The sequence below is a fragment of the Myotis nattereri genome (genome assembly GCF_964212035.1).
Source record: "Myotis nattereri genome assembly, chromosome: 3".
NCBI lineage: Eukaryota > Metazoa > Chordata > Mammalia > Chiroptera > Vespertilionidae > Myotis > Myotis nattereri.
In genome coordinates, this window is record NC_138077.1 from 36,143,233 (window position 1) to 36,215,321 (window position 72,089).

Below are 72,089 nucleotides of genomic sequence, written 5' to 3' on the forward strand. Positions count from 1 at the left end.
GCCCCGTACTTCAAAGTTTATTCTTTGGAATTCTAGGCTCAGAGGATAGATTTGCTAATGGATTTGCTAATTAATAGCAAAAATTTTTTATGATAAAAAATCATAAAATTGTAGTGAATCTCAGATGTTCTATTTTTGTGTATAAAATAATATGTACTTCACACAGTTGTTTTTAGGCAATAACATCAGGTAAACAGTAAATGTTGGTGTGCTTCCCTTTTTCAGCAATCAGAAATATTTGTGCGAATTAAATCTACTAGCTTTCTGTGTGCAGTGGGTAGGGGCAATTAAGTTCAACAATAATGTGTACTATATTCTTACTTTAACCAAATGAGCTGGGGAGATTTAATAGATTGCTTTGAATAAAGTTAAAAATTGGAACTTCAGGTATTCTATTTGAATAATGACTAGTTTTAGAAGACAAACCTGGTGTCTTTCTTCCTTTTTTTTTAATGAGTAAGGAGAGATACACTTTTAATGCTAAGTTGCCTAAAAGCTTTTCAGTTACATTCAAATTATCTTCTCAGCCATTTTTAATTATCATTAACCTAAAATGTCATTTAAGCAATCTTATTCTAAATAGAAATTGGCTGTTCAAATAATTAGATAGTTTATAATAAAAACTAAAATAAAATATACATTTATTAAAATTAACATTACATCAATGTAATATTAAATAAAATTAATAATTAAACAGTATCATTATTAAAATATATTATATATTATTATATTATATATTATTATATTATATATTATATATATTATATATTATATATATTATAATATATATATATATAATCTTATGCACTGGGCCTCTAGCAATGTAATATGTATATTACATTGCTAGAGGCCCAGTGCATAAGATTCGGGCACTGGGAGGCAGTCCCTCAGCCTGGCCTGTGCCCTCTTGCAGTCCGGGAGCCCTCGGGGGATATCCGACTGACGGCTTAGGCCATCAGTCGAACATCCTTAGCACTGCCATGGAGGTGGGAGAGGCTCCTGCCACCACCACTGCACTTCCCAGCCATGAGCCTGGCTTCTGACTGAGCAGTGGTCCACCTGTGGGAGCGCACTGACCACCAGGGGGCAGCTCCTGCTTTGAGCGTCTGCCTTCGGGTGGTCAGTGAGCATCATAGCAACTGGTCATTCCACCTTCAGGCCAAATATGGCTCTCTGACATCCCCTGAGGGGTTCCAGATTGTGATAGGGTGCAGCCCAGGCCAAGGGACCCCACCTGTGCACAATCAGGGCTGGGGAGGGATGTGAAGGTTGGCCAGCTGGGGAGGGACCACAGGAGGGCTCCAAGGCATGTCTAGCTCATCTCACTCAGTCCTGATAGGCCAGACCCCAGAAGCAAGATAACATACTGGTTGGAGCATCTGCCCCTGTTGGTCAGTGCATACCATAGCAACTGTTCGACCAGTCAACTGTCTGCCCCCGTGGTGATCAGTGATTGTCATAGCGAGCAGTTGAGCGGCCTTAGCATATCAATAGCATATTACACTTTGATTGGTTGAATGGCTGACCAGCCAACCAACACTTAGCATATTAGGCTTTTATTATATAGGATACTTGAAAATACGAAATTAACCAGATACTGGGTATCTTAATGATCAATAGTAGATTACATTATTAAGTGAAACTATACAATGGAAGAATATTAAGTTAAAGGGTGCTGAATTTATGAATTCATTTGTGATTACTTAATTAGCTTTGTTTTTGTTTGTTTTATAACTAGTTACCTCCTAGGGTCAACTCATATTAAAGTGCAATTATAAAAAATTTTAATGTAATTATATTTGTAAACGGACCAATTTTAAACACTATTATATATTAGAGATACAAATATGAATAAACTATGCCCAAGAAAATAACTCAACATAGTGATATACCATAAATGAAATTATTTACTCATTTTCTCTTTGGAGATGTAGTAGATGGTTCTGTAGTAAGCACATTCAAAGTAGTAATGATACCAAAGAAAGGAAACACCTACTGGGAAAGTGAGCACCATTCCCACCAATTAAAAAAAAAAAAATGCCTATTTGCTTGTTCGGTGTGACTCAGTGGTTAAGTGTTGATCCATAAATCAGGAGGTCATGGTTCAATTCCCAGTCAGGGTTGTGAGCTCAATACCCAGAAAAGGCCATGCAGAAGGCAGCCAATCATTGACTTTCTCTCATCATTGATATTTCTGTCTCCTCTGCCTTTTTTCCTCCCCTCTCTCTGAAATAAATTATATATATATATATATATATATATATATATATATATATATATATAATTTATTTATTTATTTAAAGGTGCCTTTCATGGGGGGGATATGGGGAGATCAAGTCCTATTATTATAGGTAGTGCATTGGTGATTATGGGTATTAATAGAATATAGAGTTATTCACATGGTTTGGGAGACAACAGGTCACAATATGCCATTGTAAATTATACATGGTTTATCTTTGTTTTTCTCTTTCTAGCTAAATAATAACTATAAAACCTAGTTTTGTTCCTGCAGAAGAACAAAGGAACTATAACATATTTCAAATTTTATTTAGTCTTTCTTGTGTTCTATAAAAGTTCCTTTTTTTATCACATCTCTGAGTTACAAATATATTGTATCTTATACTTTTTATTTTCCTTCTGAGATTCTGTTTTATAATGTATGTTTGTGCATTTGTGGAAATGTGGAGAGATGATTACTATAGGTTATAAATTAGAAGGGGAGGCACTTGCACACTTCCCATTCTACCTCCACCTACTTTTGAGCAGGGCTATAGTAGGAGAAAAAAAAGTTGAATTTCATGTCTATTGTCAGTAGTAGTTGAAGGCAGGGAAAAAGGAACCATGGTCTGAGTGGATGACTCAGCAGGAAGAAAAAAGGACCCCTATTGGCCTTTATTTTTATGCCGAGGCTGTCATTGTTTCATCAGAGATTTCAGTGCATTTGGATAACCCACAACAGCAATGAAGCATTAAATAACAGCAATTCATCTGAACAAGCATTATTTTTCAAGAATCTTGGGATACACATTTTTACAGTTAGTAATATTATTTAGAACTAGAGGCGTGGTGCACAAAATTCATTCACTCAGTGGTGATCCCTCAGCCTGGCCTGCACCCTCTCACAGTCCAGGAGCCCTTGGGGGCTGTCAGACTGAAGGCAAGGAGCCGGCCTAAGCTGGCAGTGGGACATCCTTACTGATGCCACGGAGGCAGGAGAGGCTCCCACCACCACCACTGCTCTCACCAGCCATTAGCCTGGCTCAGGGGTTCTGGCTGAGCAGCGCTCCCCCTGTGGGAGCACACTGACCACCAGGAGGCAGCTCCTGCATTGAGTGTCTGCCCCCGGTAGTCAGTGCACATCACACCGACAGGTTGTTCTGCCGTTCGATTGATTTGCATATTAGCCTTTTATTATATAGGATTACATATGCACATAAGTATTATATGTGTATATAAATATGTGTAATATATTTTAATATTCAAAATAATATAATAGTCTAAATTATATTACTGTATAATATACACCATGTATGTACACATTATTTATATATATACATTTTCTATATGTATTATGCATGTTTGTAAACGAAATATGTGTCACTAAGGAAAATAAAGCAAGTCAATGAAAAATGAGCTCTTTTATTTATATTTTTGAACTTTTGTTATCAAAGTTCATTAGTAAATACAAAAAAATTAGTAGAATGTAGGAGGAAAAGTGAAAGAGTCCTGAATTCCTTCAGTCTTTTAGTTTGTATTCTCCTGGGTAAACTATTGGGTTCTCAGTGGATGGTTCTTAATATTTTGGTGGCTAATTTTATTGACATGTCTTTGGTGAATTAAGCAGAAAATAAAATAAGAATTATTTTATCTATATTTCTAGAAATACATATCCTCTTAGATATGAATTTAGGAGGGGAGGAATCAGAGAGGTTTTTTGTCACTTAAAAAAAAAAAAAAACCACTAGCAGATCTATAAAACTATATGTTGTTATACTGGGTTACTTGACGATTTATCCAGATCTTCAAGAACAACCAATTTTCTTTGTATCAACTCCAAGGAAACAGCTTTTGATAATAAAACTCACTTGGCAAATTACTTACAACAGGTGTGCGCATTCTCTATCTTTCCATTTTAATTAGTTAGCCATTTCTGGCACAGCTGACTGTTCCTTTGGGGAAATTAACAATATTGCTTCCTACTTGCAAAAACATATTCCTCTGTCACTCATTCATTTATTTTTGAATTAGCACAAATTAAAAGTCTATTTTGCAAGAAAAAACTCAATTATGAAAATTCCTGTTAGGTCTGCTATCAAGTAAATATGAAGCAAATATATAATAAAACTGAGAAAAATGGTGATGACATAAATGTATCAAAAATCTGAGAGAGAAAATAATTTTATTAGAACTAAATATTTTGAAATATTTTCATTTTAATTGAATTATTTAGCAAATAAGGCATAGAAGTGCATATTTAATTATTTTAAATAGTACTTATGAAATCTGTTCTATGTAACTCATTTGTTTTCTGAAATAATGTATCTTAGTATATATTATGCTATTACCCAATATTGTTTTTTTTCAATCAATTCTCTTATCTCAGTCTAAGAAGTTGTCTGGATATTGAAAGGAGATCATTTGTATTTTACCCACAGACTCCTTTCCAACTGTTATGAATTTGACAAAACTTAAATAAAATTTTTCTTGATTTAGAGATATTCTGTTTAAGAATATTAGAATATTCTTATTAAATATACAGAGAGAATAGAGAAATCTTGCTGCCATTTTTTTCCTTCCTCAACTCTGCCTCCAGGTCCAACAGCAGGACTCAATCTCAATAGTACCTTCATTATATCCAACCGAATAGCATTAGGAAGAAAGAAAGAGAGAGCAACATATTTACCACCTGCAGCTAATTATCAGGATGTCCTGGGCATAGAAAAATCTCACGTGTTCAGATAAATCCAGACTTAGATTAAACACACACATGAAGTATAACAACATCAACAACAACAAAAACAAAACAAACAAAAAAACCCAGAACCTCAATTCTACCCTGTGAAGTCCATGTAAACCCAATCTTATCTAAAATTTAAGATCCCAGAGTGGTTCTGGAGAGAGCATAAGCACTTCATTTTTTCTTTTTTTAGTGGCAAAACTAGACTGGGATTAGGGAACTAAAGTTTATTACTTATGAGATGAGTTGGGGCCATTATTTAATATTTTTGTTTCTAGTTCCCTCATGTTGAAAATGGAGGTGATAGTGTTATTCTATGCTATTTTAATTTATCAAATATAGTAATACTGGAGGCCCAGTGCAGAAATTCATGCACGGGTAGGGTACCTAGCAGCTGCAGGCTGCCGGCCGGGGCCTCCCTTCCCTGGCTGCCGGCTGCAGGCCTGGCCTTCCTTTATTCTGCGCTGCCCCCTCATGGTCATTGCAAGTCATAGCGAGCGATCGAACTCCTGGTCAGTTGAACTCCTGAAGGGACACTTTGTATATTAGGCTTTTATATATATAGATAGATAGATATCTAAAAGAAGAGACACTTATTATGTCTTGACTTTCATTTGATCTCTAGTTGCATGTTCTAAAATTAGACTCTTCCCTGAAATTATCATAGACTATATTGTCTTCTCAAATAAATGTTAGTTCTCTTTCTATACATGGCAAGGAGAATAAGTCTTTGCCTGCTCACAAATAGAACTTCCCAACCAATAAGCCTTACATCTTCTCCAAATCTCTCCATTTTTATTTTAATTGTCATTGCTAGTAGTGTGTTCTTTAGGAGAATTACTTTTTAAATACCAAGGTCTTCAAGTTTGACTCAAATATTTTATTCACTGTCATCTAGATAACAATCACAATGATAAAATAATTCTAATATGTTTAAATTGCACAGTGCTTTAGCATTTATAAAGCATTTTAACATGTCTTATTGTCCTGTTAAATCCTCAGAAAACTCTTGTAAAAGCAGATATCAATCTCTCTTTAAAGGCTAAAGAAATAAATGGACTTTGAAATATTCTCCAAATGGCAAGGCCGGAATTCAATCCAGTTCTTTCAAATCTCAAAACTCTTTTGCCATCTCATAATGCCTTTGTGCAAAAAAAGAAATAAAAAATAAAAAATAAATGTCCATGTTAATTCTGTTCATTGACTTGATCTCCCATATATTTAAACGTATTGACTTTCTGGTAGTTCCTCAAAACTGTGTATTTGTCTAAATATATCATAGATACCACGTTTGTTTGTTTTTTCCCCATTTCCCCTTTAAAAAATATATAAAATAGTTTTTTGGTTGCAGTGCACACATTTTTAGGGATATTATAGAAGTTTAAGGAACTATGAGGAGCTGGGGAAATGGAGATACTAACATGTTCTGCTAAGAATCAGGACCATTTCTCTGCTAAGAAGCACAAGTTGTTATTTCATAGCATACAAACAGACGACGAATCATTTCTGAGATCATTATCCTAACCTATTTTCTCTCTCCAAGCCTCTCTATCAAGTATCTAACTTTGCTTTTATTAGGAGCTCCAATCACTATTACCTTCCCCATACAATACATATGACACAAACACACTCTAATAAGCTCCTCCTCTTGGCACCCAGATTTTCCTGTTTCCTCAGATTCCTGGGCTAGTTTTTCCATACCTTGATCCATTCTAAGTGTTATCCATCCAGTTTTACTTGGATTTTTGTTTTCTGAGTCTTCAGTCCCCAGGCCTCTTTTGGAATAAAACTGTACTTTTAAAATAAAAATTTTCTAACCAAGTAAAATATTTTTCTAAACAAACATACTTAGTGCTCAATTCCTTGAACAACCTGTCCTGTTACTGACTCCAGTGATCACTTCCTTAAAAAAAAAAAAAGTATTTCCTCAAGACTGCATTTCTTGTTTTGTTTTTACCATTTTCTATATTTTTTCTTGTCTTCAACATATTTCTCTTCTTCTTCCTTCAAAATTGGTGCCAATACCAGCCCGTTCTATTTTATGATAAGGCTTTGTGTGGAGCGAACTACAGATCTTCGTTTACATGACTTACCAGCAACTAACTCTTAATATGTCCAAAAGGGAGTACATCTTGTTCAAAATTGAACTCCCTGATTTTGACCACACAAAATGCTTCTCTGTCATACAACACATATTTTTCAATAGCACCATTATTCTTCTGGAATTCTAAATAAGAAAAGAGCCAATTTTGATGCTTTTCTCTCTGTTATGCTCTTCAGTTACCAAGTCCTACCATTACTTCTAATGCATCCCTGAACTGCAGTTAAAGAGAGTGGCATAGCTTTGGACTGATGGGTTGCAACAGCTGCAGATCACTTACCAGTGTGCAGCTGGGAAAAGTTCTACTTGAAGAAAACCATGAAACTGGAAAGAAGTGATGCAACATGGAAAAGAAAAATATATATATTTCTTTTGATTCAAGCATTTCTTTTGCATGTAGCCTCCACTGTCCAAGCACTTATCAAGTCATACCTAGATTTTCAGTGTTTTTAATAAAAAATAAATAACTAATATAGAGTAAAGATTATTTTAAGAGATATTTAAACATACCATAGTATAAGGTGATATTATTACTCTAACACAGAGTTTACAAAAGAGAAAGTTGAGACTTAATGTGCTTAAGTAAATTTCTCATGGTAACTAAAACTAAAATCCTCAAATTCATTGTTTCCCCTTGTCTACTTTGCTATGCTGGCTTCTGGCTTGTATATCTAAATTTATACAATCCACATTTCCTCTGGCAGATGGGGGAAAATTTGTTTTTTTCACAGTAAAAATATGTTTTGATACTGGAATAGCAAAGACAATGTAATACTTATTTTGTAAAAGTCAGCTTTTGAAGGCCTTCCAAACACTAGTCCTATTTCATCTAACCCATTTAATTTATTGTTTCTCCCCCAAAAACCCTTGTTCATTCTAGGCTAGTCTTCTTACCATCTTCCAGATTTAGCACTAAGTATCCTAATGCTATGTCTTTGTTTACATAGTTCTTCCTTAAAAGCTCTATGTTCTCTCCTTCCTATTTAAATCTTCTTAATTATTTAAAATGCACTTCAAATTCCACTTTCTGTATGAAGTCATTTATATACTAATATGTTTATCTATAGCTCTGACTTTCTACTTATGTGTGTTTGTATTTCTGTAACCATGTTCTAAAATGGAGAAAGAAGCCAGTCACATATTCATGTTTTTATTCTTATTTTTCTAGAAAGTACTGCAAAGCATCAACATTGAAATCTACACGTAATATTTCACTTTAAGAAAAGGATAAAATTCAATAAAGATGGTATTATCTCTGAGAAATCTGTATATTATCTATATATATATAAGCCTAATATGCAAATTGTCTCTACAGGAGTTCTACCGGGAGACCAATTGCTTGCTATAATGTGTGCTGACCACTAGGAGGTGGCATGGAACAAAGGTAAGCCCGGGCCAGCAGCCAGGGAAGGGAGGCCCCGGCCAGCAGCTGGAAGGCCCTGATCAGCCCTGATCACTGGCCATGCCTAGGGACCCTACCCGTGCATGAATTTCATGCACCAGATCTTTAGTTATAAATATAGCATGGTTCATTATCATTTCCTTTTAGAAAGACTAAATTTATATAATTTTTAATACTTAACAACTTATATTTCCAGCTATATTGTCAGTTCTTTGACACAACTAGCACGTGCATCTTTGATTCCCTGTAATGAATGCCAAGATCACTGTTGATCTGATAATCTATTTGCAAACAATGCAAAAGGGTTTTACTGGGAGGCAGAAAAGGATACATGCCACCACATCTTATATCAACCTTCTGTGTCAATAACCTGTTCCAAAAAAAGAGACCAGTTAAACCAGACATGCTAAAAGAGTATCAAAATATTAGCACTTAATAAAATCCTATGCTAAACTTTATATTTCCATCTCCAACATATGTATAGCTAAGTTGTCACATGCCCGTAGGTTTTTTCAATAAAACTTTATATAATTCTTATTATCTCCTTTTTTTATAGTTTTTATAAGTTAAAAGAAAAAGGATAAGTCTAAGTAGATTCTCACTGGTTACTTAACAGGCTAACCTCTCACTACATCTGTGTACATCCAGCCTGTGATTCTCCTAGGAACTGTCCTAGGAGCTGACAGATAAAGCAGGGCCATGGGTCAACTTGGAAGACATCCCACACCAGACACACAGGCAGCATTTTGCTCTCTTCACTGATTGAGCCATTTATGGAGCCTCTGCACATAGTAAAGGAAACATAAGCAAACTCAGCAGGACTTAATGAGGATCATGCAAAGAAGACTCTCACATAACGGCATGCTATCTGCTGAAAATATTTTATACCACAATACAGCAAAGTATCAGTCAGGGAAGACAGGATATGCAAGGACTTTCAACAAAGAGCAGACCCTCCATGGAAAACCAAGGCAAAAAACAACAAACAAACCAACAAAATACCTACTCTCTTTTTAGATTACCTGGGTGTGAGATACTTTGAAAGGATTCATTGCTAAAATGTGAGGTTCTATCAGCAACAAGTAGTTACAGAAAAGGAAGTCAAAAATAAGAACCCTAGTGGTTAATATAATCCTAAAATTCTGAACATTTTTACTAGCCATAAAATACACTAAAAAAAATATTTTATAAATCATGTTGATTTAAGATTGCAGGAGAATGGAATAAAAGTAATTATTGGTAATATACCATCTTTCCTATTAAAAGAAAATAGAATTTATTTTATTAGTTTCAGAGCCATTCAACAAATGGCAAGTATTATTATCAGCATTATTGAGAAAAATGAAGTAACACAGCTTTACTCAAGAACTTATACCCAGAGATTCAGGGAGCCATCAACAGAGAACAGACATCTTTTATCTTTACTACAAAGTTACATCTAAATAAATAATAAAAATTCCTCATGGTTTTATTTTATTCAACATTTCAGAATGGAATTCTGTAAGTTTTAAAGCAAACTTCTTAATTCTAGAGTATAAAAAATGGGAACAACTTTTAAAATCTTCAAATCCAACCCTCTCATTTTTCTCATATTACAGAGTTAAGCCCAGATATTTTACCCAGGGTAAATGAAACACTAGGACCCAGAAATTTTAGTTTACGTATCCAAGGACATACATTAGAAGGATGATAATAATCCAAATCTTATGAATACCAGTTCAGGGTTCTTGCCACTCTAGCATGCTGCTGTTTATATCATGAAAATGAGAAAGAGAAAAACGATCCCTATTGAACACTCATTCACAGAACATCAATATCAGACAAGGTTGCTCTGTGATGTCAATGAATTAAGACAAAAACAAAAACATTCTATAATCATGGGTGAACACAGACAATATAATCATTATCTAAATCACAAAAAAAGACCAAACTGCTCAATCCTGATTAATATGACTGGCTGCTGCTTCTTTTCCAATTACAGCTTTAGCCCCAATTTATTCCTCCTGCCTCATGGATGATATTAGATACTCAATTGTTTTACCCACTTCTTGACAACATCCAGTCTAGAACAAAACCTGCTTCCTTGAATCTCCCGTAAAGTCACCTAATACAGTTCAGTCACCTAATAAGTCCTTTCTAACAGCTTCTTACTGAGACACTTTCCAATAGTGTGCTTTCTTCCTTCTTTTCAGAAACAAGAAGAGTAATCTACTCAATTGCAAGTGTAGTCCCAATGGCCTTTGACTAGAGAACAATACCAGTAAACACAAACCATTTATTAAAAAAGAAAAAAAAGATGATCTATGTTGGAATATATATTAAAGGTACTCCAATTTATTGGATTAAAACTGCACTTATTTAAAAATTTGCTTAGCCATTATGCTAAGCGAAATAAGCCAGTCAGAGAAAGATAAATATCACATGATCTCACTCATTTGTGAAATATAATGAACAATATAAACTGACAAAAACAGATCCAGAGACAGAGAAGCATCAATCAGACCAGTGGTCGGCAAACCGCGGCTCGTGAGCCACAAGTGGCTCTTTGGCCCCTTGAGTGTGGCTGTTCAACAAAATACCACGTGCGGGCGTGCACATACAGTGCAACTGAAAGTTCGTGGCCCATGCGCAGAAGTCGTTTTTCGGCCTGGGCGAGTCTATTTTGAAGAAGTGGCATTAGAAGAAGTAGGGGTACGTTCACTGAGGTCGACCCCTCAGATTGAGGATTTTTTCAGCAAAGGCCAGCTTAGGAGTACCCTAATTGAGTTAATAACAATTACCTACCTATATAGTTTAAGTTTAAAAAATTTGGCTCTCAAAAGAAATTTCAATCGTTGTACTGTTAATATTTGGCTCTGTTGACTAATGAGTTTGCCGACCACTGGGTCAGACCATCAAAACTCAGAGGGAAGGTAGGGGAGGGCAGGGGTAAGGGAGAGAGATCAACCAAAGGATTTGTATGCATGCATATAAGCATAACCAATGGACACAGACACCAGAGGGGTGAGGGCATGAGTGGGGGTTGGGAGTGGGGGTGGTGGCGTAGGGGTAGATAAGAACACATATGTAATACCTTACTCGATAAAGAAAAAAAAATTGCTTAGCACTACCTAGTTTGGCTCATTGGATAGAGCTTTGGCCTGTGGACTGGAGGGTCCCGGGGTTCTAGTCCAGTCAAGGGCACATTCCCCGGTTGTGGCCTCAATCCCTAGTGGGGGGTATGCTGGAGGCAGCCGATCAGTGATTGTCTCATCATTGATGCTTCTGTCTCTCCCTCTTCCTTCCTCTTTGAAATCAATAAAAATTCTTTTAAAAAGCTTTAAAAATTTGCTTATATAACACCATCACTGCTAATATCTGAGTAAATTTTTCTTACATTTAATTTAACCTAGCAAAGATTACTTGCATAAAAACACCCTCTCATCTCTCCAAATTAATATTTTCTCTGAGTTTCATACTGATTATTTTATTAGAGCAAAAAACCTTAATTCTTGTCATTCTACTTGTAGACAAGATCAAAAAGTAGGAACTGAACTACAAGAATGAATTAATCTCCTCATTATAAATAACTGAAAGAGGGGATAAAGAACAAAATACCTACTACAATGGCTCTCAGATTACTTACTGAACATGAGGCAACTAAGGACAGTGATCTCTGAGAGATGGGACATGTTGAAGTGATCCCTATGATTGCCCCAGCTTTCTGCCTGGAGAAAGATTCTAAGCCACAGTGCTGAGAGGGGAAAACCAAGCATCTCAACTTTCTTGAGTTGAGGAGACAGAGGTGGGAATTCAGGGAAGCCACATGGCTGGGATTTACAGCACAAAATCTTGAAGGTGGCTCCAAGAAGAGAGTACTCCAGAGATCTGTAGAGGGTCCCCTCCAGTACGCGTTTGAGTACTGATTATCACATGTGTGAGAGCCAACTACTTGAGACCAGAGGAAGAACAACACAAGGCCAAAAGACAGAGTAGAAACTTCATAACTCATGAGGCATCCATTAGGATAACAATTGGGATACTTTTTTTTTTTGTAAAAGGCCAGGGTCTATTGGGCCACATGGTCTTTGGTACATCTACACCTCTTTGCCATTGTAGCACAAAAACAGCAAGAGAAAATAGATAAATAAATGGCTATGTTTCAATAAATTTTATTTACAAAAACAGAACCTACAAAAGATCTGCTTCTCTGATGCCATAAATAAAGCAAAAAATCAAGACCTGAAAGGAACAAGATTGATTTTAATGAACTAAACTGAATCCCAGAAAAAAAAGCTCAAGAATATTTTTAGGGATATAAAAATATCCAGTACACAACAAAATTCACAATGTCTTTCATTGACTAAAATTGGAAGGTTAAAGATGTATACTATAAACTCTGTAGCAATCAATAACAGTGAGGTTGTGGGAAACCTGGATCACTTATATAATATTGGTGGGAAGGAACCAGTAAATTGCTGTAATCACTCTGGAAACCGTTTGGCAGTTTTTAATATGTAAAAAGCTGAACAGTCTGAAAAATCCACAACTCTTTTTGGATGTGTAAGAAAAGCTAGGACACAGAGCAAAGTGCTGCCCTCAAATGGGAGAGACAAACAGGCGGATGAAGGGGGGAGCCATGAGGTACTGGAGAGGGGACTCCCAAGGGAAGCTGCCCCAGGTGCCAGTGCTGGGCAGGAAAATCTGAACCAACAGTAATCCATGTATTGCTGGTGGCTCAGTGAGGACAGTTCTGAGAGCTAAAACCTCCAAAGGGACTGTGATAAGGTGCTCTTACAACATGGTGAGATTTATCTCTAGGACCTTACTGGGTTCCCACAGTAAATATGTAAGAAAAACCCGTCATGCAGAGAGAGAAGAAAAGGAACCTTTTGAAATGAGCCAGAGCACTCTGATCTTAACAAGGCTGCCTTCAGGAGAAACAATTAACCAGAGCCTAGCCTGCTGGGGGCTTACCGGAGCCTACCTGAGCAGGGAAGGGAAGTACCATCTCCAGGACACTGTCGGGAGCACTCACACCTGAGTCCGCACATACTCCTAAACCCTCCGCACTCTCCTGGACCCTGCTCGCTGCACTAATTGTTGGAGTAAGTGTCTCCTTGACCCTGCTGGCTGTGGGAGTACTCACTCCTTGAATCCTGCTCCACTAAGTCAACTGTTGTGTCTGAGCCCCTCTGCCAGGGACTGGAGGTCCCCCGAGTATCGGAGGGAAAAAAAAAAAGAAGTTATAGGCTTATAAGAGGGTCTTTACTGTAAGAGCCAGTGGCCATGTAGCCATTGCTACTGAGGAGCCATTAGACAAGCAGTCCAGCAAAGCAGTCCTTGCTAATACAGTAGCAAACACAGGAGCCATCCTAGCAAAAATAGCCAGCACCAGCTGGTCAGTAATATCTCTTTCCCACAACACAGCCTCCAAATAGGAGCTATACAGGAACCAGCCACTATGTAGGTTAGTGTCAACCTATATACAAGTTCAAACAAGCTCAAACAAAAGAGTCTGTATGCCAATGAGTGACATCAATCTTTTGGGTTACAGAAGGGCATGCCTGAGCAGTGCAGAGATTGCTGTATCCTTGCTTTGCCCCTGTGTCTAGTAAATTAGCCTTGAAAACCCTAATTAGGATTCCCACTCTTAGAATGGCCTTGAATATTAAATAAACTTTCTTAGAGACAAGGAAAATGATATAGGTAAAAAAGTTAGGTGTACATAAGGAAAGAAAGACCATCAAAGATGAAAATACTAGTAAGTAAAGTTAAAAACTTTTTCTTATTCTTAATGACATGAACTGATAACAGTTGTTTAAATAATAATAGCAACAATACATATGATTATGTATGCAGATATGTGTATATGCTTATATATGCTTATTCTTAAGTAATATGAATGATAGCAATGATACGAAGGATAGGAAGATGAATTAAAATTACTTTGTAATTAAGGTACTGGCACTATCCAAATAGTAACAAATATAGAAGGTAATTACCCAATGATATTAATAATTATTTTGGCCTTAATTAGGTTGGCTCAGTGGGTAGAGTGTCAACCTGTGGACTGAAGGGTCCCAGGTTCAATTCTGGTCAAGGGCAAATACCTCGGTTGCAGGCTCAATCCCAGCCCTGGTCGGGGTGCCTGGGGGAGGCAACCAATGAATGTGTCTCTCTCACATCAATGTTTCTCTCTCTGTCTCACCCCCTCCCTTTCACTTTCTCTAAAAATCAATGGGAAAATATTCTTGGGTGAGGATTAAAAAAAATAATCACTTTGTTCATCAATGATCTAAATCCACAAATTAAAAGACAGATATTATCAAAGTGGATCAAAAATAAGAGCTAATTATATGTCATCTACAAAAAATCATTTTAAATATAAAGACATACAGATTAAAAGTAAAATAATGAAGGAAAATATGCCATACTAACACTAACAGAAAGAAAGCAAAAGTAACTATATTAATTTTAGACAAAGAAGAATTCAAGGCAAAGTGAAGTTAACAGGGATAAACTAAAGCTTCACATAATGATAACATAGTCAATTCTATAAAACAACATAATAATCCTTAACATATTTGCATCTAACAATAAAGTGTCAAATTACATGAAGCAAAAAACTGATAGAACTACAAGGCAAAATGGATGAAATTACTATTACCATTGTAGACTTCAACATGCCTATTTTAGAAATGGACAGATCCAATAGGCAGAAAATTCAGTGAGGAAACAATTGAACTGAATAACACCATCAATCAACTGGATATATTGGATATCAATAAACTACTTCATTTCCCCAAGATAGACCACATTTTGTGTCATAAAACACACCTGAACAAATTTATAATAGAAATTTAACAATATCTGCTCTCAGACCACAATAAAGTTAAATTAGAAATCAATAACAGAAAGATTATTGGAAAACTCAAAATACATGGAGATTAAACAACCCACTTCTAAATATCACATGGTTCAAAGAATAAATCTCAAGAGCTAAATAAAAATGAGAATACAACTTATCAAAATTTGTGGAATGCAGTGAAAACAGTACTTAGAAATTTATAGCATTGAATATAAATATTAGAAACGAGAAAAAAAAGATCTAAAATAAAACACCGAAGTTTCCAACTAAAGCAACTTTAAAATAAGCAGAAAAAAAATAATAAGAATTAATGCAAAAATCAATAAAATTCAAAATAGGAAAACAATGGAAAAACTAATGAAACCACAAGCTGGTTCTTTGAAAAGGTTAATAAAATTGATAAGCCTCTAGCCAAACTAACTAAGAAAAAGAGAGGACACACAAACTACTAATATTAAAAATGAAAGAGGAGACATCACTATAGATTTTATTAACACTAAAGGAATAATAAGGGAATACTATGAACAACTCTATGCCAACAAATTAGGTAACAGTTTAAATGGGTAAAGTCCTTGAAAGAAACAATTTTCCAAAATTTAGAGAAGAAGAAATAGACATTCTCAATGGGCCTGTCTATTAAATAAACTTACTTAAAAAATTAATATCCTTTCAAAACAGAAAACATCAACCCCATATGAGTCCACTAGTGAATTCTATAAAACATTTAACAAATAAATTATATCAATTCTCTACAATCTTTTTCAGAGAATAGAAGCAACTCTAAAACTCATTCTGTGAGGATAGGATTACCCTACTGTCAAAATCAGACAAAAAGCTCAGACCAATATGTCTAATGGACATAGATGCAAATATCCTCAATAAAATATTAGCAAATCAAATCCAAAAAAAAGAATAAAAAGAATTATACACCAAGACCAAGTGGGATTTATCTCAAGTATGCAAGGCTGGTTCAACATTCAAAAATCAACCACAGTATTCCATCACATCAACAGGCTAAAAATAAAAATCACATGATCATATCCAGAAATGCAGAAAAACCATTTGACAAATTCAAACATCTGTTCATAATAAAACCTCCAAGTAAATTAGAAATTAAGGTGAACTTCCTTAACTTGATAGAGACTGTCTAAAAAATAAAGCCCATAAACTATAGCTATCTCATACTTAGTAGTAAGACACTCAAAGATTTCCCAGCAGAATCAGGAACAAGGCAAGGATGCCCCACTCGGGACTCTTTTTCAACATATAGTGTGGAGCAAAGGTAGGTTTACAGTTGTGAGTACATGAAACACAGAGTTTATTCTTATAGTAATAGTATTTATAATTATGGTATTGTTTTCCACATAAACCACTGTATATTAGTACCTACTTTTGCTCCACCCTTTAGTACTAGAGGTGCCAGCAAATACAGTAAAAAAAATAAAAGGAAATAAAAGGCATACTGTTTGAGAAGGAAGATATAAAACTGTCTCTGTTTACAGGTGAATTGACCAAATATGCAGAAAACTTTAAACAACTTTCAAAAGAAAAAATACCTCCTGGAACTAATAAGCAATTATAGTAAGGTTATAAGATGAATGTCAACATACAAAAGTCAATTGCTTTTCTACTTACCAATGATACACAAGTAGAATTTTAATTTTAAAATGCAATACCATTTGCATTGGCACAGCAAAAAATGGAATAGTTATGTATAAATCTAATCTAATCTAACAAAATATGTAAATGATCTATTTAACAAGAAAACAAAACTCTAATGAACAAAAGAACTAAATAAATGGAGAGATAGTCCATGTTCATGAATTGAAAGACACAATACTGTCAAGATGTCAATTCTTCCCAACTTGATCTATAGAGTCAATGAAATCCCTATTAAAATTCCAGCAACTTATTTTATGGATTTTGACAAAATGATTCTAAAATGTATGTAGATAGGCAAAAGGCCAAGACTAGCCTGACCAGTTTGGCTCAGTGTATAGAGCGTCAGCTACGGACTGAAGGGTCCCAGGTTCGATTCTGGTCAAGGGCATGTACCTTGGTTGCGGGCACATCCCCAGTGGGAGGTGTGCAGGAGGCAGCTGATCGATGTTTCTCTCTCATTGATGTTTCTGACTCTCTATCCCTCTCCCTTCCTCTCTGTAAAAAAATCAATAAAATATATTAAATAAATAAAAAAGTCCCAGACTAACCAACACAATAGTAAAAGGGAAGATCACAAATTTGTAGGACTGGCACTACTAGCCTCCAAGACTATAAAGCTAGAGGAATAGGGACCTTGTGGTATTGGTAAGAGAATAGACAAATAAGTCAATGAAACAGAATTCTATATAATAAAGAGCTAATATGCTAATTAGACCAGATGGGAGAACAACCTTCCAGCCAACCTGTGGCACGGGGCCACTAGGGTTGAGACAGCTGGGGCTGCAAAGGCCTACTTTTGCTGAATTTCATGCATCGGGCCTCTAGTAGAATCCATAAATATAGTCAACTGATCTTTGACAAAGGAGTAAAACCAGTACAATGGAGCAGAGGTAGTATTTTCAACAAATCATACTGGAACTCCTGGACATCCACAGGCCAAAAACAAAAACAAACAAACAAACAAATAAACAAACAAACAAATACAGACACAGACCTTACATCTTTCACAAAAATTATCTCATATTGAATCATAGACTTAAATGAAAACTGAAAATCTTCGAAACTTCAAGAAGATAAGATAGGGAAAAACAAAGATGATCATGATTGGGGTGAATCCATTTTAGATATAACATAAAGACAGGATCCAGGAAGGAAAAAAAAAACTTGATAAGCTGGATTTTATCAAAATTTTAAAAATTCTACTCTTTAAAAGATATTATCAAGAGAATGATAAAACAAGCCACAGACTATAAGAAATTGTTTGGAAAGGATGCATCTGCTAATGGACTGTTGCTATCCAAATTAAAGAATCCTTAAAATGCAAGAATAAGCAAACAAACAACCTTATTTTTATTTCAAAAATTAAAAGCTGATTTTAAAATTTATAGAGAAATATACCAAAACAAATTTGAAAAGAAAGGTGAAATGTGGGAGGACGTATACTACTTGACTTCAAGTCTTAAAGTTCTTGTGTGCATTAAAGTGTGATATTGGTGTAAATAGTGACATGTTATTAGTAGAAATAATAATGTCCAGAAATAGGCTTGCACATCCGTGGTGGGTCCAAAGTAAAGAGGCCTAGTAAATTAATGAAGAAATGATAATCTATATAAAACATCTAGCACATAAGTGGTAGGTGCGTTTTTGTAATGCTCATAATAATGTCACAGTATGTAGTGGTTTGTGTTCTAGAGTCAGGAAACCTGTGTTTCAATCCTGGATTCACTGCCCACTGGTTATGTGACCTGGAGAATTACTTTAACTTCGACCAGCCTCAGTTTTTTCATCTGCTAAGTGAGATTAATTATCATAAAAAAATATTTCACACTGTTGTGTGTAAAAATAAATAAGTTAATATATATAATAATAAAAGCATAATATGCTAATTAGACTGGACAGCTGAATGACCTTCCTGAAGTTCTGAGCCCCCTTGCATGATTTTCGTGCATTGGGCCTCTAGTATATGTATAAAGGGTTTAGAAAAAAAAATCCCATGACATAGTAAACACTAAATAAATGTTAGCTATTATTATTAGTATTAGTCATTTGGTAGAAATCCATGCCTGATACAAGTTTACATGTTGGCCAAAGGAAAAGAGAACACATTCATAATAGATTAGGCAAATACATACACAGAATAAGGGATTCAGTTACATATTTGAGACTTTATAATAGAATTAGTGATTTTTAACAATAAAATTTTTATGAGCGTTGACACAATACCAACATTTCAAAAAATAAATTAAAAATTTAAAGTGAGTACAAAACACAAAATTTCTTTCAGATTCTTTTTACCCCTTCCTAGGAAGACCTGAATGTACTAATTGAAGTACATCTTGATATTTTCTTTTAACTAAGCTATTCACAATTCATTTATAACTCAGAGTAATTGAAACAGACTATTTACATAAATGAAATTGTGCCTCTCAATTTTACAAGCCACCAATTAATTAATGCTAGAGGCACAATTACTGCTCTTACTGTTCTGAAGAACTGAGCATTATTAATGCCTCTTTAAAAAGCATATTATGAGTTACAGGTGAGGTAGACATTTCGTATTGCCTATCCTATATAATAAAAGTCTAATATGCAAAGTGTCCCCTCGACCAGGAGTTCGACCGGGAGTTCGAACATTCATTATGACATGCGCTGACTACCAGGGATTGGTGTGGAACATGGTGGGTGTCGGCGATGTGGCACTGGCAGCAGGCGGCAGTGGAGGCACTGCCAGCCCCAATGGGACCCAAGGAGAACAGGACTGTGGCGGGATGGTGGAGCAGGTAAGTGGGCGGTGCCAGGCCAAGGCAGGTGCGAGCAGAACCCGATCGCCCAGCTGATCACCCTACAGATGGATACCAGCGGCAGTTGTGGGAGGCAGGGGCCTGATGACTCAGGCGGAGGGAGCGCATGGGGGCCCGGTGGCCCAGGTGCTTCCCAGGGCCCAGAGGTCAGCTAGGAACTGCCCTTACATGCCAGACACTTATGCTTCAATTGCTGACCAGGCCTAGGGACTGCATCCATGCACAAATTTTGTGCACCAGGTCTCTAGTCAATTATAATAAACATGGAATTGAAACACATTTGACTTTTGTTAAAGTAAACCATTTTATTTTTAGTTAAGACATAGCTAGTGGCTTTGATTTGTATCCAAGATGATACCAAAGGTCTTAAATCACAAAATATGTAATTATATTCCTTGAGTTAATGTACAAATGTGTGTGTTCATTTTTTTTACTTCATTTCTACATTTTGTAAATGCTATTATTAATTAATACTTCTTTTTACTTCATTGATTGTTTCTTTCTTATCTGGTAATATTTTTCTCCTGGTTTCCTTTTAGTAATTTATTTTCAACCTTTTAAATCCTTTCTTTTTGAAACTTTATGTAATATTATGATTTATCCCCTTATGATTTAAAAAGATGAATTTCCTCTTTGAACAAGGGCTTCTGGGGTAGGTGAAATATCTGATAGACACCATCTTATTTCTCCATTATAAGGATTTTGGAATCAATAGGCATTGAATAAAGCTAAATTCTTAATTAAAGGTCATTCATTTATTCGTGTATTAATTAAAAATATATTTGTTGTTGCTTACTCTATCAGGAAATTTTATTTTTATATTATTAATTTTTTAATCCTTACCTGAGGATTATTTTTTTATTGATTTTTAGAGCGGATGGAAGAGAACAGGAAAGATGAAGAGAAATATCGATGTGAGAGAAACGCATCGATTGGTTGCCTCCTGCACATGCCTGGGAGGAGCCTGCAACCCAAGTAATTGCCCTTCACCAGAATCAAACCCAGACCCTTCTGTCCGCAGGCCAGCATTCTATCCACTGAGCAAAACCGGCTAAGGCTCTGCCAGAAACTTTTAGAGTTTCTAGGAAAAGAGCACTGTCCAAACAATCGGAAACATTTACTCTCCTGGAGTGTCTTACTAACTGGGGAGATAGATAATGCAAAAGACTCATGTATTTCAGAGGGAAAGGGCAGGAAGTGGGAAGAGGTTAACCAATGAGTTTATATGCATACTAGAAGCCCAGTGCACAAAATTTGGGGCGGGAGCAGTCTCTCAGCCCGGCCTGCACCCTCTCCAATTCAGGAACCCTCGGGGGATATCCGACTGCCAGTTTAGGCCCAGTCCCCACAGGATCAGGCCTAAACAGGCAGTCGGACATCCCTCTTGCAATCCGGGACTGCTGGCTCCTAACCGCTCACCTGCCTGCCTGCCTGATTGCGCCTAACCATTATGCCTGCCTACCTGATCGCCCCTAACCCCTCTGCCTGCCTGCCTGATCACCCCTAACTGCCCTCCCCTGCTGGCCTGATCGCCCCTAATTGCTCCCCACTGCCAGACTGATCACCCCTAACTGCCTCTGCATCAGCCCCTGCCACTGTGGCTTTGTCTGGAAGGAAGAAAGGACAACTGAAAGATGTCCTGTTGACCAGGTCTAATTAACATATTACCCTTTTATTAATACAGACTAGAGGCCTGGTGCACAAAAATTTGTGCACTCAGGGGGGTCCCTCAGCCCGGCCTGTGCCCTCTTGCAGTCTGGAACCCCTCGGGGGATGACCACCTGTTGGCTTAGCCCACTCCCCAGGGGATTGAGTCTAAGCAGGCAGTCAGACATCCTTCTGGCAGCCTGGGAGCCCTCGGGGGATGTCCACTTGCCAGCGGGGAGCAGGCCTAAGCTGCAGTTGGACATCCTTATTGCTGCTGAGGAGGCGGGAGAGGCTCCCACCACCACCGCTGTACTGGCAGCCATCAGCCTGGCTTGTAGCTGAGCAGAGCTCCCTCTGTGGGAGCGCACTGACCACCAGGGGGCAGCTCCTGCATTGAGTGTCTGCCCCCTGGTGGTCAGTGTGTGTCATAGTGACCAGTCATTCCCAGTCTTTCTGCTGTTAGGGTCAATTTGCATATTACCCTTTTATTATATAGGATAGAGGCCTGGTGCATGGGTGGGGCTGGCTGGCTTGCCTTGAAGGGTGACCCAGATCAGGGTAGGGGTCCCGCTGGGGTGCCTGGCCAGCCTGGGTGAGGGGCTGATGGCTGTTTGGAGCTGGCCACAGCCCCTTCAGGGTGGGGGTTCCCACTGGGGAACCTGGCCAGCCTGGGTGAGGGGCTGATGGCTGTTTGCAGGCTAGCCAAGCTCCCCAGCAGGGACCCTCACCCCATGAGGGTGTGGCCATCCTGGGTGAGGGGCTGATGGCTGTTTTCAGGCTGGCCTTGGCCCCCAGCCACCCAAGCTCCCAGTGGAGGCTGGCTGGAAGCAAGTATCTGGGATTTATTTGTCTTCTATAATTGAAACTTTGTTGCCTTGAGCAGAGGCCACAGCTGGCCAGGACAGGCAGGAAGCTTGCTTCCTCCATCACCAGGGCAACCAAGCCTCCTGCTTGTTCCAGCTCCATGAATGTTGGCTGCCATCTTGGTTGGGCTAATTTGCATATAGTTGCTCTGTTTGACTGCTGGGCATGGCTTGGGGCGTAGCGGAGGTGCAGTCAATTTGCATGATTCTCTTTTATTAGCTTAGATATGCATAGCCCATGGACAGACAATAGTGCATGTAGGAAAGGCCTGGGGGGAAGAAGGGATGGGGTAGAAGGAATCAATAGGGGGAAGTAGGAGGGCATCTGTAATACTTTCAACAATATTGATATTTTTTTTTGAAACAAACAAACAAAAAAAGTATAATATATACCAGGATTTGTTTAGTGATAAGTGTTAAGGATAAAAAATAAACCATGGAAACAAACTATGGATTTTTAGGAAAGTATAGCCTAAATTCTCCTATGTTACTTTAAAAACTTATGTAATTTCATTGAATTTTTTTTTCCTAACTCAAAACAATAATATAATCATTATGTTGATTAGTTTTGAAAATTAAATAAGAATATGTTTTTAAAAAATCCCAATGGATACTTGCCAATAAGTTAAATCCAATACTATCACTCTATTACCATTGTGGATACTTTATAATTTATTCTCATTTACTAGTAGTTATAATTAATTTTATAATTATGAAAGATCTGTTACCTCCCTCATAGTTTGATTCCAGAAAATAACTTAAATTTGAGTATTTACCCAATATTTAGTATTGAGAAGGGTGACGCATTTGCAGAGATAATTTGCATTTGGTGGGTCAATGTCCCATCAGCAATAGCCAGGGTCTCTTGGAAAGTTATAATCAAATGTAATTAGGCACAATTCATCTTTCCCCAGAATTCATCTGCCTGCTGGTACAGGTCAGTAAATTTTCATTATAATTAATGTGACATTATTTGTCCTTAAATTACATATTTATACTAATAAAAGAGTAATATGCTAAATAGACTGGCTGTCTTCCAGGACGACCATCCTAACATCTGTCCTGACAAAGTAGGGCCCGGGAGAAGCCACCCACCCATTGGTCCTGGGTACCAGCACCTGGGGCCCAGAAGAGGGAAAAAAGCCACCCGCCCCATGGTCCTGGGTGCCTGCGACTGAGGCCTGGGCAAAACCGCCTGCCCATGGTCCCCTGCGGCTGTGGCCATGCCCAGGCAAAGCCGGGCTGGGTCCTGGGTGCCTGCGGCAAGCCGGAGGAGGAAATCCTGGGTCCCAGGTTCAGGGCTGAGGCAGATCAGGCTGGCAGGGGAGCAGTTAAGGGCAATCAGGCCAGCAGGGGAGCAGTTAGGAGAGATCAGGCCAGCAGGCAGAGGTGGTTAGGGGCAATCAGGCAGGCAGGGAGGGGAGTGAGGGGCGATCATGCAGGCAAGCAGGTGAGCAGTTAGGAACCAGCACTTCTGGATTGTGAGAAGTATGTGGGATTGGGCCTAAACCAGCAGTAGAACATCCCCTGAGGGGTCCCAGATTGGAGAGGGTGTAGGCCAGGCCAGGCTGAGGGACGCCCCCCACCCTCCCCCGTGCACAAATTCCGTGCACCGGGCCTCTAGTATATAATAATAATCTAATACCACAAAACAACTCCCCCTTTGAAACAAAAATATCCCTCAAGTTATTTCACATCATCTTAACAACAGTCCCTAATGTGTTTGGCCATCTGCTGCCCTCATCGGTGTCCCCTGCTATAAAGTCATTTAGGTCTCCCATTACTGTTGCAGTCAGCCATGCCCATGAGAATAGATATCCCTGAGAAAAATGACTACACCAGTTTTCTTGTGGTTAGTGTTACTTGAATTTCTTTTCCCAAATTTTCACTGTTTACTTTTATCAGTCTTTATGCTTTTGGAGTATTCTACTAAAAAAACAAATAGATGGATATTTTTGACTCAATGTCTAAATATATGTTGATATATTTGCATTTATTTCTACCATTTTATTCTTGCTGCCTATTTAAGATTTTCTTGCTTCATTTTTTTTTCCTGTACTTTATATTTTATTTTGTGTTAATATAAATGTTTTCTCTAATTCTATTTTTAACTTCTTCTGTAAAATAACTTAAAAATGTATTAGGAAAACAATCCTGTTTTTTTTTGTTTTGTTTTTAAATATATTTTATTGATTTTTTACAGAGAGGAAGGAAGAGGGATAGAGAGTTAGAAACATCTATGAGAGAGAAACATCGATTAGCTGCCTCCTTCACACCCCCCATTGGGGTGTGCCTGCAACCAAGGTACATGCCCTTGACCAGAATCGAACCTGGGACCCTTCAGTCCGCAGGCCGACGCTCTATCCACTGAGCCAAACCGGTTACGGCAACAATCCTGTTTTTATATGTGTGTGGTTAGGCTTGAAATTTTAACATGCATGTCTAACTTAAGGATTAAGTGTAATTAGGTTCTTTATCCTTTTTCTAAATAAACTAAAGATCCTAAAATGCTTTAACCTCTCTCTGCTTATGTGCCATTATTACCCTGCTTTTCAATTGTGTCCTTTTAAAAATCTCTACAACTTATACATCATTCAGAGCATTACTTTTCTATATAGTCAACATTTTATTAAATTTTCCCATATCTACATTTTACTCATAGTTTCTTTCATTTTATACCTTCCTTTGGGATTTGAGGATATTTTATGGGAGGGTTTACCTTTGCTTAGCCAGACACAGAAGGAAATTACTGATGTCATTACCTTTATAGTTCTGTGGGAACAGACATTTAGACAATGCACATAGTATAACTTAGACCTGAAGACACAACTGATCCAAGGCTCAGGAAAACAGTATTACCTGACTGTGGGCTTTGTGGGTTTGTGCTAACTCATCCTTTTCTCAGACCCAGTTTTAGGGGGAATGGTTGCCCCACTGGCTCTCTTTCCTGTACAGACTGACTTGGTCATCAGTCTTCTGCCCTCTGTTAGCTACTTCCAGGCTCCTGGAGTGTGCATAGCCTCCAATGTGGTCCCACATTTATTCTGTAACTTAAAGTCCCAGTGCATGAATTTGGGGTGTTCCTCAGCCAGGCCTGCCCCCTCTCACAGTCCGGGAGCTCTCAGGAGTGGGAGGCAAACCGGCAATCAGGAGAAGGCGATGGCCCAATCACACCTCTGCTGTTGTCACTGCTGGCAGCACAAGCATTGGCTGGCCCTGGTTACCTGAGCCTCGGGCGGCCCTGGGTGGCTGGGCAGCTGCCATCCGAGGCTTGCCTGCATCTTGGGCCAACCCTAAGGTGGCTGGGTAGCTGACATCTGAGGCTTGCCTGCACCTCGGGCCACCCTGGGCAACTGGGGCCTGAGGGTGAGTTTGGCTGCACTGTGTGCCTGACAGCCCACACCCCACCCACTGGCAGGGTTGAAAGGACTGGGGGACTCTGGTGCAGTTGAGGGGACTGGACACCACCATCTTGTGGCTATGGGCGCTGCCATCTTGTGTGATTGTGTGACAGTCAATTTGCATATTTCCTCTTTATTAGAAAGGATATTTCATGTATTTTCTGTGGGATTTTGTACTTTTGTGACCAGAGGTTTTCACACACTTTAATTATGACCTTGCAAAATCTGTGAAATATTTAATTGCTTATCCCCTGTCTGAGCTTCACTGAATTTCTTCAGTTGTTGCACAAGGCTCTTTCCTCATCCCAAGGGGCTCTGTTCTCAAAGGGACTTTGCCACAAAGGAATTAAGACATAATTTCTCTGTTTCCAAGTTAAACTGTTAATAAAAGAGGGCAGGAAGATTATTTACTGAGTTAGTTCTCCCTCTTCCCTTATGATTAAAGATTTTCCGCTGGGGAAATAAACTTAAAGTGGAAGAAAAATAGTTACATATTGGTTGGATATAACATAAGAATTATATCCAGCCTTCCCTATTAACTTCCACAGGTAGGGAATGATGATAGAATCTCCTAAAACATGTTCAGATATAAGAGTAGAGGAGACACTGCCTTTTTCCCACTGGGAATGTTGAGAGAAAAAAACTTGAAGGAATTCTTTTCATTTCACAGTAGAGGAACATAAAGGAGAGATGGATGTTAGGTGCCAAGGGCCTGAACTAGCCCTGGAAGACAGCCCTGAATCTCAGCCTAACGTTGTTTGTGCCTGAGATTATAATATAGAACTGAGTAAGAAAGAGGCTCCGAGAAAAATTCCGTGTCTTTGACAGTGACATCAACAGAATGCACTTGGACCATATGGTCAGAGGCCAGAAAGGTAGGCAGGACAAAGAAAGCCATTGTGGAAGGATGGCCATGTAATGGTGCACACAGAGTTATACATATTCGTGGATGCCGATGGGAAACAAATGTGGAACACACACTGTTGTTTAACACACTTGAAACTGTGAGGCTCTAATAACCCCTGCACCCACCCCCACTATCACCACCATGGATTAGTTAAATCCCATGGACAAGGGAAGAATGTTAGAGCGATTACAATACTAAATTGACTTATTTTTAATCAGAAATCAGTTACCCTAGGATTTACTGAGTTGTTTTCTGCCATCATTTCAAATGTCAACTCAAAATAGAGCTGATGTTGAATCAGAGAAACTCAAGTAGTTGTTTGTGGTTGGAAAATGTACCTTTATTACATGGCTTTGATAATATAGAGCCATGTTCGCATGTCTAATCCATTAATTATTGGATGACCTTGGGAATCTTGTGTGTCTCAATGCTCTGTTCAAACATCACCTTTCAAAGACTTCCTCCTTTATCTCTGCCTAAATATAGTTCCCTGTCACTATTTATCACATCTCCTTGTTTACTTTTTTCTTCATAGCACTTATTACTCCTTGATGCTGTAGACTTATTTCTTTGTGTATTATTGTTCTCCCCAGGAGGACCTGGACCTTGTGCTAGTCACTCTGCTGTTCCCCAAGCAAATCCTGGTACAGAAAAGGCTTTCAAAATATAGAAAAGGAAAATATATATATATATATATATCTCCCAAATGCATAATGAATCATATGCATCAGGAACTAAATAAAAGTAATTATTTTCTTCTCTTGTTTCCCTTATTCCTCTGTCCCAATTATTCCTGATAAATGGTTTCTTTATAAATACATCATTTGTTAGAGGGTAAAAGAAAGGGAACTTAAAGTATTTGTCAGAGTCAATCTACTGGAATTTTTTTTACCTGACAGGAAGATATCTGAGTTAATATATATATATATATATATATATATATATATATATATATATATATATATATTATTATTATTATTATTATTATGGTACATAACCATCTCTTGTCCAAACAGTTCCTTTTCTTGTTTGCCTGTCTATTCTCTCTCTCTCTCTCTCTCTCTCTCTCTCTCTCTCTCTCTCTCTCTCCTCTCTTCCCCTTTCATTTGCATTCTGCACTCCCATACCACATTCTCAGCCTAGGCAATGCTGCTAAAACATTTAATTATATTGTTTTGATCTATATCTTCCTAAAACTTGTATATTGTTATCTTTAATGGATGCTTTATAATTAACTCACAAGTTGTTTTGCTATACATGGAAATCTCTCTTCCCCTTTTCTTCAGCTGTATATTATTAACATTTGGGCATGCTGCTACATGCACATCATTGCCACTTCCAAATACTGAATTGTCTGCATTTGTTTGTTTTTAAACTATCACATCTTACTTATCTACTTTCTGTAAATCATCATTTACATTGTTAGAGCAAGTGGCAAAGCAGAAACGGTTCTACTTAAGGACCTAGTTATAGTCATAAAATAAAATGTATCCCTTAAGGTAGTCTCAAACAATGGTGTTTATTATAAGTTTTTTCTTTGGCTGAGTTTGGTTTGAGATACTTTTCAACTGTCTCAAACACCTGGTCTTCTATCTTAAATAAAAAGGAGAATAATTTGTTTCTCATATTGACAAGGAAAAATCTTACAGTCAGGTGTCTATGTGTACTAGCACTCAAATCACTTTTCAAAAGGACAAAAGGATCCGGAGAAGCTTTCTCCTGCTGTGAAGGACAAAAACTCAAGATAGTGTACTTGGACAAAAGTGCATTGCTTTGCCAGTCTCCAAAATGTCACTTCACGGGTAGCCTGCTGGGCTCCACTCAGAGCCATGGTGGCAATTCTCCTAATAAAAAAGAATAAAGGTTAATGACAGCATTGGGATATTTACTATCTTGAATAAAATAGTCTAGGTTTTGTCTGGGTGGTTTGTTCAAGTCATAAGGCCTTGCCTTTGATTTTCAACATTGCATTATTCTATTCTGCAGGCTATGAATTTTAATTCCTTTGCTAAGATACAGTCTTATCATCTTTATTAGATATGCAATTACATTATAAAAATGTATAAAGATATTAGAGATGTTGAAATATGATGGCTGACACACATGAAAAATAAAATAATAAATCCTTCAGAGAACTCACTTTGCAATTCAGGAAATGAGAATCTTGAACATTAAACACATCTTTTGTTGCCCAGGAACAATTTACTTAAGAAAATAAATCTAAAGGTTTGACTGTGGCATTATGACATAGGAAAACTGACCTTTTATAATTATGACATAGGAAAACTGACCTTTTATAAGGAATATATCATGCTTTAGTTTCACACTTCAGATTTAGGTTTAGTTACTGTAGTTTCATTTAAACACACACACACACACACACACACACACACACACACACGCACAAAAACCCCCACAAATTCTGCCATACAACCAGTCTTCAGTCCAATGGCCAAATGTAAAATACCAGATGTATGCCAAGCTCCTTAGCCAGGACCCCATGTTAAAAATTTCAGGTTATCTAAGAGTGAGTACATATGCCATTCAGCCCTCAACTGGGATTCCAGAAATATCAAATGTGTGAGATATACACCATGGTTTAGTCCTATGCTCAATTCCAGAATGGGACTTTTCCAAGTTGAAAAAATACGCAGTTTCAAACAATATCTTTGCTGTGACAAAGCCTGGAGCAGTAAATAATGAGCTTCAAGACCTTAGATTTGCTCTCAAATTAGCACAAATATGAGGCCTTCTTTAATATTAGTGCTAGCCATCCCTGCATCCCCTATTCCATCCTACCAGAGTAAAATCTAAACAAATTCTTATGAAAAAATTAACCTCTCATCCATTTTTCTTATTGAGTAAGCTATAGCTAACATACAGTAAATCCACTCTCAGTCTCAATCTCCTAATCCTAATGTGGATGATGTACTGAAAACATAATCCCAGCGTGTCCACATCTAGTTTTGTGTCCTTGATCAAGCTAGTAACTTCTCTAAGTTTCCGCTGTGTCACTTTTAAAACGTTATTTAAATATTACTGATAGAAGTACTTGTACTACTAGTAATAGCAGTAATGAAGGGAATACCTATCTGACAGAGTTAAATACAGTCAGGCCTTGACTTACGAGTTTAATTAGTTCTGTGATGGAGCTTGCAACTCAAATTACTCGTATGTCAAATCAAAAAGTGAATGAGTGCCGAAACCGGTTTGGCTCAGTGGATAGAGCGTCGGCCTGCGGACTGAGGGGTCCCAGGTTCGATTCCGGTCAAGGGCATGTACCTGGGTTGCGGGCACATCCCCGATGGGGGATGTGCAAGAGGCAGCTGATCGATGTTTCTCTCTCATCGATGTTTCTAACTCTCTCTATCTCTCTCCCTTCCTCTCTGTGAAAAATCAATAAAATATATTAAAAAAAAATTTTAAAAAAAAATAAAAAAATAAAAAAAAAAAAAAAAAAAAAAAAGTGAATGAGTGAAACACGTGATGCTGGGCTGATGTTGTGGTGTTCACCGTGACGTTCTCTGCGCCAACTAGCGGTGTGCTCAGTGGTTGAGCATCAACTCATACACCAAGAGGTCCCAGGTTCAATTCCCAGTCAGGGCATATGCACAAGCTGTGGGCTCAGTCTCCAGTAGGGGGAATGCAGGAGGTAGCTGATAGATGTTTCTCTCTGATCAATGTTTATATATCTCTCTACCTCTCTTTCTCTAAAAATCAATAATATATCTCTATCTCTGTATCTATATCTATATCTATATCTATCCTATCTAATAATAGACAAACATGGTAATTGACTGTACCTTCGCTATGCCTCCCATTGGCTATTCAGCGTGATATGCAACTGGACCGCCAACAAAGATGGCGGTCAATTTGCATACATAGGCTCCAAGCTGCAGAGGGAAGACTGAAGGCGAGCCGGAGCAGGGAAGACGGAAGACGGAAGGCAGCTCCGGCCGGAGCAGTGAAGACGGAAGACGGAAGGTGGCTCCAGCTGGAGTGAAGGCCTGAGTCCCGGGTGCCAGAGGAAAACCTGTGCCGGCAGTCAGGAGAAAGGAAGGCCCATTGCACAAATCTCTTCGTGCAACAGGCCTCTAGTATCTATATAATCTAAATCTATCTTAGTTACTTTTCTGAAAAAGAATAAAGAATTTTTCACAAACTGCATTTTTGGGGTTGGCAATTTTGATTGACTGACAATCTCCCAAGAGAAGAGTATATTTCTTTCATAAAGAAAACGTGCATTAGATGACCTAATAATGCGATGTGTGGTATTTCAGCATTGAGTTATAAGAAACAGTTGGCCAGAGAAAAGGGCAGAGCTGTTTGGAAGATTAGGTATTTACCATCTTCCCATACAAATAATATCAACCTAGATAGCAAGCTTTTAACTTAAATTGCAATTCAACTTTACTTTTTTTCCTATATTTGACTTTGCCCTGTGTTTTGTGTAAACATTTTCCCACTTATATTGAAAGGTGATGTTCCCACATTTAGTTTTCTGTCTCTAAAAACAACAATCAAAGTAGTAACTGTTGCTGCTGCTGTTAAAGAATGCGATGTGATCCAGAACTCAATACTGAATTCCATCTGCAGGCGCCTGAAAATCAGCATTTCACGCCCATCGCAATGTTAGGTTGGTTTCATTATTTGTAGCTAGAAGAGCAATTATTTGCCTATTTCAACAATAATGTATATGCTGTATTGCATCCTTTGTTAATGTGAGAAAAGTACAATTCATAGTGTGTATATTCTTGAGTCTTAAGAAAATGAATAAAATACTCTCATTTATCATATACTTAGAAATGAAAACCAGAGAAACCACCTAAGAATTCTATGAAGACTGAGAAGTCATCATAAAAACCGTATGATAAAACATTTTCTAATCAGGGCAGTGGTGTCTGGTTCACACATTCATTCATCAAATATTCATTAATCACCTACGTGCCATATTTTATAGGTTCCAGAAATACTATGTAGAGTTTTGTAGACTGTTTCTGTTCTCATGAAGTTTAAACAGTCTTTTGGGGATGGGAGTGTTAGCAAGAGACTTTCCTGATATGAAAATAAGCAAATAAAATTTCAAATACTGTAAGTACTCTAAGGGCAATTAAAGAAAATTAAAATTGTATACATTTCTGCCTGCCATGTGAGAAGTACTGTTTCACACCACCTTTTCAAGGGTATTCGATAGCAAACAACATCAGAAGACAGCGATTGTATATCTCTATAAGTGTTAATAATACCAATATGATCATCTTGAAAATGGGATTATGAGATAGACGGTCATAAAAGTATAAATTAATATAAAGATTATGTTCCATAAGTTTATAGATTTGTGAAAACTCATCAAAATGTATAATATTCTCACAAATGTGATGCTCTCTCCTACATTATCAGTGGGAATCTAAAATGACACACTGATGTGGCAAAAGTTTACAGTTCCTTTTTGTTGTTGTTAATCCTCATCCAAGGATATTTTTTCCATTGGTTTTTTTGAGAGAGTGGAAGGGAGGGAGAGGTGAGGGGGAGAGAAAGAGAGAAACATGGATGTGAGGGAGACATGTTTATTGGTTGCGTCCTGCACAAGCCCCTGACTGGGGTGGGGATTGAGCCAGCAATCCAGGTGCATGCCCTTGACTGGGAATCAAACCCGAAACCCTTTTGTGCGTGGGGCCAAATGCTCTAACAATTGAGCCACACTGGCCAGGGCTATAGTTTCTTATAAGACTAAACATAATCTTACCTTATGATCTATCAGTTCTACTCCTAGATATTTCCCTAAATAAATTAAATCATTTGAAAACAAAATGCATGTGCATAAATGTTCATAGTAGATTTATTCATAATGGTCAAAGTACGGAAAGTATATAATTGTTTTAGGTGTCTATCAATAGGGAAATAGGTTAAAAAAATGTTGGTATATTTATATCCAACAATAAAAGGGAACAAATTTCATGTAATAATATGGATGCATCTCAGAAACATTATGCTGAGCAAAAGAAACCAAATACAAAATAGGGATATTATATAAAGTTCTAGAATAGGCAAAACTAATTCAGACTGTAAATAAATCAGAACATTGTTTCTGCCACTCAAGAACTCATCATCAAGTTTTCTATTTAGATGTAAAAGAGGCAAAAAGAGAAGCTAATGCTTTGTCTAGATTTCTGAAAAATCAAAACAAACAACAACAAAAACCCAACCACAACAAAATATCAGGTAGTTGAAAAAGCTACACTATTTCCTAGTATCAATGTCTTAGGAGATAGAGTCTTTGAATGAGAGGCAATGAACACTAAAATTGATATTTTCGATAACGTATACTTAAAGTGCAAAGTTGAAATTTATGTGGCCATTTTATTTTTTAAAAATGTCAAGTATATAATTTTAAATTATAATTAACCTGTGAAGACCTTCACATTACCATTTCTCCTTTTCTGGAAGAATCTCCTTTCATAAAAACACTAAATGACCCTGCAAATTGAATTCTCTAAACCTAGGAGGCTTGTTTAGATGTGTTGGAATCTCCATTTCTTATACCATTACTGTCTTCTATTCACAATATCTGTTTTTCCTTTTCCCCCTAATTAATTATTTCTCTATCTTCTCTAACTCATAGGTGGTTAGTAATTATAACCACTGTAGTTCTAAATCATATTGTTAATATCTTTGTTGGAGTCATATAAGCATATAAATATATAAAATTTCTGTGCACTGCATTCCTTGAAAAATGCCCTACATTGTCTTCTATTTCCCATCCCTGGTGCCCAGCAGAGAGACAACAGATATTTGTTAAAATGAATGAGTCTATGAATACGTTTTTGAAGGTCTGTTGATATCTTTTTACATAGATATTTTTATATTAATGGCAAAATCAAAATTGAATTTTTAGGCCTTGGCAGGATTTCTCAGTTTGTTAGAGTGTCTTCCCCACACGCCAAGATTTTGGGTTCGATCCCCAGTCAGGGCACATACAAGAATCAACCAATGATTGCATAAATAAGTGGAACAATGAATCACTGTTTGTCTCTCTCTCTTCCTATTCCTTCCTTCCTTCCTTCCTTCCTTCCTTCCTTCCTTCCTTCCTTCCTTCCTTCCCTCCCTCCCTCCCTCCCTCCCTCCCTCCCTCCCTCCCTCCCTCTCTCTCTCTCTCTCTTTCTTTCTTTCTTTCTTTCTTTCTTTCTTTCTTTCTTCTTCTCTCTCTCTAAAGCATTAAAACAATTTTAATTTTGAAATTTTTATACACCATACCTCATTACACATTCTAGAGTCCCCTCAATATCATCTAGTGCCTCTACTAGTGGCTATATTGGTGACATGATCCTGTAGCTACAGGACTCTAGTCCTCTGGGCCTTCTCAGGTTAGGGCTACTGGCATTTGTCCATTTACCATTCACATTGAGCAAGGGAGTCCCAAAAGGCATCTAAGTGGATTACTCTAATAACAAACATATTTTTCTTGCCCCAATTATGCGGTCACAGCTATGGACCTCATTTTTTTTCCTCTAATTGGTTCAATATGAATGCACTCATTAATATTAAAAATAAAACCAATGTTTTCTAAGCACATACATTTGAATTGGACTATGTTAAGTATGGATTCTGTTCTCATTATTTGCTAACTTTGGGAAAGTTACTTAACTTCCATGCCATAGTATCATCTCTGTAAAGAACTAATAATACCTACCCTGCAGTTCTGTGGAAGGATTAGAGGTAATATAAAATTACTTGCAAAATACCTTGGCACATAGCAATGCACAAAAATAGGAACTGTTCTCACAAAAGCTAGTTTTTCTATTTGGCTTTTGCTTACATATCTGGTGGATAAGAAAGATGGGAAAGGAGAGAGTTAGGAAGTTAAAAACTGCAATCACATTAGCAATTTACACAAGAAACACTTTAGCTATCTAACAATGTCATTTGACCAGTTCAGACAGATCACTTTGATTATTGCTCTTTACCTATTTGTTCTGCTTGCCAATCCCTGCTTGCCTATAGGATAGTTCTCTCAAGACTTGCATTTGGTTATATTGCAAACAGATTGGTATGTAAAAACATTTAGTGAGTAGTTTGGAAGATGGATAGGATTACTCACTCATTTCACTTTTATAAAAGACAAAATAGTTTCCCTGTTTATTAAATATTGTATTTCAGCAGATATGTTATCCTATCTAATAAAAGAGAAACATGGTAATTGGCATATGACAGCTACCCTTCCCATTGGCTAATGAGTGTGATATGCAAATTAACTGTCAGCCAAGATGGTGGCTGGCAGCCAGGCAGCTTGAAACTAACATGAGGCTTGCTTGCTTCAGTGATGGAGGAAACCAACGTTCCCCACCTGCCTTGCAGGCTTCTGAGCCTGCAGTTTGAAACATTTTAACAAATATAGAAGCTAAAAAAGAAAACAGAAACCAGCTTTCATAGAGCTGGGATCTCAGAGCTGGAGTTATACATTGTTTTGAACCGAAACAAACCAGATACCTACTTTCAGCAGCGGAGGCCTAAGAGCTGGAGCCTCAGAGCTAAAGCTGGTACAGAATTAAAAAAGAAAGAAGAAAAAAAGGAGCGGTTGGGAGCTTCCGTCACCCGCCAGCCTGAAAATGGCCCTGAGCCCCTCACCCAGACTTGTCAGGCACCCCAGTGGGGATCCCCACCCTGAAGGGTGTGTGACCAGCTGCAAACAGCCATCATCCCCTCATCCAGGCTGGCCAGGCACCCCAGTGGGGACCCCCACCCTGATCCAGGACACCCTTCAGGGCAAACCAGCCAGCCCCACCCATGCACCAGGCCTCTGTCCTATATAGTAAAAGGGTAATATGCCTCCCAGCACCGGGATCAGTAGAGCCGCGAGGCCTCCCGGCACCAGGATCATCATGACAGGGGGCAGCGCCCAAACCCGCTGATCGCCCTGCAGCTCTGTGTGTGACAGGGGGCGGGGCCACAACCTCCCTATCCACCCTGCTCTGTTTGTGACAGGGGAAGGTGCCCCAACCTCCTGATCAGCCCTGCTCTGTGCCTGATATGGGGGAGCTCCCCAACCTCTGATCGCCCTGCGGCTCTGTGTGTGACAGGGTGTGGCACCCAACCCCCTGATCGGCCCTGCTCTGTGTGTGACAGGGTAGAGCCATAACCTCCCCATCGGCCCTGCCCTGAGTGTGAGAGTGGCGGCACCCCAACCCCCTGATTGGCGCTGCTCTGTGGGTGATAGAGGGTGGCACCACAACCCCCCTTCCCCACGGGCCCTGCTCTGTGTGTGATGGGGTAGAGCCATAACCACCCCATTGGCCCTGCCCTGAGTGTGACAGTGGTGGTGTCCCAACCCCCTGATCCGCCCTGCTCTGTGTTTGACAGGGGGTGGTGCCCCAACTCCCCTATCGGCCCTACTCTCTGAGTGACAGGGGGTAGCTCCTCAACCCCCTGATGGGCCCTGCTCTGTGTGTGATGGGGGGAGCTCCCCAACCCCCTGATCGACCCTGCTCTGTGTGTGACAGGGTAAGGAGCCCCAGCCCCTCTGATGGGCCCTGCTCTGTGTGTGACAGGGGGCAGCGCCCCAACCCCCGGATTGGCCCTGCTCTGTGCGTGACGGGGTGGCACCACAACCTCCCCATCGACCCTGCCTTGAGTGTGACAGGGGGCGGTGCCCCAACCCCCCAATCGGCCCTGCTCTGAGCCTGACCAGGGGCTGCACCTAGGGATTGGGCCTGCCCTCTGTCACCCGGGAGCAGGCCTAAGCCAGCAGGTCGTTATCTCCCGAGGGGTCCCAGACTGTGAGAGGGCACAGGCCAGGCTGAGGGACCCCCCCCCCCTTCCTCCCGAGTGCACAAATCAAATTTTTGTGCACCGGGCCTCTAGTATTGTATAATATTATATTAAAAGATATATCAATGCCTTGTATTTACTATAAACAGCTAATAAATAATACATAAGTAAGTAGATATATCTATGGATCTATAGAAAACTCTATGTATATATTTTCACCATTATCAATAATATGATAGATTACAGTAATGGATCCAATTTTTCATGCCTCTCCATATTGACTCCATTTGTACAGTAACTTTCACTGTAAGTGGGGCTTCCTTTCCACCCCTAAACTCTTCACTTGGCCATATACCTTATTTTGTCAATGGAATTTTAGCCGACATGATGCAAGAAGCTTGTAAAATGCCTCCCTTTCTTATACTTCTGTTGTCACCATGAGAAGGACATTCCCCAGCTGTTGCCTGGCCTCAGGAGAAAGATGAGAGCAGGTGGAACTAATCAAAACTCAGCCATGCCAGTCTATATCAGTTACCCTTTAGTTGCCTAGAATGTGTGAGTGAACTAAGCTGAAGCTAGAAAACCACCAAATAGAACCCAACCTAGGTCAGCCAATCCTCAGCTGACCTGAATGCTTGTAAAAAAAAAAAAAATACCTGGTTCTGTTTCAAGCCACTGAATTCGGGTGGTTTGTTACATAGCAAACTTTCTTGAAATTTGTTGATTTTCCAGAAGAGGAAAATTCCTTTCTGTTTCCCTCATGCATCATCCATCCATAAAATATTGATTTAACACCTGACATTAGAAGTTCTTAGGGTGACACAAATCTATGCAACCATACAAATAACTCATTTTAACTCAGGGAAAATTTTGTTAAAGTTAGGATGGTGCAAATCAACTTATACAGTAGATGCCAATGTATGTGGTTAGAATTCAAAATTATATCAGATAAAAGAGGGTACACTACAGCTATAAGTACAGAAGATACCAGGTGGTTTTGGAGTCTACTTCAACCATTTCTGCCTTACTAAAGATGTGGAAAGAGAAATTTTTCTTCTCTTTATGTTCCACACTCTTAATTTCATAAATTTATGATTCCCAGAATATAGGTTCTTACATCATTTCGCAATGTTACATAAATATTATTTTTGTTAAGGATTAAAAGAGAAAAACAAATCACAAAAGCTTGAAGCATTTGTGATCTCATAAGTTTTGATCAGGAAACTTTAACAATCAGTTGATGAAAATATGAAACAACAGTACACATGAGAGCTTGTTTGGAAGTTCTAGCAGGGGAGTGAAGCTACTCCTATGCCCTTGACCAAAGATGGGTCCACTCCTCTGGAGGAAGGTCATCCTCCTCTACCGCACTCACAGCTTGGGAGGGATGCACATGGACTGGTGAGGGAGGAGGGAGACACTCGCCTAGCCATATCAGCCGAATCAACCCTGGAGATCAAAGAGGTGACAGATGTCTCAGCCAGATCACCCTCACATCCTGCAATATGCATGAAAAGGGGAATTTCACGTCCATTTTTCCAGTGGGTCAATAACATTAGGGTTTGCTCTTGAGAAAGGAAAGGAAATATTGTACGTAGTCCTTAAGGAGGATAAACAGGAAAATCATTTGGGGTTAATGTGAGTGGTGTCACCTCAAGTAAACAAGATAGCAAACTGAGTCCAATGAAAAAGCTTCAGTCCATTACCAAAGAGGCAATGACACTGGGAAGACAAATTTAACCTGAGTGTTAAGCAGGAGAGGTACAAGTAGCTACTACTTAGAGTCAAAATTTGAAAAATAGAAGCCAAAGGAGCAAAAAATGCTGAAGTCCTTGTCCATGGCCATTTGGTATTGCCCTGCGGCGTCTAAATGGAAAAAGAGCACCTGACTCTTGGCATCTTATACAAAGAAGACACGCAGCAAACATTGCAGACGATGTGCACTGACAAGCAGCACTGGAGAAAGGAGGGCATGGGTCAAAATGTTATGAGTTATAAATAATTCATAAGACAAATTCATAAGAAAAAAGAAAAAGCAGCCAAGTTTGTGGCATCATAAAAGTTACGTATTTATTGTAACATGGAGACTTGAAGACAGTGGTAGTGGGAGAAATGTTTAGAAAAGAAAAACCTTAGTATTCTCTTTCCTATACAATTGCTCCAGCCTGCATGGTTTGCTTATTAATACGGCATGCACATGTGGAGTTGAAGAGATTTGTACACACCCCAGAGGAATTGTATAAGTTGTTCTCTGTCTTTCCAATACAGTTGCAGAACCCAAAGCAGCTCAGTGCACTGCATGCTAATGGCTTTCGGATATTCTTCAGGAAGTTATCAGAAAAGGGTTGGCAATGAGTTCTGATTACTGTAATCTGAGAATCTCCGGTGGAAAGCATAACAATATAGACTTCGGGAAGCTAACGAATCTCTCCAGACCAAGAGACACTTGATAGTCTAACACAAGGAAAATAATAACAATATGTTTTGTGATTTAGTTTCTTTGTGCTATGCTTTTGGGGGTTAGATATTTCAGAGGGGACTTTTTAAAGATGAAAATTGAAAATCAGGCAGCGTTTTTTAAATAGAAAAGCTTTACAGTGTTTTGTGAAAATATAAATAGTATTAAATAGGTACATAAATTTTGCTAAAATATATCATAGTTTCACTATTATTGAGTATCAAATTAAATGAGTCAAAACATTTCAAATATTTCAATAAATTTAAAAACCTGATTTTGTACTATAATTCACATATGTCAGATTTTAATTCAATTTCACTTTGATTATGCCTTTTTACCCTTTCTACTATATTTAAAGAGTTGGAAAACTATAACAGTAAAGGATTTTAGCTGATATCTGTCATTTTAGCTGCAATCCAAAGTCTGAAGCTCATTCCTTTTAGGGAAATGTTCTGTAGACTCAGTAGAAAGCAAGCTCCTGATTCCGTCATTAAAGCCAAAGAATTGTTTGTCTTGCCCTGTCAGAGATAGGATAAAGGCCTGAGACCTACTCTAAGGGAAACTGTGCTCTGCCCTGGAATTTCAGACCTAGTAGAAGTGATGGGAAAGTACAGGAAGAGTTAAGCATTCACAGAGAAGGTACCAAGACTCTAGCTATAGGGTCAGTATCAAAAATTCCGCAAAGGTGCTATGGTGTTATTTGGCTTCCCACTCAAACTGTTGTCATGCAAGACTATCCCTCTTGTCTGATATTCCTTGATTTCCACCTCTGCTCTGAGCTGGGCTCTTTTCCCAAATTTTCCCATCGATTCTGTGAGATACTCAATATCCTTATCATTTGTAAGTTTTTGTTCAAAACATTTTATCATTGAGGTCTATCTTCAGTCCTATCTGGCTGTTCCCACACATCCTTTCAGTGTTAGATGGAGTGGATTGAGTGAGGATGAGAATAGAAATAGATGAGGCACCTTTTATACACTACTCTCCTCTGGTTCCATTTAATTGGCCCAGAGGCGGACACCTGACCCAGAAGGAAGAATCGTCCTAAGATTTCTCAAACAGGATGTTGGTAGGAAATGTAGTCCTTCTTTAACAGCGGTGCCATGAGATTGCAAGATATAAGAGTTGCAGGCAGCCATATCTACCTCATGCAAACTATCTTGAGAAACATAAAGCAATCACATATCACAAGCAGTCCCATGAAGCAGGAGTAAGGTATGTTTTAGAAATACCCTAACCCTTGGTTTAATTCCCTGAAGCCCAGTTAAAATCCTGCTATTCCTATAGCTTCTTAATTGACAAACTATCCTTTTTTTTCTGTTCAATTGAAGTAGAATTTCTATCACTTTAAATCAGAGCTCCCCCTCACAACTCCTCAAAAAAATAAATAAATAAAAATGACTTTCTTTGGTTAAAACCTAGATTTTGGTTCAGAGAGTCCTGAACTCAGGTTTCTGAGGCACTTTCAAAAATGCAACTCCCTAGACCTCCACTAAATATAATTTTAAAACACTACCCCAGCAAGAGTGTTACAAGCATCTAAAGGTCTTATTAGCGATTCTTTATCACCACCCCCTATAATCAATTTAGTTTCCCATTTTTATTTCCTTCCTTAACCTTATCTTCCTTTAATTTCTTTTCTCTTTCTTTTAACAATAAACTCTCCTCCCTTTCTATGGCTCGCCCTCCACATGTTAAAATCCTCCCAGTGAAGGCCACTCCATTTTTATTTCATCATTTTTCCATTAATCTCTGACCCCATCACCAGGAAGAAGTCTCTCTCTCCTTTGAACTCTTCTAGCACCTATCCACTGCTCTTTCTTTGCACTTATCAATTCCTGCCAGTACTATTTTTATTTAAATATTGCCTTGATTAATCCATGAATATTTTAGGTAATGCAATGCAAAAATAAATTGAACCTACTGACCACAGTACACGTTGCACCTAATATATATTCTATTAACATTTGACTTATTGGTGAAGTATTTATAGAAGATTGTAGAAAGAATATGAAATTAAGGTATTTTAGCTATAGTTTAATACTTTATCTTTGTGTTAAAGTAAACTGCATCAGAGAGCTGTGTGCTTAGATGGGACTTAGAGCTTATTATTTATTTATTTGTTTGTTTACTGTATAGCTTAAACACCTATCATGTTGTTCAAAAATAATATAAAGTCACAGCCAGGACCCTCCCAAGTAAGCAGCAGGGAGAAAGTGATCACCTCTAAAGGGTAAAAATGGTGAGAAGAAAGGAGAGGAAGAAAAGGGAAAAAATGGCCATTTTTTATATATTTCTGGTTTTTTTATTATTATTATTCTTATTTAAACGGAAGAAAGATTTCCAAAATGAAGAAAAAGCTCTGGGAAACTGATTTCATTTACTATAAGGGTATTAGTATATGCTGTCCTTTTTATAATGACCTATATGTGAAATTTCTCTCTGCTCTAAGTTCCCACTTGATAAGCATCAGTTTTCCTTCTCCTAAGAAATAGATGTTTTAGGTGTGTTTTGTTTTTGTTTTTGTTTTTGTTTTTGTTTTTGTTTTTTGTTTTTTTTTTGGGGGGGGGTTGGCAATTACATAGTGGCAACTATATATTAGTGTCTTTGATTTTTTTCACACAGTCTATCAACTACTTTAAAAGATAATCTTCAAGTTCTTGATCCCTACGCAGGGGCATTAATTCCATATTTGGGTGAGGGAAAGATTAGATAAAATTATGTAAATAATGCCAATATATATCTTTCACAGTTAATAGCTCACAGTAGGGCTTAAAAATTAGAAGACTTTCATTTTCTGTTTTATTGTAATACTGATAATGATTATGATGATGATGATGATGATGATGAAGACTTTACACATTAAAATATTTGGCAAAATTGTGTTATGTTGTGTTCGTTCTTTTTTTTTTTTTTTTCAATCCTCACCTGAGAATATGTTTCTATTGATTTCCTAGAGAGAGAAGAAGGGAGAGAGAGGAACATTGATGTGAGAGAGAAACATTGATCAGTTACCTCCCGTTAAATGCCTCTATAGGGGAGATCAAAAGGCAACCTAAGTAGTGCTCTGAATTGGAACAGAACCCACAACCTTTTGGTGTATAGGATGCTCCAACCAACTGAGCTACCTAGCCAGAACTTCAATAAGTTTTCTTGTTGCTTAAGATCTATAACTTCAAAACCTATTTCATTTCTATATATGTAAATTCTAAATATTAAGCATCTGTGTATTTCAATATTATATAAATTGTGCATACATTTACTTTTCAAATGGTACAGAAGGTCAGAAAAGTTATAACAGTCTCTCAAATAAATCTTATTTTTCAGTCAACCATTGTTAATAAATTTTGGTTTTATTTGTTTTGATGATTACCATTAGAACAACATTTAACTTATTTATTTTCCTAATTTTTAATTATAAAATTTAGTCTGTTTCTTGTTCTCTTTTGACTTTTAACTGAAAAGGTGCATGTAATGTTTTATTGAAATATATCGTGTGCTGGTTGGATAGATGCGAGAAGAAAAGGTGGTAGATTGTATGAAGACATGAAGGCAATTGGGTGGGAAAGAGAAATATGGGGAATGACAGAAGCAGCATTATGTTCATCTTATAGAGATTCTGGTTGACAAAATATTATTTTGAGACCTACTCATTGACCTTTCACTCTGTCTATGACTGTCTTTGGGTCAGAATAAAGTTATATTTAAAGAAGGTGCAGCCTTGGCAAACTGACTCTGGGTTTTACAGTTCATGGAGATTGTGACAGTTGGAGCCATTCTAGGCTTAATGTCTGTTTGAGCTTTACAAATAGACTGCAGTGTCTTCCTCATGCGTAAGCCCTGTGCGGGCGTTGCCTATCTCACTGTAATGTCCCCAGCACCTACAACAGTGTATCAACGAACATCTATAAAATCAATGCTTCTTTTTTAGTGATTGACATAGTTCCTGCCAGACTGTGATAAGCATTCAGCATCTCATGACTTTCATTTGCTGTATCAGCTGATCCTTGACTTTCTCCACCCGAGTTTCCCATCACAGAGAGTTCTTCACATCTATCATTTTGAACACATTTTCTTACTGTTCTTCTATAGGTAAATAAATAAGTAATAAATAAGTACATATGTATGTGCATATATATTAATCTTAGATAATTTTAGGTTTAACATTAGATATAATTAAGTCAATCAGATTTATGCATCCATGTAATTAATAAAGAGAATACTGTACTTGTAAATTTTAGTAAATTCTAGAGGCTTGATGCATGAAATTCATGCAAGGTTAGGCCTTCACAGCTGCAGCAGCTGCCTTGATCCCTCCCTTGCAGCCATGGTGGCTGCCTTGGTCCTGTGGCTGCAGCCCCAGAAGGTCATCCGGAAGGACGTCCGGATGGCTGTTAGGTCAATTTGCATATTATGTTTTTATTATTATACATGCTTGCTTCAATTTCCAGGGCAAAAATGATTTGACAAATTTTAAAGCATACAAAGGACTTCAAAAGAGCTAATTCTCCAACATAGAATAGCATTATTTGATAGAGTAATGCAGTATATACAGTTGTGTGAAATAGAAAATAGTTGCAACAACTTAATGTTTTCATTAGTCAATCTCCATCCAAAATCACTGAGGGAATTAACAATATACAGAGTTTGGAGATGACTACTGGCTGTTATTTAAATAATAATTGCCTAACATGTCATGCATATTACATTCAATATATGTATGCACACATGCATATGTATGTATATATGTGTATTCTAAATATTAAGCATCTGTGTATAGAATTGGCATAAAAATAGCAGACATTTCTTGAGACAGAATGGATGATAATTGCAGCATACTAAAATTGCCACGGTGGCCGAAACCGGTTTGGCTCAGTGGATAGAGCGTCGGCCTGCAAACTGAAAGGTCCCAGGTTCGATTCCGGTCAAGGGCATGTACCTGGGTTGCGGGCACATCCCCAGTGGGAGATGTGCAGGAGGCAGCTGATTGATGTTTCTCTCTCATCGATGTTTCTAACTTTCTATCTCTCTCCCTTCCTCTCTGTGAAAAATCAATAAAATATATTAAAAAAAATAAAAAATAAAATTGCCACAGTGGTTTTACAAACTTGTCACTGATTTATTGTTAGATTAATTACATTTGAATGATTCAGTATAATTTATAGGTAAGAGATTCTTAGATTTTACTTACAAATATTCTGATTTGGTAGATCCTGGGTGAGGTACATTAACATCTTTTCCTTAAATTATTTTCCTGAAGTTCCCTAGGTGATTATGGTTAGCACTCTAATTTATGAAGCATAGAGAAGCGTTATTAGAGTTGGGCAAAACCAGGCTGAACCTCAATGGTTTGTCACATTTCAGATCTATTCTCCACCTTGAAGGTTGATGGAGATATTTTATTAGGTGCAAAGTGGCCAGCACCTAAAAAAATATTGGCTCTTGCATAAAAATAAAAACAAATATCAGAATGCCAATATACTAATTGTCAGTGAAAAGTATAAATATATAAATATCATTGGTATGATAATACTTGACATAACAAGATATATTGGAAACCAATAAACATCTGAAAGTTTGGGGTACATATTAATTCAGGAAAAACATGATATCATTTGAATTTCAGTGTTATGAGACTGGCAAATGCAGGAATCTCACAGTTAGGATAGTTTCGCTAATGTGACTGGAAATATTCAAAATTTATTTACTAATGCCTCCCTCTCTCCAGGCAGGGTTTATCTGGTCACTGGCAACATCTACTTTATAATTTTCTCTTCATTCTTTGCATCCTTATATTATGAGCCAATTTTTAAGTTGACACATACTTTCTTCAGATTTTCTAATGCGTTTACTTAGGACACATTCAAGCCAAAAGGCCTGGGAGCTAGTGTGTTTCTTTTAAGTCAATTCAATTATCTAAGCTCTAGTCCATTATGTATTGAGTTTATAATTTAATCTTTAGGAGGAAATCTGATTTTTCTAAGTCTTTTATACAAACTTCAAAATAGCACTTAAGTCATGACATACAGGCCTGTGGAACATAGGTAGTTTCTATATTCTGTCAAATGTGTGTGTGTATATATATATACCCATCTTTATCTTTTATATGGACAAGGATTCCAAGCATTTCAAGGCAGATACATTTAAGGAAAGAAGGATCTGCACTAAGAATCAGAGGAACTGATTTATCCACATAGACATAAATATATGGACATTATAGGATGATAAATGAGACCAAGTTTCAAGAGATAAATTAGTTTCAAAACAATTTATCTCCATCACTGGGAGATAAACGCTAATTAAAATGAGATGACAATGAGGATATGTGGACAGAAAGGGAAGTGCTAGTGAAAGATGCAGAGATGCGAAAGGGGTGAAAAGCAGGAAATTGTACTGTGTAGAAAGCCTATATTTCCCAGTGGTTATTAAGTGTCAGAGGGACTGCCATTGAATATAGGTTCCCTTCAGATGCAAAGGCACTAAGAGAAATAGAGTGAAAACAGTTGTGGCTAAGTTGCTTCTCACTTGCTATAAGAGACCAAATGCATAATGACTGAAAAAGTACTATTCTTACCAGATTTCAATTAGTTCTAGCGATCTGGGGCTTTGTGGTAGCAAAATTTTTAGATCAAAGTCAAAGCACATGCTCCAATTTAGGAACTCAACAAAACATGTATTTCATGCATAAGATTTTTACAATGTCAGGTTTGCCAACATACCTCTTTGTCTTTTATTTCCAGTGATTCTAAATCCCTATATTTACTATCAGAGGGTGAAGTAAGTCCAATTCATTGAGTATGGATTACCAGAAGATGGATTTTCTGCCCATGAAATACTAGTATAATTGTTTTGGCAGTGCAGTTCCTCTTTTCCTCCTTATCCAGTGATAGAGACTACGGACTATCCCCTATTCTCTGTTTCCCATTCTCCCTTTTGAAAGTAGAATACCTTAAGTGTTAGATGAGAACGCACGCTCAGATACACTTTCCAGCCTCCCTAGTGGGCAGATATGGCCACAAGATCCTAAGAGAAATATCTGTCACTTCTAGGTCATCTACTTAAAGATTCTTGCTCTGGATTTTCTCTGCCTCTATTCTTGTTGGCTAAGAAATCATGACAACAGAAACAAACTTAAGAGCCTGTGAAAACTATGACAGAGCTGCTGCATTATCCCTGGTTCACCACTCCCTCCCTGACTGTTATATGAGGTAAAACAAAAATTTTTTAAAAAATGCCTTATTTATGACACCATATTATGACTATAACATAGACTCTCCAAGTAACTAATTCGTTCTCATATTCTTGTTACTTAGCTACAAATAAAATCATATAATTGTTTACCTTAATACGTTTAATTACCTCCAAGACTCAATTTCCCAAAGTAGCAGTAATCCAGATACTTGCAGAATCTGCCCAACTCCTTGAAATACATCAGACTTTGTGGGAACTTAGCCCAAACAAGAGATTTTACTTTCAAGCACCAAATCAAAATAATGGGTATGAGATATATCAGGATGATCACTTAGTAAGTTATATGTCTAATCACTGGGTGTACACCAAAAATTAATGTAATACTGTATTCAACTTTAATTGAAAAATAAAAAAACCTTTATTAAAAAAATCTATCAGGTTTTATGTTGACCCTCATTTTTATATCTAAATATACAGGTCACTAGAGTTAATATATTTGAGAAGAAAAGAGTAACTTTCACCTTCTTGGTAGGAGTATAAATTGTGATACCTCACATCCATAAAAGTTAAAAGTATATGAACATTTCTGTCCAGAAATTCTGATCCTAGGAATTTAATATACAAATATATGCTTATTAACACACACACACCCACACATACATATTGTTATATATATATACAAAATATATATGTATATACAAAATTTGAGATATACATGTATGCATTTATGTATATTTCTTACTGTGTTGCTTAGAATATAAAATAAACTAAAACCAATATCAAACTGGAAACACCCACTGTGCCCTTCAGAAAGTGACTGCTTAAACTAAAGTACACTGAGACAATATTTAAGGCCATTATTTAAAAAGTGAAATAGAAGAACCAAGATGGTGGCATAGGCAAACACCTGTACTCACTGCCTCCCACAACCATGTCAACATTACAACTAAAATACAGAACAACCATCATCCAGAACCACTGGAAAGCTGGCTTAATGGAAGCCCTATAAGTAGAGAAGTAAAGAAGAAAGCACATTGAGACTGGTAGACAGTGCAGAGGAGCAGAATGGGCTGGTCCGGCACCATTTGTGCTGCTTTTTTAATTGGGAGCGAGATTATGTCTGCAGAGGCCGCCTAGAGGAGCAAGGGGTCCCAGCCCCACACCATACTCCCAGCCCAGGGTCCCAGAGCTAGGAAAAGAAGTCCCTATGGGCTGTAAGAACTACAGTCTGTAAAAAAACAGTGCGGATCGGGGCTCAGTGACACAAAGGCTGCTGGAGACCCACCTGCTCCTCTTAAAAGTCTGGCACCATGAACTGAACTGAACTTACAAGCTCCTGTTTCCACTGAGCTCTAGTGCTGGGCAAGGCTCTGGGAGACACAGGCACATATGAGGAGAAACTGGACCATCTGGCATCAGGGCAGGAATTTGGGGGGGGCAGCTTTCTTCCAGATGGAGGTGCCCACAGTAGCCATTGTTCCTGTGCTGGGACCTCCCTGGTCTCAGGGCTGACTGGCAGCCATTTCTGTTTGCTCCACACTGGTGATTCCCTGAAACCTCACCCCATCCAATCTACAACTCCACCCAAGCTGCATGCAGTGGCTCTTGCATATGAATGGCCTGTCCTTGCTCAGGCTAATATCTGTCAAACAAGCATCAGCTGGGTCAGGGAGCCCCAAACCTATCAATAAAAGGCCTAAGACCCGTCACCAGCACCAGTCTGCCTTGCTTCACAGTTGGGCCTTCTCTGGGTACCTCCATACCAGATAAAAAGAGGAGGAATCTGCAGATATCTCTGTAGCTCCTGCTGAGTAGTCCCAGGCAGTGGCTGACTTTTCAACTCCCTGGAGACCTAAGAGCCAGCATACCCAGTGGTCATTGTCAGATAACATACCAGATTACCAGATTACAACTCTACACATCCATAAGCAACACACTCAAAGGGCAGACTCAGTGAACACCAAAGTCCCACTGAAGCGAGTCCTGCTCCATAAGAGTGTCTCCTGCACAACAGATCTCCAACTATATTCTCAGATGGTCACCACAGCCAATTGTCCTGGAAGTCAATTCCTCCCAGTGACACCAACAACAATCAAGGCTCAACTACAAAAAGACTGTGCATACAGCCCACAAAGGGTTGCACCTAGAGTGTCCAACTCAGGTGATTGGGGAGGCTGAGCCACTGGGCCCTATAGGACACCTACTACACAAGGCCACTCTATCAACACAAGGAGACTTAGCAGCTACCCAATACATAGAAACGAACACAGGGAAGCAGCCAAACTACAGAAACAAAGAAACATGTCACAAATGAAAGAAATGGAAGAAAGCAAACTACTAGATATAGAGCTCAAAACCACAGTTATAAGATTACTCAAAAATCTTTCAGAAACCTTCAAGGAACTTAGTGAGACTTTCAAGGATCTTAGTGAAAATGCCAAAAAAAAAAAAAAAGGAAAAGGACTAGTCAGAAATTAAGTATACATTGACAAATAAAGAATAATATACAGGGATTCAACAGCAGACTAGAGGATCCTGAGAATCAAATTAATGAATTGAAATATAAGTAAGCAAAAAAAACACCCAACCAGAAGATCAAAAAGAAAAAAGAATCCAAAAATATGAAGATAGTGTAAGGAGCCTCTGGGACAACTTCAAGCATACTGACATCCACATTATGGGGGTTGGGGGGGCAGAAGAAGAAAGAGAGCAAGGTGTTGAAAACCTATTTGAAGAAATAATGACAGAAAACTTCCCCTACCTGGTGAAAGAAATAGACTTACAAGTCCAGTCAGCACAGAGAACCCCAAACAAGAGGAACCCAAAGAGGACCACACTAAGACACATCATAATTAAAATGCTAAGTGCTAAAGACAAATAGAGGATCTTAAAAGCAGCAAGAGAAAAACAGGTAGTTACCTACAAGGGAGTGCCCATATGACTATGAGCTGATTTCTCAACAGAAGCTATACAGGCCAGAAGGGAGTGGCAAAAAATATTCAAAATGATGAATAGCAAGGACCTATAACCAAGATTACTCTCCTCACAAAGCTGTCATTTAGAACTGAATGTCAGATATAGAGCTTCACAGATAAGAAAAAGCTAAAGCAGTTTATCACCACCAAACCAGTAATATATGAAATGCTGAAGGGTATTCTCGCAGGCACTGGGGCTCATGGCTGCCTGAGCCCACGGTTGCATGAGCCCACTGCTGCCTGAGCCCTGGGCCTCGCAGCAGGTGCCATGGCTGCCTGTCTTGGGCCTTCTCAGCCACTGTGGCTTTGTCCAGAAGGACATCCAGAAAGACGTCTGGAAGATGTCTGCTCTAATTAGTATATTATCCTTTTATTAGTGTAGATATATAGATACATAGATAGATATAGATATAGGTATATAAAAAAAGAGGAAATATGCAAATTAGGCCAGGAGCCATAATGGCTCACGACCAAAGGAGGAGGTTGTGTGCGCAGGTGAGGCCCAGAGTGGAGACAGATAGGGACAGGGACAGGGGGTCCGGCCTGCAGCCTCCATGGCCGAGCACAGGCCCAGAGAGAAGATGGCGGGCTCGCCTCCCACGGAAGCAGCGCGGCTTCCTCCTGCCTTCTGCAGAATCAGCGCAGGTTCCTTCCGGCTCCCACGGAAGCGGTGCAGCTCCCTCCTGGCTCCCCTGGGCACAGGCAGCTCACTTCCGCCTCCTGCAGAAGCCACATGGCTCCTGTGGAAGCAGCGTGGCTCCTGGCCGCGCTCTTCACCTCTCGCGGAAGCGGTGTGCGCCCTACTGTGCATGATATTGCTCAATGGGCTACTAATAGACTATATATATATATATATAAATGTTTTCTTTTTCCTCTGGCCAAAATGAAGCAATAAATTATCTGGATGGCTATTTTGTTTGGAGGTGAACTTTCACAAATAGCATGTTTGCAAGTAAGGAGCTCACTAGGCTTTTAGGTAAATCTCTAAAATCAAAATGAAGAAAATTGAGCCCACACTCCACTTCAGAAAATAATCTGATAATCTGCAATCACTCATATCTTTTGGGATGTTGGGCTTGTAAGGGGTATGGCACACATAAATTCAAATCTCCTCTGACACATACATAGTGTATCACTCAAAATGCATTTTATAACTGGTGGGTTTTGTGCTAAAGAATGGAAATGGTGAATTAGTTTATGTACAAAGAATTATTTTAATAGTTTGACCATCCATGCTATATAGTTATTATATGCCATATTTTGTTGTTCATTTTCACTTAATTTTCTTTACAAAAATGTTCTTCCATATCTCTTTTTATTGTACTATCACTTTTGAATAATATTTTTACCCTTGAGTTTCAATCTTTTTAATAGAGAAAAAGTACATATATATGAACACATTCAAATAGTTAACAATGCATGTTATGCTCTTATAAATAATGCAGCAATGTTCTGATATTTTGAGAGAAATACACTGTTATCATTATTTAATTTTAAGCAAAGTGCAATTGCCTTATATGATTCTGATTAGATAATATTGCTTAAGATTCTAAATACGTGGCATTAGAAAAGTAACTAATACTGTACACAGTATAAGTAAATGATTATATAAGTATGCATAAATCTTAGAAACACTAAATCTAAATATATGTGAAAATCTTTTATTCTCTGAAATTAATTCTCCCACCAAATGCATCATTCTAAGATCCAGAGCTCTGAGTGTTTATAAGTTTTCAATGACAAAATAATGTCTCAGACCAGAAAAAGTAATTTTTTTAGAGGGTGGAGTTTGGGATGATTTTCAAAGTGCTATTTTTTTCTGTTAAGCTACTAAGGGCAGAAATATTTCCACTAATTATTGGGTCATAAAAACATGACTCATAGTATGTTATCATGAAAAAAAATACTAGAGTAGGAATTGGATATATAACCAGAATAAATTCACTGAAATAAAATATGTTCTCTACAGTTCTGTTTTATGCTCTATTAGCAATATCACATTAACTGCTGGATAAATAAATAAATAAATGCTGAGTCAATTCTGTTTTGTTTTTTGTGTTTTATTTTATGATAGATTTGGGTCAAGGCTGAAGACATTGTCTCATTCTATCTAGCTCCATTCAAGAGTAGAAAATACCATTTGAACAAAAAATTCCCTAAAGATTTTCCTTGTTAGTATATGTATTAGAATTAAACATGGAGGAGTGAGGGTCAGAATGAACTAGGATCAGGAAACTAATTGGTAGCTAAATTCATAATACAAGTGACAATATATGTTGCTTTCATGTAAAATTACATTCAAGAATAAAATATTGGGGAGTTATTTCTACTCCTAGTATAAATCAATCAATATTATAAGTATCCTATATAATAAAAGCATAGTATGCAAATTGTCCCCTTGACTGGGAGGTCATCCGGGAGTTTGACCAGGGGGTGGGGCTGGCTGGGGGAAGGGAGGGAGGCCCCAGCCACTAGGGACCCTATCAGTGCATGAATTTTGTGTACTGGGCCTCTTATACATTAATAATCAGTATTATAATCTGGGGAAAGAAGAGTTATGGATCATAAAAGAAAAACATGCATACCTAGGGCCTTCTACTATAAATATACCACCTATGTTTTGAATATTTTCCAAACCTGCATTTCAGTTATCAGCTTGAAGTTATGTGGATTTATTTTCCTTTTTAAGGGTAAAATTGCTACTATAGGCTGTGTTAACTGTTGTTAATTTTAAGAATAAAAGTTATAATACATTTGTTTATGAAATATAATTGAACTATGAATTATATCTGTATAAAACATATATAATCAATACTTTTTCACAACCTGGTAGTTGAATTGTAACTAGTCATTATAAATTAGAACTAGCAAAGAATAGTTTTATACCAGTATCTATATGGCAAGATAAAATTGTTTTTGTCTAATAAATAAACGTACTGGTACTAACTGCTTTGGGAAGCTTAATCTAAAATATTATTTCATGAGCATTGGTTCTTGGGTTGGTAAATTGCACTTAATAACCAGCAATTTATCACATTTTAGATGTTATGATGACTTTCTATTTTATATACTCTTCAAATATATTCTAATTTTCACCAAAGTATTATTACCTCAATAACAATTATTTAGAACACCAACTTTCAGAATATCAATATTACGTTTCCTTCCTGCATTTCTGAAGAACAGAAATTAATACAGAGTTATGCGTAAGTACCCAAGACATTTGATATTTTTAACTCTAAACAAGAATTTATAGAAATTTAGAACTGGAAAAAATTTAGAGATTCATCAATTTAAATATCCCATTTGTAAAAAGAGGAAAATAATTGTCCAAGAAATTAATTGCTTGCCCAAGAATAGAAAGCACAGTGGTAGAGCTTAAATTAAACTAGGTGTTTTGATGCCTGACTCATATGTCTTTCTACCTAACTGCGAAGTTTCTCCAATTTAAAATGCAAATAATATAGTTAAAGGATAGTTAACAACAACATCTATAAAACCATTTTCAAGGGAATTAAGAATGTTCATTTAATTCTGGATAAGAAAATTTGTCCAAAGAAGGAGAAGTCATATGTTTCAGTCTATCTTACTATTAATATCTCTTTATCAGTAAGAAAATAACTGGAAAATCCAAATTGCTATATCTAATATAAAGTATATATAAGAGGGAGAGAGATGGACAAGTGTGAGGGAGGTGCCATTGGTTATCATTATCAGGTCTCCTTTTCCTTCATATTAGACTAGCCAATGGCAGCAGCTGGCTGCTGTTTAGAGAAGCTTTGCTTACAGAAAAAGATCTCCACATGGAGAAAAAACTGTCCTTATTTATCTCTAAATAGATTGGCATGTTTTGGTAACATAAAAGATAAGAATTCTTTTGACAAGGTCTCAGTATTGTTGTAGAGGTGATTTTATCCAATACATTGACTTTATTCACAATTTCACCCGGCTCTTGTAAATGTAGCACAGTGAAAACTACAAAGAGATACTGTGTATTAAAAAATATTTCTGATTAAAAGTCATAGAGAAATAATTTTCGTAAAATACTTTTTCCTAGTATCTGTTGTTGAATATCAGGAAACATTATTTTTATGTTGTAAGTAGTACAATATGAAAATAAATGTAAATAATTAATTGTCTGGTAAAACTCTACACTACCTGAAGAAATGAAATTAATTTATACTACATGATTACCTTTTCATGGCAGGCAGATGTTGGGGTTATGATAGTAGTAAACTCTGGACTATTTTCATTCACAGATCAGGATCTGCTTTTCAATAAATTGAGAAGCTAAGGTCTAACCCTTCTGGTAGCAGATTGGCTTTCTGATATTATTAGTAATAGATCTAAATTATCATTCAGTGTAGGTCTGTGTCCTGTTGTTAGTTGGTCAAGATATCCCTCGGGATTCATATGTTTTTCTTCTTTTAGTAAATGACCTGCCATCTGCAAACAATTTAAGTTCATTGTCTAACTTTTAAAAATAATATTGATATGGTCAGGAAGACATTGATGCATTTGAAAGGGTCTGAAAATGACCTGTGAGGCAAAGTAGCTGATTCTTTTTTAAGACTAATCTCCCTACTCTCTTAAAAAAATAACATCAGTTATTCCATATCACAACACATTATATTGTTTTTTAAAATGTTTCATTCACTCTGAAATATATAATATTTTCACTGAATGACTTTTTATTTCTTATAGTAATAAAATAACATAAAATTTTCTCACTAACAAGGGACCAAATTATAGAGGATGGCTCAGTGAAATATGCTTTTCTGTCACCTCTGAGAGACTAGATTTGATTTTCAACATTACCTACCCTCCTCAGTTTATTCATCTTTGAATGGAAGTAAAAATATTTTATCTTCTTTAGACATCAAGAGCCTTTAAGAGGTTACCCTTTTGGGCCTGGTAATTCCAATTTTCAGAGACTACTTTAAGGAAACAATGAGTGAGTTTTAAAATGATATATAAATATGCATATTAGAGAAAAATTAAACTAAAACAAGAAAAATATCTATATTTTTATGAATATAACAACTGTAATATAAATGATGGCACTGCATAATGGAATACTGTGAAACCATAAAAATAATCTTTTCAAGTGTTTAATAAGATGGGAAATGCCATAATAAGTTGAATAATATGTTAAGACATATTAGAGAATCTAAAACTATTACAATAGTATATTTTATAGTATTATAGAAGATTTAATCATTTAAAAAATTATTACATAAATACACATATGCATGTATCTGTAACTATATATTAAAAAAACTTTAAGATTAAGATGAAATGCCTTTTCTAAAAACAAAAGCATAATTGTGTGCTAATAACAGATTCTTACTTAAAAATGTTTTGTCTGGCCCTAGCTGTTTTGCTCAGTGGATAGAACATTGGCCTGCAGACTGAAGGGTCCCAGGTTCAGTTCTGGTCAAGGCCACATGCCCAGGTTTCTGGCTCAATTCCCAGTAGGGGGCTGCAGGAGGCAGCCAATCAATTATTCTCTCTCATCACTGATGTTTCTATCTTCCTCTCCCTCTCCCTTCCTCTCTGAAATCAATAAAAATAAATTTTTAAAAAATATTTTGTCTGATGGCTCCTTGTTAGCAATGGCTACTTGGCCTGCAATAGAGCCTCTCTTATGTGCCTATGATTGCTCATGTCTTCTCCATCTAATACCCAGCCTCCATGAAGGTCCAGTTTCTGGCAGGGGAACTGAAGTCCCACAATCAGTGTAGTGGATGGAGCAGGATCAAAGAGGAACTTACTCCAACACCAATACATATACAATCAGGAATAAAAAGTAACTTCACCATTTTAATAAGTCAATCGAGAAGAAATGCATAGTGAACATCATACTTAGAGGTCAAGTACTGAGAACATTACCACTAAGATTAGTGATGAGATAAAAATGATCTCTATCACTACTTCCTTTCAACATGGGTGGTAAATGCACCATGCAGACGGTGTTATAGAGTTGTACACTTCAAACATGTATGGTATTATCAACCAACTAGAGGCCTGGTGCACAAAATGTGTACACTGGGGGGGGGGGTGTTCCTCAGCCTGGCCTGCACCCTCTCACAGTCCAGGAGCCCCACAATTGATCACTCCTGCAGAGGTAGGCCCTGCCCACCTGCTGCAGCACCGCCACCAGGTAGCCTGGGCCTCCTTCTTTGGGGCGATTGATCATGCCCCACAGAGGGAGGCCCCACCCACTGCCACAGCCCACCTGTTGTGACCTGGGCCTCCCTCTTTGGGGCATTCGTGGGGCGATGGCCAAGCCCCTGACCAATTGTATTGCACCCACCTTGGTTGGCCTGGTGCCAGTGGGTGTCATAGCGTGGTAGCCCGGATGGTCATTCTGCTGTTAGGCCGTTTGGTCAGTTAGCGTATTATGCTTTAATTATTACAGATGTATCCCTATAAATTTAACTTAAAACAATAGTACTAATGAAAACAATGTACTAAAAAAATCAGTACTAATGGAAACCTTTCTCATAGGATCTACTAAGTCTAAATGCATTTCCTAAACTGGGCAAGTACACTTATAGATAAAAACTTATCAGAAATGTATACATATGTTCAACAAAATACATGTAGAAGTAGTTCTCAGAAGCTCAATTCATAACAAACAAAACTGGAAACAATCAAATGTCTAAGAAAAAAGGATTAATATGTATGTCATGGAATATTCTCTAATAAAAAAAGGAAACTATATTGCTGAATGCAAGAAAATAAATGAATGTGAAAGGAAAATTAAGTCAAAAGAGAGTATAAACATTATGTCTTCACCTATATAAAATGTAAAACCAGACAAAACTAATCTGTGGTATCAAACGTCAGAGAGTAGTTATAGTTGGGGAATGAAAGTGACTAAAGAAAGGCATGATAACTTCTATAGGTTTGTCAATGTTACTTTTGTTCTTCTGAGTGATGGTTATGTATACTTTTTATGAAAATCCATTGAACTCTATACTTTCAATAGTGAATTTTATGTTTTACATCAATAAAATGTTTATCTTTAAAATGATAAGTAAATATGCCTATTTTACAGTTTTATTCGATGGATTAAATATGCCGTGTATGAGAAAGCATTTTGTAAAACTCTGGCAACATTATTATTGTTGCACAGAAAATATGATTGCCAAGCTATGAGAGTGTGGAGTGATAATATGAATTCTGACCCAATAAAATTTCACCTTGGATACCCCTGACCTCTTTTCAATATTCCTTTCTTGGCTGTATTTAGAAAACAGCTTGGTTTCCACTGAAATTCTATTCCCAGCTTTGTAAATGAAAAGAAAGACATTTTAATATGTTGTCCCCAGATTCACTTTCAGAGAAAAGTAACTCTCTTTCCCCAATATAAATTTTCAGTAGGGAAAATGGGGTAAGTATTGAATTAATCGTTAGGATCACTACAGATGTCCAGTTCCTCCACTCTCTCAGGACAAATAAAATTCTGAAACAAATAATAGCAGAGAAGTTGCCTACAAATATTGAGGAGTTTACAATCAGCAATAATACCCAAAATCTGCACTTAAACTCTTTAAAAAAACCAAACACATAATAGCTTCAAATAACTAAAAATAAATTTTGGGATTTGAATGCATAGAATAAAATTCTAGTTTCAACAGTTACCAGATATATACAAATAAACTAATATTGCATTTTAACTTTCTAAGACTTCTCTTCAATAAGATGAAGAGAATATGTATATATATTATGCAAATGAGGTCACGACTCCATCACAGTCACGACCAGCTCAGGAGGAAGGGCGGAAGGGCTGGGCTCTCCCCTAGCCTGAGACATCAACACAGAGGGGTTCCTGCTCCAAGCCTGTGTGGCATGGCTGGGGGCAGGCCCCTAGCGGACACACACACAAATGGGGTGCCAGCTCCCAGACTCTGATGTGGCTGGGGGAAGGCCCCCAGTGGACACACATACACACACACACACACACACACACACACACACACACTCACGGGGTGCCTGCTCCAAGCCTCTGTGCCCAGACTGTGGCTTAGGCCCGCTCCATAGGGAGCTGTCAGTAGGAAATCCCCTGAGGGCTCCTGGACTGTGAGAGGGGGCAGGCTGGGCTGAGGGACCCCCACCTCCCAGTGCACAAATTTCGTGCACTGGACCTCTAGTAATCTAATAAATTTGTTAGAGTATTAAGTAAATTCATACATGTAGAATGCATAGAAAAGTGTTTTGAATATAGCAAGTGTTCAAAATTGTTACCTAACAAATTTGTAATGGACAAAACCTAAATTTTAGTTTATTGACTTGAAATCGGTACTTCTGATTGACATTCCGCACTCCTCCTCAGACACAATCTTTTTCTTCTTGAGATTTAACCACCATCAACTGGTTGTTTATGAGATTTCTATGCTTGTATGTCTTAAGCTTGTATAAAGGAAAAGAGTCTAAAGAATTTCTGGGAGGTGATTTATATGACTTTAATCACATTCCTTTCTCTTGAACCTAAGCATGCCAACTCAGCCAAATGAAAGAGAAGCTGGGAAATGCGGTCTAGCAAGGGGCCCAGGAAAATGTAAATAGAATTGAAAAAACCTAACTACTTTCTGCCTAGTTGCTCATTTGTTCCACTCATCCTCCCTTGCAGATAATTATAGTTCTTTAGTAGCTCAGCTGTGAAAAGTTTATGTAGTCAAAGGTAAGCACTATATATTTAATTAAGCAAAATTATGTTCCAATTACATTGGATTACATTAGAGGTTACAATTACATTGAGAGTAAAATGGCAGAAGGAAATGTGTGCATTGAAGTGTTCAGGTGTTAGGGCAGTCAAGAGAGCTAATTTTTCATATTTTAAAAACACTTGAGTGTCAATAATGAATATCTAAAACCAAAAAATTCAAGAAATACTTGTAAAATTATGTGACTGAATAAAAGTAAAAACCAGGAGAAATAACTAGAAGAAATTGAAAGCAATGGCTTTGGTGTAGTAAGAATCCAGAGTGGAGAAGTGATAGTCAGTCTTTACATTACAAAAATATTAATCTAATTTGATTTTTTGTCCTTTTTGACCATGTTCATGTTCTATTCTGATAAAAATAAAAATAGAATGCATATAAACAATGACATTGTGATCATAAGCGGTCATCAGCTCTGGCTGGTATGGCTCAGTTGGTTGAGCACTGACCCACGCACTGAAAGGTCACTGGTTCAGTTTGATTCCTGGTCCAGGCATATTCCCAGGTTGAAGGATCCATCACTTGTAAAGGCATGTATGGAAGGTGACTGATCCCTGTTTCTCTCTCACATACATGTTTCTCTCTCTCTCTTTCAGTCCTCCTTCCTCTCTCTCAAATCAATAAAAACATATTTTTTAAAAAGAGGTAATCAGATTAACATTTGTCAAGCAGCATGAGAGTTAGAGACACATAAGTGATAAAGGTCTAAATTCTAGTGGCTATAACAGAAAGGGGAAAAAAAGAAAGGAGAATGAGAGCAGTGTTCATATAGAAAACAATGACTGAGATCATAGAGAGAAGTTTTTGGTTTCTTTAGGGATGACCTGATCATGCAAGATTGAGAACTTTTGGGGGATGGTTATGCCTGTTATTTCTTCCAGTGATACAGTTACACAGAATCTGTATATATAAAAGCCAAGCGACCTGAATGACAGAACGACCGTAATGACCTAAACGACCAGTCGCTATGATGTGCATTCCAGCGGCCAACCAGCCTGAACAGGGACCCGATTGCTCCCCTGCAACCACCTGCGGCCCCTTCATCCAGCTGGCCCCACCCCCGATTGGCCCCTCCACCCCAATCAAGGGCAGGGCCGGCTGGCCAACTGCCCATGAACCTTCCCCCACCCCAGCCAGCCCCACCTCCAAATGGCCCTTCTCCTTTGATCAGGGTTGGGGCCAGCTGGCCAACTACCTGTGGTGCTTTCCCCCCTCAGCTGGCCCCATCCCTAGTAGCCCCCCAATTGGGGGTGGGGGCAGACAGCCAAATGCCTGTGGCCCCTGCCCCCAGCCTGCTCTGCCCTCTATTACCCCACCACCCTGATCAGGGGTGGGGCTGGCCAGCCAACTGCCTGCAGCCTCTCCCCCTGGCAGGACCCTCCTCTGACTGCCTGCACCCCCCTCCCCAGATCAGGGCCAGAGCCAGCTGGCCAACCGCTCATGGCCCCTCCCCCTGGTTGGCCCCACCTCCCAATAACCTCCCCCCCACCCTCATAAGGGGTGGGGCTGGCCAGCCAACCTCCTGTGGCCCCACCCCAGCCAGCCCTGACCCTGATCAGCCCCCTCATTGGGGTAGGCCGACTGGATGCCACCTGTGCATGAATTCATGCACCAGGCCTCTAGTAAATTAAGTTTCTGTCTCAATTGTTTGACAATTGAAATTCTATACTGGAATATTATGGTGCTTACTCTTATGTTGACTTTGGTGACTTGGTTTAGGTTGTGGCATTTATACTTGCCTTTACTGTGTTTCTTAACCTTGATTGCTTTTAGAATATTGAATCCACCAAATGGGAAAATAGATAAATTACTACTTTTATAATTGGGGGAAAACATACATTACTTGAACACTTATTTGGAATAATTTCAAGTGTTTTTAATATAGACATCAAGAGTAATAGGATAATATTTGAAATGATTTAAGAAAAACAAAATTGGTACTAGAGAAACTGAACAATTTTGCAAGGGTCATAGTTCTCAGATTTTTAATGAAGTCAAACATTGAAGCAACTACAGAGGGTCACACAATTAAGACTGGTGAAATGCCACAGACCATACAAACATAGGCCTTTAATAAAGACAAGGGATTCAATACAGCAATAGCAAAAAAAATATCAGGCAGATCTGAGGCATCCAAGCATTCCTTTCAGAGTCCTCTCAGTTACACAGGATAAAGTTCATCTCCACATCACAAATCACCAAGATAAGTGCAAAAGGTCTCTGAACAATATTTTTTTTATTGTTGTTCTTTTGTTTTGTTTTTTTTAGACTTTCTCCATGAATTTAGAACATTGCAATACTAAATTAAGGGAGGGAGAAATTTGCAAAAGGAGTCATAGATAGACATTGAGAGAGAAAAGAAGTCATATAAATATAAAAAAGTTTTCTTTTATCTTAAAGAGTACAATATTCTTTATCAGTTTTTAAAACATCTTCCCACATTCTGCATATGTAAAAATATGGTACAAGGAAATAGCCATGAAATAGTTGCTGAGAGCAAAAGCTATAGTCATTATATCTAGAAAAATATAGTGGCAACTCTAAGATACCCATATTGAAAAGGAGGTTTACCAAATAATTTTCAGATCATGTTATCTCTACCTGAAGAAAAAAGAGCAATCTTAGGAATTTGGAGAACAGAATAATTGTTATAATTTTAAGCAATAGAGTTTCAAGCAAGGAATATTCAAGATGGTTCACCTTTTCTTATTTTGTAGTGAATAATCACTTATAATTGCAAAGATTAAATATTGAATAATACTAACAAAAGCTTTCAACTAGCTTGAAAATTTAAATGAATACAGTAGTATGAGACATTAGCTGTAATTTTCCAGCTTTACTATATTAACATTGAGAAAGAATACTTAGGATAATAAACATTAAATGTTTATTGAGTTTTGTTTCAGAATTTGTTTTAATTATATAACATTTTTCTGTTACAGATAAATTTTAATTATTTTCTATTTTCAATGACAAGATTTTATAGCTTCTAAAGATCTTAGTCTATTTGAATATTTATTCAAGGTAAGTAAGTCTTCTTGAATCCTTTGTCTATAACCTAATGACCCAGAGGAGTACTCCAATCCTTTGAAAAGTAAAGCATGTGCAACTATTTCTTTTTAATTAAAAATACATAAATAAGGTTTTTATTTGTTCAGTAGAGAGTCAACAATTAAAATGTAAAGTAAACTATTAGCTTTCCATTACTGCTGTAAGAAACTACTAAAACCTTGGCTTAAAGAAACACAAATGTATTATGTTATAATTCTGTACATCAGAAGTCTGACATGAGTCTCACTGGACTAAAATCAAGGTGTTAGCAGGGATGCATTTCTTTCTGGAGTCTCAGGAGAGACTCTGTTTCCTTGCTTCTTACTGACTGCCCGTCTTGGCTCATGGCTTCTTCCTTCATCTTTTTTAAAATATGTTTTTACTTATTTTAGATAGAGAGGAAGGAAGAAATAGAGAAACATAGATCAGCTGCCTACTGGGGACTGGACCAACAATCTGGGCAGGTGCCCTGAAAAGGTATTGAACCACTGACCTTTTGATCCATGGGACAACATTCAAACATCTGAGCCTCACTGGCTGGGCTTCTTCCTTCATCTTCACAGGCAGCCACTGTTCTTATACTCCATCACTTTGACCTCTTTTTCTGCCTCCCTGTTCCACTTTTAGGGATTTTTGTGATTACATTGGAACCACCAAAAAATCATGAATAAACTCCCTTTGTTAAGGTCAGCTGATTAGTAACCTTAACCACATCTTCAACTTTATTTTCCTTTTGCTCTGTACAGTAACATATTCCTAAATTCCAGGGATTTGGATGTATATATCTTTGTGGGAGCATTATTCTGCTTTCCATAGTAACTATATCATATCTCTGCTATGCTTTTAGTATAAAAATCAACAGGCATTTAAAATATTTTTTCTTATTATTACCTTGTATTAATTTATACCCATTCTACTGCAACACAATGCTACTTGATATTGTATTTGCTAGTAGAGGATTACATTTAATGATTCATCAAATATTTATTAGTTGTTTTCTATTAAGCAGACTCTGTTCTGGGTGCTGAAGATATAGCAGTAATATATATATAAAATGGAGCTTACCTTCTAAGGAAGGTGTATAGGAAGTATTTCATGTAAATATGAATAATAGGAGTGAGATATAAGAAGGAAGTTTCCATGGGTTGTTAGATTGAAGGGCAAGGGAATACTGATAGGGCTACCTAGACTGTTGACAGTGGTAGAGATCACATGGGTTAAAATGACAACAAGATATAATAACCCTCAACTGGGCACTTCATTACTACAGGAAAATCAGGTAGAAAACTATGATTTAAAGAAAGGAGATTTGTGATGTAGCAGAAACTATTGTCAGCCAACCAGCTCTTACATAGTACTTAGCTAATAAGCCCAGAGAGCACTAACAATCAGTGGACTCAAAGACCTGGCTCTTTGAAAATGAGGCAGAGACTTTGGTGGCTCTAAAAGGTCTATCATCAGCATGTCATTATTAAAAAATAAAAATAAATAAATAAATAAATAAATGCCTATGCCATTTCCACTCCCTAGGTTTAATCCGCCATACCAGACTGCTTTTCTTTTTTAAAAAATATATCTTTATTGTTGAAAGTATTACAGATTTACCCTTTGTGTTGTTTCATTTTCTCCAATTGACCCCCTCCAACCTGCACCAGCCCCTCCCAGGCCTTCACCACTCTCTTTTCTGTGTCCAAGGGCGATGCATATATGCATATAAGTTTCTAGGTTAATCACTCCCCACCCACCCAAAACCGCCACCTTCCCTCCGAAATTGGTCAATTTGTTCCATGCTTCTATGTCTCTGGATCTATTTTGTTCTTTATTTTATTTCGTTCATTAGATTCCACATGAATGAGATCATGTGATACTTATTTTTCTCTGACTGGCTTATTTTGCTGAGCATAATGCTCTCCAGATCCATCCAAGCTGCTGCAAATAGTAAGAGTTCTCTCTTTTATTTAGTCACATAGTATTTCACTGTATAAGTGTCCCACAGCTCTTTTATTCCTCATCTGCTGATGGGTACTTTATTGTTCCACATCTTAGCCATTGCGAATTGCTCTGCTATGAACATATGATTGGTATTTCAGGTTTCTTAGGATATATTCCTAGGAGTGGATCACTGGTCAAATGGGAGTTCCATTTTTAATTTTTTTGAGGAAACTCCATTTTGTTTTTCACAGTGGATGCACCAGTCTGTATTCCCACCAGTATTGTAGTAGGGTTCCCTTTTCTCCACGTCCTAGCAAACACTTGTCATTTGTTGATTTGTCAATGATAGCCATTCTGACAGAGTGAGATGATATCTTATTATCATTTTAATTTGCATCTCTCATATGATTAGTGACTGAGAATTTTTTCATATGTCTCTTGTCCATCTGTATGTCCTTTTTGAGAATTGTCTACTTAGGCTCTTTGCCCATTTTTTAATTGGATTGTTTGTCTTCCTTTTGTTAAGCTGTATGAGTTTCTTATTTATTTTGGAAATTAACAAGTGGAAGAATATACCGTGTTCATGAATTGGTAGAATCAACACCATTAACATGTTCATACTACTAAAAGCAATCTATAGATTGAATGCAATCCCTATTAAAATACCAATGGCATTTACCAACTCAGAGGGAAGGCTGGGGAGGGTGGGTGAGTGGGGAGTAATCAACCAAAGAACTTGTATGCATATATGCATAACCCTGGAACACAGATAAAAGGGTGGTTAAGGACTGGGAGGCAGGGGAGTGAGGTGGGATAGAAGGGGTCAATGGGGGGAAAATGGAGACATATGTAATACTTTCAACAATACAATAAAGATTTAATTAAAAAATACCAATAGCATATTTCACAGATCTAAAACACACACTAAAGAATTTATATGGAACCAAAAAAAGGCCATGAATAGCCGTTGCAATCTCGAGAAAGAACACAGTTGTAGGAATCACAATACCAGATATCAAGCTATACTACAAAGCCACTGTACTCAAAACAGCCTGGTGTTGGCACAAAAACAGGCACATAGAGATCACTTAAACAGAACAGAGAAGACAAGAGCATACAATGGAGTCAAGACAATCTTTTTAATAAATGGTGTTGGGAAAATTAGACAGATACATGAAAAAAAAAAAAGAAACTAGAGCACCAACTTACACCATACACAAGAATAAACTCAAAATGGATAAAACACTTAAATGTAAGTTGTGAAACCATAAAAACTTAGAAGAAACCATAAGCTGCATAATCTCAGATATCTTTCGTAGCACTACGTTTACTGATACATTTCCTAGGGCAAAGGAAACTAAGCAGAAAATAAACAAATGGGGTTACCTCAAAATTAAAAGCAGAGCTAAAGCAACCATCAACAAAATGAAAAGAGAGCCCACTGCATGAGAGAATATATTTGTCAATGATATGTCCAGACTGATTTTCTTATGAAAAAGTAGAAAACTTTCATTCACTTTTCATGTTTTAACAATAAAGAGGTCAATGAGGTAACATTTTAGATTAAAACTTAATCCTGACAGAAAAAAAGGATTTCAAATGACCTGCGGTTATTACTTTAAACAACCTAGAACAGCCCTGGCCCGTTTTCTCAGTGGTTATAATGTCGGCCTATGGGCCAAAGGTTTGCAGGTTCAATTCATGGTCAAAGGCTTGTACCTGGGTTGCAGGTTCAATCCTCAGCCCAGTCAGTGCATGCACTGGAGGCAACCAGTTGATGTGTTTCTCTCGCATCAATGTTTCTCTTTCTCTTTCTCTCTCCTCCCACTCCTTTAACTCTCTCTAAAAATCAATTGGAAAAATATCCTCAAGGGAGATTTAACAAAAAATAATATTTTAAATAAATAAACAACATAGGAGAAAAAAAAAATCCATTTAGTGGTTTAGAAAGATTTTGAGAAGAGCAGAGTTGAGGAGAATTTCAGGCTTAGAGTTTAGTAGCTGCCAGAAAAAAAAAGGAGACATGATAAAATATATGACTTAAGGCATCCAAATAAAATTTCTTCAGAGAAGTTAAATCTTTTTGCTAGAATCCATGGTCATATCCATGAGGAAGCATTTTTCTTAAGCAGACACATGGTCTCTGCAAAACATTTCTGACTCTTTCTTTGAGCAAGTAGAATGACTGTTTCATTATTTTGGAGGGAAAAAATAATTAGGAATGTTAGACTCCATTCTGTTTTCTTGGCTAAGTGGGGGATTATCCCATTCTTTAAACAGAATAACTATTTTTTTTAAATATATTGTTTAGGCTTAAAATATAATGACTGCATTCTAAGTCCATTTACTGTCCACTGTTTGTGAATTTTATCTTACACCTAAACTTAGATATCGCGTTATAAATTGCTTACACAGCAGATGGTCTTCTAAGCCAAATGAATTTAGCTACCCATATGTCAGCAGTATTTTTTGGCTTTTACTCATTAAGTAAAAAAAATACTTGTAGGATTTTATAAAATGTATTACTTATTTTGGTTCAATAATAGGCCAATTTAATCTCTTCAGTTGGTATTTCTGTTAATTAAAATAAATTGTAGGAAACCTATATAGAATCTCTAGAGACAGGAAATAGTGCAACTGTTTATATATCATATTCAAGTAATCCATTCAAATGAAATATAATAGCTACAGGTAGATATTTATTTCCTGTGAGATTTGTTTTTCATATTTACATTCATGCTATGCTTCATTATATCAAAATAATGTAAAAATAGCAGTGACAGTGTGTTTTGTAAAAATGCTTGTTTTATTCACTTTTAAATTATTTCTTTTCAGTATATCATTGTTTAATAAAATGGAATTAATAAAAAAGAACCATAACTATAATCTCATTCTAACAGTAATTTGTCAACTTTTGTTTCTAATATAAAATTAGCATGTAAATTATACCATTTAAACTTGAAGAAAGAGTAAGTGGCAAATAATGTTTAATTGTTGATATGCTAATAAGCAACCATTATTATCCATTATAAAATGTTACATATTAAGATGTAAATTTCCTCTTTTTAATTAAACTATAAAAGCATTGCAGTGTCCTGTGTCTGGAAATGTGCTGATAATGATGCATCCATATATTAGGCAAACCTAAGCTTAATTTGCTGGACCAATTTATATCATGGTGTATATACAAAAACAAATCTCAAGGCATTTTTTTATTTTATCCTTTCACTGATATGTTGTATAATAGACTGACCTCTTCAAGTGGATAGCAAATCTTCAAAAGTAATTATTGAATCCAAATTTAAAAAGTATTCTCATAAGTTATTTTACCTTAAAAATCATATCTTTAAAAAATAAATATCAGGGTCTTTTCACTTTTAAATAACATTCAAAAGATGAACACAAAACCACCCACTTTATTCCCCAAAGTGTATGCAATCATCTCTTTTTTAATCACTTAAACTTAAGAGAGCATCATCTTTTGTGCAATTCCAGGATTGATTTTTTCCAACCCAAATAGCCTTTGACTTATTGCTATTTTGCCCTATTCTAAGAATTAATTATGAGTTACTATGAGAAACATGGACAGAGATGCAAGGTAATGTCTAGTGCCTTGTCACTGTAGAGGTATAGTAGTCAATCTAACAAACTTTATTATGTTCAGCATGCTAGAAAATATTTTCAGGCAGAATTTTTTTTTTTTTTCAGGTAGAACAACAGAGAACACCATTCAAGAAACTTCTTTCCTAAATTATGTAGGCCAAACATAATTTGGAGCTTATGCTTTAATTAAAACTAGTCATGATATAACCTTAAATTACCCAATGTATTGTTAGAACAAAAAATACATATTTTTAAACACAGATAATTTAAAAAATTTTATCGTTTGGTTCAATAAAAATGAATTGTAGTTTTATGCTTTTTAAAATTAGGAAATAGCTTTCACCCATATTTTATAAGATATTAGATTACATTTTTAAAATATGTTTTTGTTGATTTCAAAGAGAAAGGGAGATGGAGAGAGATAGAAACATCAATAATGAGAGAGAATCATTTACTGGCTGCCTCCTGCATACCCCCTACTGTAGGTCAAGCCTGCAACCCGGGCATGTGCCCTGACCAGAATCCAAGCATGACCACCTGGTTCAGAGGTCGATGCTCAACAACTGAGTTATGTCAGCTGGGTCACACATCAAGATTTTACACTATCCTGACTTCTAAAAGCTTAGATTTGTGTTTGTTTGTTTTTGTTTTTATCTGATATAAATGGAATTATAGTCCATACTGTTTATATCTGGCATCTTTCACTTGCCATTATGTTTGTGAGATTTATGTATATTGTGTGTAGTCATAAATTGTTAATTTTTATTACTGTGTGAGTGCAGTACATTTTTTCCATATTGGAAAATAGATGGAAATACGAGTAGTTTTCAGTTGGACTATTTTGAATAATACTGCTATGAATATTCTACTCCACATTTTTGGGTGAATGTATGTATACATTTCTTTGGGATATTTACATGAGAAAAAAAGTTGATGGTTCAGCTTTAGAATGTGCTGGGAAAAGGTTTTCTGAAGGCATCTTACCATCAGCAGAGTATATTGTTCTAATTGGTCTACATCCTTGCTAACACTAGGTATTTTTCTGTTGTTTTATTTTGTTTGCAGTTCAGCCATTTTGGTATAGTGTCCAGAATATATAATATATATATAAACTTCTAGAACTCAGCAATAAGAAGACAAATTATTTAACAAAAATACAGTGGCAACAGTGAAGTGTCTTTATAAAGACATTTCATCAAATACATCCTACATTGGCATATATCAGCATAACAACATGCTCAACATCATTAGTTATCAGAGAAATGCAAAGTAAAACCACAAGGAGATACCAATGTACTCCCATGAGAATGGCTAACATTACAAGAACTGGTAACACTAAGTGGTGGCAAGCATGCAGAACACCTAGAGATTTTATATCTTACTAAAACAAATGCAAAGTGGCATAGGAAAACAGTTCAAAATTTCTTATGAAGTTTCTTCACAGCCCACCAATTTAACTCCTAGAATGTTTCTTCAAAGGAAATTAAAAATCATGTCCACACAAAAATATACCTGCAAATATTCATGGCAATTTTATTCATAATTGCCATAACAGGAAAGAAGCTGGGACTTCTGTTTTTCTTTTTTAGGCAGATTGGATAACCCTCTGGGAGTAAGAATGCAGTGGGCTTCTGATTCTGCCTTGTATTCAGGTATTTCTTTCTGATGCATTTGATAAGAGTCTGGCTATCTCCAACTCCTTAGATAGAGTGTTTATGAAAGATTTAATTTTCCCTTTAGAGATTTTGAGTTTTGCTCTTTGTTTTACATACTGTTTAAAAGTTTTGCAAATATTTTAAAGAGGTGACTAGCCATGTGTTTGAGGCAAGCACATTCCTAAAGTGGGACTTCATTTTCTACATGATGGGAAATTTCAAATCCCACTTCTAGAAACCCATACATCCTGCATGATCCAGACTTCAGAAAATGTACAGCAGGGAGAATTTGGGCTTAAGGATTCTTTAGAAATCCAAAGTTTTTCATACTATACTCAGCAAATAGAATCATGCTAGTTTATTTTCTACTTGTAATATCCTTCTGCAGAGACAAGCTCAATTAGAATCTAGAAATCTAGAGAAAGAAATGACTTGAATTTTCCTTCATTTAATCCACATGGCATCCCAAAATCTCCAATGTTTTTAAAGACATAATTTTGCAATTAACCTGGCTTTTATGTTGTTTTAACTGTAACATGTTCTGCAGCAATTTCTATTTCTTCCTTAGCTCTGGGAGTTTCTTTTATAAAATTTCATGTTACTGTTCAGTTTTCCAAGAAACACTTTAATCTATTCTTCTAAAGTAAAGTTTCATTAAGCTATTAAATTTATAAACTCAGAAATATTCTGAAACTTATACATTTGTGAAATACTAAATATAAAAATTAATCTGAATGTTTATTCACCTTTTTGGAAATTTGTCATTAGATTTATTGTCTTAAATACTTATACAAGCTGCCACTATATTAATTTTCTAAAATACAGATTGATTCACAACACTCCTCTTCCTAAAGCCTTTAATGGTCTCTTTGTTTTAAAGAATAAAATTCCAGTTCCTCTGATGGGGTTCAATACTTTATATAATTTTATGTTAATTACTTTTCTAGTGGCTGTCTTCCTCTGCATGCAGGAATCACTGACCATTCACATGTAACTTTTTTCCTAGATAATTCATGTACCCTTTGAACTAGATTGTTTCTAAGCAGAACATACCATTCGATCTCTGTGACTATCAAAAATTCTTCTTTTCTTTCCTATGTTAACTTGCACTGAGGCTTCCCCTTTTAAAATTCTACTCAACTTCTTTCATCATTGCTAGCATCTCTTCTCAGCACTTAGTTTTTTCTACCTTTTAAAATAATACTCCGTGGTTTTTATATCTTTCCCATGTTAGTATAAAACTCTTGGTGGGGAGTCATAACTCAGTCATGTGCATGTCTCACATACCATTCATGGAGTTCACACCAAAATATTTTTGAGTGATTATGTGCTTGATTATTTCATTACATGAATATGATTCATGGATAAGAAAGAGCTCAAATATTTCAGAGTTTGGACCAATTACCTTAAAAGAGATAATTCATCTAGCCAATTATCCTAGTCAATTATCCACTATTTAAATATCTGAATATATGTAACTTTAATTATCGAAACCTACTTATTTTACTTTAAAAAGAAACAATTTCATCTTCACTAAAAATTCTTCATACTGAATCTTTTGAAAAGTAACTCTTTGCACAAAGCCCAGGTCGACCCAGGGATAATTTGAATGATTTCTGCATTTCAATATGCTGAGATATGAGTTTCAGATGAAAATGCATTAAGTATACATAAGCATTCCACAAATTGCAATATATTTTTATGTATGCCTTAATTTTATAAGTGCTATTTTGCACACTTTATTCAGACTACTTAGATATTGAACATGCATTGTTCAATATTGTTCTCTAAGGGGAAAAATAGCAATAGTTTTTGATTGCAAGAAAATTACAGTCTTTCCAATATTGTAAATATCAAAGACATTATAATGCACAGAGAAAGTTGTAAAATGTCTATCTTTCAGAAGCTGGACAATAGAGAAAAATGAATGTCATCATGGGTATTAATATGCACAGAAAGCAATATGTTCAATAAACATTATTAATTATGTCCAGTTTCTCATTTCTCTTATTTATACAGGTAATATATTTCAACAGACTCGTTTGTACCTTTAGAGATGAAGATATAAAGAAAGAGCCACATAATGAATCAAGATGTTTTACCTTGGTTGCTCACACCAGGAAAATTAAAGTAATCTCAACATGTCTTTTTTTATTTCTTAAGTTTTAAAATTTTTATGACATAAGTATCTATAGATCCAAGCAGTGAACCTTTTTTAATTCAATTCAAACTATCGTGGCAGTTAACTGGTTAAGAAGGCATGTTCTCAGCTAATAAGTATTACTGGGAAATGGTGATCCCAACTTACTGAGGGATTTGAAAAAATTATCAACTTCTAATTAAGACATAAAATTGAGGATATGAGTAGAAATAAATCTCAAGATATTTTTTAAAAGGTAGCTTATTATATAACTAGAGGCCCAGTGCTTGAAATTTGTGCATGGCAGGAGGGGTCCCCTCAGCCCAGCCTGTACCCTGTCCTACCCGGGATCCCTCTCACAATCTGGGACCACTGGCTCCTAACTGCTCACCTGCCTGCCTACCTGATCGCCCCTTATTGCTCCCCCCTGCTGGCCTGGTCACCCATTACTGCCCCTCCCCCCGCTGGCTGGGTCATCTCCAACTGCCCCCCCCGCCAGCTTGGTTGCCCACAACTGACCCTTCTGCTGCTCTGGTTGCTCCTTACTGCTCACCCTGCTGGCCAGGTTACCCCCAACTGCCCTCCTGCCAACCTGGTCGCCCCCAAATGACCCCCCTGCCAGCCTGGTCGCCTGCAACTGCCCCCCTTCTGGCCTGGCCACCCCATGCAGCCTGATGTTCAGTCGATTGGTCATCCCTCACTAACGCCCCCTGCCAGCCTAGTCACCCCACATAGCCTGCTGCTCAGTTATTTGGTCATCCTTCACCACCCACCCCCCTGCCAGCCTAGCAGCCCAACACAGCCTGTTGCTCAATTGTTTGGTCATCCTTCACTACCCACCCCCCCCCTTGCCGGCCTAGAGGCCCCACACAGCCTGCTGCTCAGTCATTTGGTCGTCCCTCCCTGCCCCCCGCACCCCCCGCCAGCCTTGTTGCCCCATGTAGCTTGCTGTTTGGTCGTTACTGTTACTGTGATGGTGTCTAGGAAAATTTGCATATTCCTCTATTATTAGTATAGATAGCATTATGAACTCATGCTCCTAGGTGAGCGCTTACGGGCTGATTAATATTAACTTGCATTTGAAAAATGAGAAAGCAGAGATCCAGAAAGTGAAGTGGTTTGTCCACAGTCATAAGACCTACTGTATCAGGATGAGGATTAGAAACTGTTTCTACAAAGAATTAGGACCCAAATCATCTGTCCATGTTTCTACAAAGCAATTTGTTTTCCACTATTTTCAACTGATTAGATCAATTGGAAAGTATTTGTCTATAAACATTTTCAAAAGTAACAATAATCAAAAGAAGACAATTTAGTTTAAAATTTCCAAAGAGTTTCATTTATTCTTTCTCATACTCAAAATCATATAGATTGTGAAGTTTAATATATATATATATATATCTCAAAAATTTAAATTAAAAAAAAATTCTTTTTAATATTTCTGTTTAGGGAGAACTAACTTGACTTTGAAAGTTTATTTGTTTACAAGTAGAATAAGGTCGACCTTGCCTGCTTTCATTTGTAGTTATTTCTGGTCTGAATGGCTACACTCCATACATGATTTCTGGAATTTGGCTTAGAGGCTTAGTACAGCTTGTTTTAGTAGCTACATATTTTTCTCTCTACTTGCCTGCTGGCCCAAACTCTCTCTGGTCCTCTAACCGCCACTGAGTCCTCCCACTTCAGGCACATTCCAGGACAAGCCTCATTCTCATTTCATTTCAGCTCTCCTGTTTTCCAGCCTCTGTGCCCAACCAGCTGATGGAGATAAGCTGCTTCATTGCTGTGTGCAAGGGAGAAAAATAAGTCTGTTCTAAACCACTCTTATCATTTCTCTCTAAGAACAACAGCTATTGGCAACATTTAGGGTTGCCATCAATAATAAGCATGTCATTCCACTCACAGGGAAGGACTGGTTTACATAAGTTTCCTGCTGCTGCCGTCACTAGCAGAGATTCTTAATATAAAAAATCTTACATATCCTGGCTTCACAGCAAGC